General features: G+C 47.0%; 3 protein-coding genes across 7 annotated transcripts in view; 1 reads left to right on the top strand and 2 right to left on the bottom strand.

The window, feature by feature from the left end:
* Positions 1–14,271: 14,271 nt before the first annotated feature.
* Pou6f1 (POU class 6 homeobox 1) lies at positions 14,272–37,089 on the bottom strand. 3 transcript variants are annotated; one of them, XM_027396599.2, is made up of 11 exons: positions 36,823–37,089; positions 31,674–31,766; positions 29,732–29,927; positions 23,459–23,580; positions 22,085–22,310; positions 21,317–21,567; positions 20,632–20,760; positions 19,807–20,010; positions 16,980–17,121; positions 16,062–16,230; positions 14,272–15,361 (listed from the first exon to the last, which is right to left on the bottom strand). In XM_027396599.2, the coding sequence occupies exons 2-11, from the start codon at positions 31,719–31,721 to the stop codon at positions 15,016–15,018; spliced, it is 1,833 nt and encodes a 610-aa protein (XP_027252400.1). In that variant the 5' UTR covers positions 31,722–31,766; positions 36,823–37,089; the 3' UTR covers positions 14,272–15,015. The 3 variants fall into 3 exon arrangements, with proteins under 3 accessions (XP_027252400.1, XP_027252399.1, XP_027252397.1); XM_027396598.2 differs by having other exon boundaries at positions 21,317–21,570; XM_027396596.2 differs by having other exon boundaries at positions 21,317–21,570; positions 31,674–31,830.
* A 12,992-nt stretch (positions 37,090–50,081) lies between these two features.
* Dazap2 (DAZ associated protein 2) lies at positions 50,082–55,381 on the top strand. Of its 2 annotated transcripts, none has more exons than XM_027396603.2 (4): positions 50,082–50,233; positions 51,492–51,610; positions 52,272–52,440; positions 53,967–55,381. In XM_027396603.2, exons 1-4 carry the CDS (start codon positions 50,221–50,223, stop codon positions 54,287–54,289), a joined length of 624 nt encoding a protein of 207 aa, XP_027252404.1. In that variant the 5' UTR covers positions 50,082–50,220; the 3' UTR covers positions 54,290–55,381. The 2 variants fall into 2 exon arrangements, with proteins under 2 accessions (XP_027252404.1, XP_027252403.1); XM_027396602.2 differs by having other exon boundaries at positions 52,272–52,517; positions 53,967–54,233.
* Positions 55,382–55,621: 240 nt separating this feature from the next.
* The window catches only part of Smagp (small cell adhesion glycoprotein), a 16,043-nt gene continuing 10,729 nt past the window's right edge, over positions 55,622–60,935 (bottom strand). For both annotated transcript variants that reach the window (XM_027396606.2, XM_027396604.2), the window contains exons 3-4: positions 57,692–57,772; positions 55,622–57,123 (exon numbers count right to left, since the gene is read on the bottom strand). In XM_027396606.2, the coding sequence (XP_027252407.1) occupies positions 56,945–57,123; positions 57,692–57,772 (260 nt within the window). In that variant the 3' untranslated portion in view covers positions 55,622–56,944. The remainder of the gene's footprint in view (positions 57,124–57,691; positions 57,773–60,935) is intronic.

The following is a 60,935-nucleotide window of genomic DNA, read 5'->3' on the forward strand; positions in this document are numbered from 1 at the left end:
TGGCGATTGCAGTTACAAAGAAAGGGCCAAATGCTTAATTATTTATCTTGAAAGGTAATCTTATAAAGAATCGTAAAGGAATCACAAACCTAAACTTTAGTAAATGAAAAAGAATCAGTCAGAGCCAGGCGTTGGTGGCGTACACCTTTAATCCCAGCACTCTGGAGGCAGAGACAGATGGATATCTGTGAGTTCGGGGCCAGCCTGGTCTCCAGAGTGAGTTCCAGGATAGGCTCCAAAGCTACACAGAGAAACCCTGTCTCAAAAAAAAAAAAGAATCAGTCAGTTCTCCTGTAAACCCTTAGTGTGCATATCCACTCATCAACAGTTTTTTATATCAGGAGATTGAGGGCAGAAATGGGTATAAGGAAGTAATTATCAACTTTGGTCATTAACCACACCTAGTAAGGGGAGCTAGAAACAATCAGGCTGTTTTGTATTTTTGACTCTAGCCTAATGAGTCAGGCAGCTCAACTATATGTCCTTGTGAACATATCTTGTTTTATATATGTCCTTTATCTTGTTTTCTGGGGTTATTTATCTTAAAACTATTAGCAAGGCATCTGGTTTAAGTTATTTTGAAGCTTTGTATTAGCTAATGGTACAAGGCTGCTTCTTTTCAGTGATAAGAGAATTAAAGCCAGCCTGGCTCCTGTCACTGTGGCTGCTGTTGGTATATAAGTCTTCTCCCTTTGGAAAATAAATGGCATTCTCCTTGTAAGAATGACCCACTGTCTTGTCTTTATTCTAACCCTCAGATTCCTTCGCCGGAACCTGTGAAATGTTGTAACGCTGGCCATTACTATACATATCCTTGTACTTATTTTGCTTTTATTCATCAAAATGCTGTATAGGTTATCATTATGATCAGTTATCATTATAATCAGTTTAGACAACACAGATTAGGGAGGGGTCATCTTCTTGACAATCCACAGGTAAAATGCCCAGTAAAATGGGATGTTTCCAAGAGATAAACACACTGTATTACAGGCAGTGAAGATCTTTCCATGTCCACTTGCACCATGCTAGATACCAGAGAAAGAGAGCTGCAGCAAACATGTAAAGGCACAGCAGAAGCAAAAGACATTCCAGGGTCTGCAGTCTGGTGGCCTTGCCTAAACAAAATTGGGCCATCAGAGAGTTTTCTTCTGGTGGGATGACCCCTGGAACTTCAGTTAACACCGCTGCTCCCCTGACATGGTCACCAGCAGATACACATGAAAGCAAAACATCCATACATATAAAATAAATTTAAAATTTTTTTAAAATTAAATAGGGAACAAATATTAAGCCTTGTTTTTCATTCACTCCCATGATTGAAAACTTATGCTTCATCCCTGGGAGTCAGGGTTCTCCAATAAAAGGGTTTTCCAGTGCAAGAGTATCTTGGCCAAGGAATACCACAATGTCACACCACCTAACAAACCTCACATAAGAGATTTATTGGAGAGAAACACAGAATAGCAGCTGCCTCTGAGTGGGAACAGAGACAGCAATGGGCTGGGCAAAGGGACAGGCTTTTATTGGGTCTTTGGAGGATGTGCAATGAGCTAGGGAAAAACAGTATGGCTGGAAATATAGCTTGGCTGTTAATCCTGAGTCTTAGGGGTGACATTATCAAATCTTAGGTTTGGGGACAGGTCAGGAACAGGCTGATTTTCCACTGGCTTGTTATGGTACATTCCACCCTTTTCTGTTTAGTCCTGTAATAAAAATGGATTAAAGTTTTGGCTAGAAATTTTTGAATTTGTTGTTGAAGAAATCTAGATAAGAAGTTTATAGCCAGACGTTGGTGGCACACACCTTTAATCCCAGCACTCGGGAGGCAGAGGCAGGTGGATCTCTGTGAGTTCGAGGCCAGCCTGGTCTACAGAGCTAGTTCCAGGACAACCTCCAAAGCAATACAGAGAAACCCTGTCTCAAAAAAACCAAAAAGAAAAAAAAGAAGAAGAAGTTTATAAGACAGGGAACAATTAGTAGGATTAGGAAAAGGAGGAGACTCGGAGTTAATAAAGTTCCATATTGGACCATCAGTGATCCACCAGCCAGAAGTATCGAGCTGCTCCTTATGACTTTGAGGATCTGTCCTGAATATTGGGTCTTGTCTTTTACTATACCCTATTGGTTGACATAGAAGCAACATTCCTCCTTGCAGAAGAGGCAAAGGTCACCCTTCTCCATCATTAGGAGATCTAATCCTTGCTGATTTTATATCACTATGGTGGCCAGGGAGTCTATTTGATCCTGGAGGGTGAGGATGGTGTGATCCACCCATTGGAGGTCCTGGATGAAGATCTGAACTAGCAAGTGTTCTTTACTGGATATCACCCCTAATAGAAAAGAGACTAACAGGGTACAAGTCCCAGACCACCCTGCAGGTAGGCAGTAGTAAATCTGAGTAACATAAATGACTGAGGCATTGTGAACATTTGGGCATAGGAGCTGGGTGGTAATGCTGAGGGTTAGGGTATTGTTGTGATCTGAAGAATCCAGTGTGCCCACAAAATGAGTCCCTGAGGAATTAAAGCAAACTGTGATACCAAAGAGATAGATGTGGGAAACATAAGACTTGGCAGTGATAATTGGTTCAAACCAGTTAATGAGCAGAGAGGAAAGAGAGTCTAATAAACCTATGGGCAAGGCCACAAATGCCAGTTGTGAAGGGACACACAACCCAATTCTCCAAAGCAGCCAGGCAGAGTGTTATTTAGTAGCTGATATGTGAATGTTAAAGTCTGAAATGACATGGAACGATCATGAGGACAGAGAAGTGGGATCAATGTCACCCAAGAAGGGAAGTGTTAGGGAGGTAAGAACCTTTGATGAATGCTGGATCACATTTTCTATTTTTTCTATACCTAGATGTTGGGGAAGTGGGGTATATTCACTTTGTTTTTTGACTGTGCCTGTGGTGTACTTACTGAACTGGTAATACAGTTTGCTAATGACACCTTCCTCCCATCTGGTATTCCAGGTCTTGAATGTAGAACTGGAAGGATCCTTCCTGTTTGTAAAGATGAGATGGGGGATTGGGATGACCCAGATTTGTCTCAAGGTATTTGCAGGACAAATATAGGCAACATACATTAGTTTCTGGCCATTTCTTACAGTAATATTCCTTTTGGTCATAGAGGAAACAGGCATAAGGATTGGCCTTTGACAGCCTGATATAAAGCAATTTCCAGACCTTATTAGGACAGGCTGTTGGTTAGAAGTGGGGGTCTCTTGGACATTAACCACCCATATGTAAGAGCTACCCCAGACAGGTGTAAATAAGAAATAGAGGAGGAGAGAGCAAGTTTATATATAAGAGATTTTCAGATCATTTGTTTGTGCATTGGGAGAAGGTGTTACCATATGAGAGAATTTGGAAATTGAGCATGCCAGTTTTGGTCATTGGACTGTACTGAAGTCAACCCATTTGTAGTATCAGAGTAAGGCTTTAATAAAATCTGAATTTGTGGAGGAAGAGAAAAAGGGTTGCAAAATGAACTCCATGGAAGGGAGTTTTTATAAGCTCCAAGTGGGAGCTGAGAAACAAGAGCAAAGCCCAGGAAGACATAGAGAAGCTGAGACAGGAGGGACAAGGTCACTGAGACCCAGAAGGGCTTAAGGAAGCTGCAGGACATAGCCGGCAGCTCCTAGGGGGAGGAGGCAAGGAAACAGGGAGGGTTCCAATAAAGGGAGAGGAGCAGTATCTAGAAAGCGTCCCATGTGGTGGGGCCTAGGAAAGTGCAGCACAGAGATGCCCATGTGGTGGGTACTGTGGTGAGCATAGCACGCTCCAGAAGTCAGAGAGACAATGCACGTACTGAGCAAGTGAGAGAGATGGATGGTAAGAGCAAGTAGAGCGAAGAAGTAGATGAAGAGGCAGACTCTAGAGTGTGGAATCAGATATGGTGGGCAGCAGAAGGCAGCAGAAATAAATGATCCCTACATTCCTTAGGAGAGTCATACAGCAGCTTGAACCATATCAGATCTTAGCCAGGAGCAGCCAAGTCCCTTTGCTAGTTGAAAGGCCCAGGTAAAAGCTTTTAGTTCAGCCTGTTGATTAGTGGTTTGGGCTGGGGACAAAAAGGCTTGGAAATAGGCACAAGAAGGGGCTTGTGTGAGGGGTCAAGAGCCGCCTCCTATAGCAGATGAGCAAGAAAGGGGAAAGAGGGGATCCAAGAATGTAAGAAGCCCGCCATCCCTAGAAGGATAGAATTTTGTCCTTGGTGGTGGGGGGTGTGGGTGACTGGATTAGGCATTTTCTGTCTAAGGTAATGGCCTGAGGGGTGGACAGCTGGACATTAGAGGGTGAGACCCTATATCCCTGGCCAGACAGGAAGTTTAGTAAAGTAGAGGTGTCAGTCTGACTAATTTGTAAGGATGACTACAGAGAAGATCATCTACATATTGTATAAGCTTAGATTCAGGAAGACAAAGTAAATCAGACCAAAGCCTGGCCCGAATAGATACAAGCTGCACCAGAACCCTGCGGCAGGATGGTCCAAGTGACTTGGGTGGAAAGGTGGGTGTCCAGGTCAGTCCAGGTAAAGGCAAAGATATTTTGTGATTGGGGATCAAGAGGAATGGCAAAGAAAGCATCCCTCTGAGGTGGATGAGGACAGCATAGGGGTGGGGTACTGTGGAGTGAAGAGGAACCACTGAAGAGTTAGTTGGAGAGCCTGAACCAAGCAGTAGGTTCCATTGGGTTTCTTTAATCCTCTAGTATGGCAGTATTAAAGGGGAAAGACATGGGGTACAAAATGTTTTTCTTAGGAGGTCAGAGATAAAAGGTTTAAATCCCTTGAGACTTTGGAATGAGAGTGGGTATTGGAACTGGGTGATGTAATTGGTAGGGTTTTGTAATTGGATGGTGAGAGGGAGATGATGTTTGGTTATAGAGGAGTTTGGGTGCCCCATACTCAGGACTACACCTGGGAGGCCAATAAAGGAATTGATGTACCAAATGATATGTCTTGGAGAAGAAGGATAAAGGGAGCAGCTGGCAAGTCCAGAGTCAAGTGGGAGAGCAAAGGAAATAGAGGCTCCTATGTTGTCCCTTCCCAGCAAGAGGCTGGGACAGGTTGGTACTACTAGGAAGGAGTGGGTAAAGAGAATACCCCTAAAAATAGAACTGAGTGGTGGGGTTTGGTGAGGTTGGTAAGGCTGCCCCCCCCCCCAATAATATGGGGACTAGAAGGTGAGGTGGAGTCCTAAAACTCTGTCAGGACCAAGTAAATCCAGAAGAAAGAAAATGGGCCACTGGGATACCATAATAACCACCTGGAGCTCCCAGTTGGAGATGACAATGGAAGCTTCTATCCCAAAATGGTGTCACACCACATGGCCCACACCTTTGATCCCAGCACTCGGGAGGCAGAGGCAGGTGGATCTCTGTGAGTTCAAGGCCAGCCTGGGCTACAGAGTGAGTGCCAGGACAGGCTCCAAAGCAATACAGAGAAACCCTGTCTAGAAAAAAAAAATTAGCTATGTATAGCTGGGTGGTGGAAGCACACATCTTTTTAATTCCAGCACTCAGGAGGCAGAGGCAGGTGGATCTCTGTGAGTTCGAGGCCAGCCTGGTCTACACAGTAAATTCCAGGACAGCCAGGGCTACACAAAGAAACCCTGTCTCGAAAAACCAAATTAATTAACTAAAAAGAAATAAAAAGGAGCACTGGCTGCTCTTCCAAAAGTCCTGAGTTCAATTCCCAACAACCACATGGTGGCTCACAACCATCTGTAATGAGATCTGGTGCCCTCTTCTGGCATACAGGCAGAACGCTATATACATAATAAATAAGTCTTTAAAAAATTAATTGAATAAAACTCTTTGTCAATGTTATCGTCTCCAGGGTGAGTCGGAGATCTGACTCATGCCCACAGAACCAATGGCGATGTGACAAGGCCCACAGTTTGACTATGGTGACTATTTTGGTACCTCAGATGAACTTCAGGTGAACTTTGTCTTACTGAGTAAAGTGTCAGTAACTGCAGGAAAGCAGCCCTCAGAAGAAAAACAACTCACTGGATGGGCTCTCTGGAATAGTCAGCGTGACCCAATCTTTTTTGCTAATTACATATTTCGACCTTTGTAACCATCTGCTTAGCTTACAATTTCAGAAAGGGAACCTTGGGGATTTTCAGACAGGATGTCATTTTCTTGCTTAAGTATGGACCTTGAGAAAGGTGTGGGTCCCAAGTATCCAAGGGTAGTCACCAGCCAGCTGGAGTAGGGACTTTCAATTGGCTAGTAGACTGTCTGAGTGGTCTTCTTTAGTGGGAGCCCTGCAACAGTACTCAGGCCCGATTCTTCTAGCAAGGCTTTGCCTCCGATGATGCCTAATGCTGGAAGTACAGCCCTAGAAATGCCATGAGCAAATACTAGTAACAACAGTCTCATATGTTCTGAGTCATTCCTAAGTATTGCCTAATTGCTTTATGATATTATCTCATCTTCACACACACACACACACACACACACACAAAAAAAAAAAAAAAAAGATAGCATTAAATTCATTTCATAAGCAAGGAATTCAAGCTTAGGAAATTCAACGGTGAGGGCTAGTGTATTAGTCAGAATTTCAAAAGGAACAGAACTGACTTAATGAATATGTATATTAAAAAAGGAATTTATTAGACTGGCTTACTTGACAAGGTTAGAGAAGCCCAACAATGGTTTTCTCACACCAAAGAGGCCGAGAAGGCTGGCATCTCAGCAGTTCTAACCGGGCACTGGATGCCTGAAGGATTCCTGGGGAATTTCTGATCTTCAGTCCTCATGGAAGCCTAAAAAATGCTGGTTCCAGCATCAGTGAAAGGATCTTAGCAGCAGCAGTGGGGTAGATGCACTCATCAGTGAGAGCAAAGGCTTTGTGATCTTCGAGGTAGATGAACTCATCCATGAGAGTGAAGGCTTTCCTATCTTAGCAGCAGCGGTGGGGTAGATGAACTCATTGGAGACGGGTAGATGAACTAACTAACACATAAGCGAGAGTGAAGGCTTTTCATCTCCATGTCCTTTTATCTGGGCTGATACCACAGAGGCTGCCTGCATTTAAAGCGGCTCTCCCCACATCTGTAGGGCAATCAAGACAACCCCCACAGTTGCCCCCAGGCCAACCTGGTGTAGATAACCCCTTTATTAAGCCTCCTCCCCAGGTGAGTCTAGACTGTGTTAACTTTACAATTAAGCTAACCGTTACAGATGGTCAGGTCAGGTGCTTGCTGCCAAGCTTGCCAACCTGATTTCTACCTGGGAACTCAGTGTAAGAAGAGGGCCAACTCCCACAAGCTGGCTTCCACACATACACCATAGCATGCACATACACACTTACACACAAAAATACATTTACTTTTTATTTTTTAAAACATTTATAGATTTTATATACACAAGTGTTTTGCCTGCATACCAAGAGCATGCCTGGTGTCCAAAGGGGTCAGAAGAGGGTTCAGATCCCCTGAAACTGGAGTTAAAGGGGGTTATAAGTCACCATGTGGGTGCTGGGAACCCAGTTCAGGTCTGGCGAGAACAGCCAGTGTTCTTAACTGCTGAGCCCTCTCTTCCAGATTGGGTTCCCAGCACTCACATAATTATGGCTCACAATTGTCTGTAACTGCAGTTCCAAGAGATCTGATGCCCTCTTCTGATCTCTGAGGGCACAAGGCACACATGAAGTACATATAGGAATCCAGGCAAAATGCTCAAGCACATAAAATAAAATACATAAATAGTAAAATATTTAATAAGTGCCAGGCATGGTGGTACATGCCTTGAATCTCAGTACTCAGGAGGAAAAGGCAGGCAGATCTTTGTGAGCTTGAAGCCAGGGCTATATAGTAAGACTCTGTAAAAAAAAAAAAAAAAAAAAAAAGTGGAGGGAGAAAGGAAGGAAGAAAGAAAGGAAGGGAGAGAGAGAGAGAGAGAGAGAGAGAGAGAGAGAGAGAGAGAGAGAGAGAGAGAGAGAGAATGAGAATGGGCAGAAGGAAGGAAGAAAAAGAATTATGTTCATGAAGAATTATTTAATAAGGGCTGAAAACAAGCCAGATGGTGGATGGTGGTGGTGCATGCCTTTGATCTCAACACTCGAGAGGCAGAGGCAGGCGGATCTCTGTGAGTTTGAGGCCAGCCTGGTCTATAAGAGCTAGTTTTAGGACAGCCTCCAAAGCAACAGAGAAACCCTGTCTTAAAAAAACAAAACTAACTAAATAAATAAGGACTGAAGAGATTGCTCCGTGGTAAACACTTACTGCTCTTTCTGAGGACCTGAGCTCAGTCTCCAGCCTCCATGTTAGGTAGCTCATAACAACCAGTAATTCTGGGTCCTGGGAATCCTGACAGCGTCTTCTGCACCTACACTTATGTGTAAGAACACACACACACACACACACACACACACACACACACACACACACACACACGCATGCACAAGCACAATTTAAATAATAAACTAGGAGATAGAGAGATGTCTTGGTAGTTAACATTAAGTACTACTCTTGCAGAGGACCTGAATTTGGTTCCCCACAGCCACGTTAGGTGGCTCACGATCACCCGTATCTCTACCTCTAGGGGATCTGGCCTCTTCTGTCCTTCCAGGAACATTTGGACTCATGAGCACATATGAGCCCATACTCAGATACACACATACACATAATTAAAAATAAAATACAGGGCCAGGCAATGGTGGTGCATGCCTTTAATTCCAGCACTTGGAAGGCAGAGGCAGGTGGATCTCTGAGAGTTTGAGACCAGCCTGGTCTACAAGAGCTAGTTCCAGGACAGGCTCCAGTGCTACACAGGGAAACCCTGTCTCAAAAATCCAAAAATAAATAAATAGATAAAATTCAGGAATGGTGGTGCATACCTTATTATTATTGCTATTATTATTTTGTCTTTTCAAAACAGGGTTTCTCTGTGTACCCTCCCTAGATGTCCTGGAACTCACTTTGTAGAACACGCTGGCCTTGAACTCACAAATCCTAGTGCTTGGGGGGTGTATCTCTGAGTTTGAGGCTAGCCTTGTCTGCAAGTGAATTCTAGGCCAGCCAGAGCTACATAGTAAAACCCTGTCTCAAAAAAAAATTAAGAAAAATCTTTTTTAAAATATAAAAATTTTTAAAAAAGATTTATGAATGAAATTGTTTTATTGGATGAAGACAATGGACTTCACAAACCAGAATAATGCTAGAATTTTAGAAGAGAGAGCTCTGCCATATTCAAAGACATCATGGAACTTTATCCTCTGGAAAATATTTAGAGAAAGATGACATGTACTTCTTGGAAATGTCTGAACCTAAGTTTAAATTTTGAAGCACCATTAAGATTTCACAAGGGAACTCCTATTCCTAATCCTAAAACAAATTGAAATGGCAAAAAGAACTGGCCCATCTCAATGGAACATAGCCTGCCCTGAGACACAGGCCCTTGAGTCCAGGCCTACCTCAGTCAAGCAGACTTCCTTTCCTTCCCACTGCAACTAAGAGTGAAATTGGAGCTCTAGGATTGGAAACCAGGATCCCAGGGACCCCAACACCCTGGGGTATTCAGTAACAGCCCCCATCAGGCCAAATTTCCAAACCCATTAATTCAACCTATAAAAGCATAGTTCCTGTTAAGCCTAATAAATACAACTAACAAAAGGTCCAGATCCATTTTTGTGGACTGTGGTGACGTTGAGAATGACTATGAGTCTCATAGAGAGCCCTATCTCAAAACTCTCCCCCAGAAGAAATATACTGTGGACGGTTTGCTTCCCTAGCTTAGGTCCTGGAAGCAGACACTTTTCAAATGAAACATGTCAACGTCTATCCAGAGTAAGGTGTTGGTTAAGCACAGAAAAGCTCTAAAGACAGCCCATCTAGGTTCAAGTCCCAATTCTACCACTTGGAAACAAAGTGGCTTTGAACACATTCCTCTTCCCTGAACTTTGATTGCTAGCTGTGAAATGAACGTGATGACAGTTTTTCATAAAATTATCATGAGAATCAGCTGAGACAATGAATGTTTCGAATTGGGAAGAAAGCATAGCACATGATGATGGGTGAAGTTTAGCTGGTGACAAAAAGAGCACCTTGTAGCTGTCTTGAGATCAATCAGTTATCTCAGAGATGTAAGGACTAAGGACTCAGGCCTCGTGGATCAGGCTTCCCTTCTCACTCAATCATTCCGGTCAATCAGCATTTCTGGGTTCTTGGGTCAATCCCTGGCATTTTCCTCCAGGTACAGGAAGAAGATCTAACCCCAGGAGACTTTTTAAGAACTGACCCTCAGCCTCATACAGCTCCAGCTTTCCTAAAGAGCTTCTATAAGGACCTTATGGCTGAAAAAGAACTAATCAGGTTTCCACTGCCCTGAAGTTCAAAGCAATCTTGGCCTTCTCCTCTCTTCTCCAATCTCCAAACCAGGCACTTCTCAAGTGCATTAAAAAAAAAAAAAAATCCCTTCAAAACCATCTGCAGAGCAATGACCTTCTCAAGTGTGGTAATAAAATTGCAGTCGTGTACATATATACCCCCTTCCTCTAAAGTCTAAAATCTTCCTGGGCCAACTGCCAGAAACCACTCTCAACTGGTCTGAGCCAGCGCTCTCAGATCCCAAGAATCTCCTAGTGTGGTCTGTCTCCACTCAGACTCCATTTACTCCCAAGTTTCACAGTTCAAAGCTTCCAGCTAAGTAGAATCCTTATGCCTGTGCTCCCAAAGCCAGGGTCTCAGACTTCATTATTTCCTTGAAGGCAAAGGGAAGGATCATGTTTACCAGTCCATATGGCAATTATCCAGATTATCGGGAAGTGATTTTGTGCTTGGTCATTTACTGATCCCACAGCTCGTGTGGCTAGTTAATACTAAATATCTGATCGAGGTTTGAGGTCTATGCTAACGTAAGTGCTGGTGTCCCACTGTTTGAGGGTACCGAAAACTTCCTCTCATCCCAAGCCTTGGGGTAATCTTGTGTTCTTGCCGATCTAGATTACAATGTTCAGACTCATCCACACCAGGTAGGTGGGGTGAGGGCATCGAGGGAGAATACCACTCCTAGAAGGTGGATGGGTCAAGAGAAGTCCTCTTGGCATTTGTACTCTCCTAGCTTTAAACTCAGAGGCAGGCATGTCCTGAACATTTGCAGGCTTGGGAAAGAACAAAATAAGAGCCACTTAGTACACAGCCCCATCTTAATAAAGAGCTGTATAAATCAAGTTATTATTATGGATATGATTAAATCATGAGGGTAGAGAGCCCTTTGAAAAGATGTCTGAGGGAGCATGTTTCCCTCTACCACATGTAAAGATGCCCATCTATGAGGAAGAAGCCCTCACCGATAGACACCAGGCTCCTTCCAGGTAGACCCTGCCCCCAGGCTCCAAAACTATAAGCAGAATCTTTCACTTATTAAAATTTGCTCAAGATGAGGGATTTTGTTGCAACCTAGACTATAAACTGGAAGTGTACACACCAACTGAACAAGCTGTCACTGGGAAGAAAAGAAAAAGGCAGGCTGAGTAGGGGACTCTGGGACCCTAAGTACCAGAAGGATAGTTTAGGAGAAAAGGGGTAATGCCCCATCAGCCCTGCACACCCCCAGCCCCAGAGGGAAGGCCCAAGCAGGATGACCTGACATGGGAACCGGGCGCTGACCTGTACCCTCTGCGGGTTCACTAGGCAAGCCTTCAACAGCAAAGGCAGATCTGATGCAGCCTGACACTGGCTCCCTTACATTTGGGAAGTAAGAAAGTAGACAGAGCAATACAAAAGAAAAAAATACTGTTTATTCACACAACTACATCAAGTGCTTCTCCTCTGTTCTCCTCCCAGCTTCCAGGGGCGGTGCCCCTTGCTGGGAGACCCTCAGGACATCAATGCCAGAAACTGGCCTAGGAGGCAGAAGGGAATCCTGGGCATAGGAAGGTGACTGGATTTTCAAGAACACAAACATGTCACAGGCTTTCTCATTCCAAACTCAAGTACGTTTAAGTTCATGTGACCAGTTTCTTCTCTGGACTTTGCTTGGATAAAATGCCACAGTTAGCTCAGGGTCAAAGGGCCAGATGATTCAGCAGGTCATAGACAGTCCTAGCTTCCTGTCACTTAAAACTAACCAACCATACAGTTAACCGACTTCTGCCCAATCTATCTTTCAGAGCAAAGTCATTGGGCCTGGCTTAGGTCCAGGAAGGTGCTTTCAAAATAAAATTATTAACTGTTTTTTAGAGTCTAATGCTCCCCAAACCCAAAAACTGCTTTGTAGGTCAGTGGCTCAGATTGGGGGGAGCAGAGGCAGAGTTTATGGGCCAAAGTGAACTATACTTTGAGTATACTTAAGCATACCTTGTATGCCCCTATTTGAGAAACCTAACCTGTAAGCATCTGGACTCTTGTACAGTTTTCCTGAATGACCAACGCTGCTTTTCTACACAGAAGAAAAATGTGTAGCCCAGCCTCGGGAAGACAGAGTTAGATCAAGGATGGGTTGAGAAAGCATGGCCAGGCTTAATTTAGATCAGTGGTTCGTGATTTTTTTTTTCCTATCATGCCACACAACAGATGGTATCCTCTTGCTTGCCCACAGCATGGCCACACTCCATATTACATGTCACCCCACACAAAAGCAAACAAACAAACAAACAAACAAAACCGAAATGAAACAAAACAAAACAAAACAGCACTCCTGAGTGCAGGTTTTGAGCAAGAAAAGCTGCATATAATTTCTCAAGTGAATCACTTTGTAAGTTCCAGGATATAAGCACCACTCCTGACTTCCCAGCCCATGGAAGCAGGCTGACAATTACAATCTAGAGGGAGCTTCCTCCTCTGGGAACATTCTATTCTGGGCAGCAGAGTCAGGAAAGCTGCCCACCTGCCTCCTTATTCACAGACTCCAGCATGTTTGGTTGATTTGAATGCAGTGAAGTGTGTGTGTGTGTGTGTGTGTGTGTGTGTGTGTGTGTGTGTGTGTGTGTTGATTCAGCACACAACTGTCCTTATCTCACTGTCAGAGCTATCAGAAGGTCCTCCACACTGGTAACTGCAGGACCCAAGAGGGACTAGCAGTCACCAGGAAAGGGAACAGAGTGCAGGAGAGGAAGCTAGGCCCCAGTGTCTCTGCACTGTGACCAGCAGAGAAGGTAATGTGTCCTTGTTTGGCTGTCATTTCCTCAGGGCAGATAACATGAGGTACAGGGTGGACATAGACTAAAGAACAGGCTCTGTAAGGCTAAGAGTAGAGAAGAGCCAGGCACCGTGACACATGACTATAATCCCAGCAGTTGGGAGGTGGAGATAGGAGGATCAGGAGTTCAAGATCATTTTCAACTACAAGTTTGAAGTCAGCCTGGGCTAAATGAGAGCCTATCTCAAAAAACAAAACAATGGGCCAGGCATTGGTGGCACACATCTTTAATCCCAGCACTCGGGAGGCAGAGGCAGGCGGATCTCTGTGAGCTCTAGGCCAGCCTGATCTACAGAGCGAGTTCCAGGACAACCTCCAAAGCAATACAGAGAAACCCTGTCTCGAATAAAAACAAAACAAACAAAAAACAACAACAAAACCACAAACTAAACCAAAACGTAGTGAAATGGTTGGCCCCTGCAGCTTGTAACCTGTTAGGGACAGTCTACATGACAAGTCTGGGGTCATTCAAGCAAACATTTTAACCTTTTCCTGGCTTCCTGAAACTTAATACTAATTTTGTTCCCCCTCCATGCTAAAACTGAACCTGGAGCCTTGCACATGCTAAGTTTTTGACCACTGAGCTACATTTCCCAGTCAACACAAGTAAGAGAAAGGACTGGCCAGCCTCCTTGTGGCTTGAAGTTCACTTAGTGGCTTGGATATGATGCCGGCCTCCAGCGTGCCATCACCTACAGAGGCGAAGTCCATCCCAACCTGGGGCACTCTTGGCTCAGAGGAGCATTGCAGAGGGGGTGGGGAGGGGCTTCTCACACAGACTTGGTCTGCAAAGTGAGAGGACTCCAACATCCAAGACTTAAAGTTACAAAGAAAACTAGAGGCAAGTCAGCTTCAACTAGAGGTCTTCCTGGACCGTCATCTTTCTGGGTATTGTCTTCCTCCCCACTCCAGCTCCTTGCTGTCTGGCTTATTATTCAATTTGCTCCTCTAAAGAGACCTCAGTGCTAGACTGAGATGGGTATGGGCATGAGAGAGAGAAAGTCGGTATGGGAGCCCCTGCAGCTGCCAGAAGAGGCTGGCAGTGGAAATGCTCCCAAGCCGACAGCTCTCTAGAGTGCTTTGCTTGGGAGACAGCCATGATGAAGATCAGATTAAAATCTGGACAGATGACCTTATTTACTAAGTTCCAGACCTGCAACAGACCTAAGACTCTCCAGGATGGGGGAGTTTGCTGTTGCTTCCCTTCCAACTTGGTTTGCAGAGGAAAAGGTTCTGCATTAGTGCAATCCCACTACCCCCAGGACCACAGTAGGGACCTCACAGCATCTGACCTCACAGCTTTGGGGACCTTCTGCCCTCGAGGTCAAGGCAGACAGTGAGTCACACCTTTCTGAATTTCATCTCCTTGGTCCTTTAAGGGTTTCAATGTGCCCGTGTAAAATGTAAAGGAGGGCAGTGTGAGGCTGAGGTCCCACTTGGTGAGTTGTCATACTGGTACAACCACAGAGGAGCTAGGGGGAAGGGGTGGAAAGTACCACCAAACACAAGAGCTAATGCACAGTGCTCCCCAAGAGTTCCTATAGCCCCGCCCCAAAGACAGCTGGTTCCCAACCAGAATTCACCCTTCAGAAACCATGTTGTCAAAGTGCTTTTCAAAAAGACACCACAAATGCCCTCCTTCCATGTGCCCAGCCCAGAGCCTAGGGCTCTCATGCAGCCCCTTGGGCCTCCCCAGGGTGTGACATATGTGGGCAGAAGAGGCAGGCATTGACACACATGCACAGGTGGAGGTCTCATGACCTAGGGCAAGCACAGCTGCACATGGTACTGTCACTGCAGTGATGACAGCTGGCTGCTGTGGGAAGAGTAGAAAGTGCTGGAACAAGGGCCAAGACGAAGCCCTAAGGGATCTGAAAGACATTCAGCTTGCTGGTGTTTTTGAGTGTCTGGCGTCGGTTACAGAACCAGACTCGAACCACCTCACGGTCATAGTTGAGCTCCTTAGCGATCTCGGTGATCTCCTGGCCAGTGGGCAGCGGGTTCTTCTCAAAGTAGGCATTGAGAGCCTCTATGGCCTGCGGCGTGAAGGAAGTGCGCCGCTTGCGTTTCTTGGAGGGCTCACCACCCACAAACTCCATCAAATTCTGCTGCCCTTCCTGGTTCCGGAGCTCTGCCTCATTCAACCACTTCTCCAGCACCGGCTTCAGCTTCTGGGCGCTCTTGGGTGTGATGTCCAATTTCTCAAACCTGGAGGCAGCACAGACACTGTAGCTATCTCTTCCCACAAGGGAAAAGCATCCCTCACAGGGGCAGCTCCCCTCCTACTCAGTGTTCCCACTCTCCTGGCCCCTCAAAGCCCAGGTTCCTCAGACTTTCCATATCCTAGGCCTCAAGGAGGAGACTATGCCCACAGCCTCTGCTAGGCAGGTAAATGACAAGTGTGCTCTAACTTGACTAGAGCTTTCACCCCCAAATAACTGGAAGTCCTTTGGGGACTCATCTTGAATGGCCTCCGGAGACGAAGGCCACTCTCCTCTCACTATGCTCCCATGGCAGCATCACAACAAGGCCTGCTGAGCCTTCAAGCTGAGTGGACCTGGCAGACATGGGAGGCAAGACAACCAGGAGCACACTGGGATACCCCTAGCTGAGGGCCAAGACGGACCAATTTTAAAAGTGATAACCCTTTCCTGTTAGGATTCTTCAATGGCCTCCCTCAGGTGGACATCTACATACTCAGGATTGGAGTCTATCTAAACTTTAGAAGGCCCCGGTCAGTCTTTGGCTACTCCAAAGGTCCATGTCCTCCATATGACAGTCTTCCTCATCTGGACGGAGACAGCATGAGGGGAAACAAGGAAAAGGACTGGATACCCAGATTCCCATGAGAGTTGGCTATGGCATGGAGCAGCAGGCCCTGGCTTTATTCTGGGGTAGTCACACTTACCGGCAAATGGCTGATTGACTGTAGGCTGGGCCTTCTGTTGCAGTCAAAGCCTGACCCACCTGGGTCTGTGTGAGACCCAAGGAGAGCCTCCGGATCTTAAAGTTCTTGGCAAACTCCCGGATCTCTTCTAAGTTGATCCCATCCTCATCCAAACTTGGATTGTGCGGCTCTAGGACAGAGGGAAGGCCCAGGGATGAGAGCGTGAAGATGAGAGAGTCACACTGCTTATCTGGCCCAGGAGTCTAGACTGGTATAGTAAAAGGCACGAGGACACATATCAAAAGACTCTCATCACCGTATCCCCCAGACAAGCAGGACTTGCAGGAAAGGGCTCTAGAACGACCTACCGAGGTGGTCTATTTTTAAGTTATCCCAGGTCTAACTCTCCCACGCTTACTACTCGGGTCCCAGGCACAACTGTCGGCCATCTATGTTCCTCAGAACTGGGTGACAGATCACACTGAGCCAGGTAATGGCACAATGTAACCAGACAGGAGGCTTAACAGCCTCCACTTTCATTATGCTCACAGTCACCTCAACAGGAAAGGGCATAAAAAAGCCATCTCTTGGTAGAGGGCAAGAGACTCGGTGGGTAAAGACACCTGTCACTCAGCCTGAGGACCTGAGTTCAATCCCTGGGACCCACACTCACACAGTAGATACTCATGCCCCACTCCTAATCCCAAACAAATAAATTAATGTAAAACAGAATTGAAAGTTACCCTCTTTCCATTTTGAGCCTCTACTCTTTCCTTTTGGACACAGGGAATTTATGGACTTATTGAGACCAGGTCTCATTAAGCTGGCCCTCAATTCCTGGGCTCTGAGACTCCTCTTGTCTCAGCCTCTTGAGTATCTGGGACTAGAGGTACATGCCAAGAACCCCAGATCCACATTCTTCTTCTAAGAATCACTTACTTGATACCAACTGACTGACGGTAGGGGTCTCGGAGCAGGTGATTGGGATGGGAGCCGAAGCAGATGGCTTGACTCCTGGGGCCGGGCTGGTGATGACCACGGCAGGCTGGGGTACAGCTGGTGTCGGCTGGATAGGCTGCATCTATGAGAGAAGAGACACAGCCCCATGACCCTTGTCTAACTCAAGGGGATCACAATCCCTGGGCAGACCAGCACTACAACAGAAATGCACATGAAATCCTTACCTAGCCAGACATTCCCACCTGTGCTTATCAAAAAGAAGAACTATAAGTTGCCTATTAACATTAACAATAAAAGGGTTTGATCTGTTTCTGTGTCCAAGGATGACCTTGAATTTATAATCCCCCTGCCTCCACCTTCCAAATGTTGGGGTTACTAGTGTGTATCGCCACACCTGCCTTGATTCCTATTTTTTTCTCTCATGTGTCTGTGTTATGCATGTAGGAGGCATATATGTGTGCCATGTGAGTGTGGAGACCTGAGGCTGACATTGAGGTTTCCACCTTATTCACTGAAGCGGTCTCTCTCAATTGTATCCAGAACTCACTGATGTGGCTGGCTAGTGTTTCTGGGATCCTCTGCCTCTGCCTTCTGAGTGCTGGAATTACACATGGACTATCACACTCACCCAACATTTACCTGGTGCCTGGGATCCGAACTCCAGTCCTCAGACATGCACAACAAGCGCTTGAACCACTGATTTTTACTTTTTATATGACACATAATGTCATATAATGTGTCATATAAAAAGTCTGATTTTTACTTTTTATATGACACATAATGTTGCAATGTTAATGGAAGTTATAGATCTTATTTATGATCAGGAAAAACTACAAATATCTGAAATTAGCATTATTAGTATGACTTTAAAACAAAAACAGCTGGGTGTGGTGTACATCTTTAATCCCAGCACTCAGAAGGCAGAGGCAGGCAGATCTCTCAGTTTGAGGCCAGCCTGGTTTACATAACAAGTTGCAGGATGGCCAGAGCTATACAGCGAAACCCTGTCTCAAAATAAAAACAAACAAACAAACAAACAAAAAACCATAAGCTTTTAAGAAACCCAGGTTTTTCCTGGATTTTCTGTTCCTTGGATTCTGCCTCCTGCTAGCTCTCAAACCTGTCCCTTAGTCCTCAGGATCTGACTTTAGTCTTTCTCTACAACTACCAGGGCTGAGAGAACAGCACGCTGATGCTGTACTTGGTATGAGCAAGACCCTGGGTTCAATCCCCAGCACCACTGAGAAAAAAGGAAAAACTGCCTACTACGGGACAGGTCACAGAGTCCAAGCCACACAGCAGCAAATCCTTGACTCCACCCAGGTCGGGGGCTTTTCTAAGATGGACATCTGTCAGCCCTTGATGCCCGGCAGCAGCGTTCTCTGTAACAACCATCAGAACGACCTGTCTGTGATTGTATCCCAGAGTGACAACGCCAGCTCCTTGGTATAATATTCATAAACTTCTGAAGAGGTTTTCTTGTTTGCTTGTTTATTTTGTTTTTTGAGGCAGGATCTCATAATCCAAGCTGGAACTGAACTCCCTATATAGACCAGGCTGGCCAAGATTACAGATGTGCACCACCACACATGACAGAAGTAGGAATTCTTTTAATCTCTTCCTTCCTTCTTTCCTTCCTTCCTTCTTTCCTTTCTGTGCATTGATGTCTTGCCTGCATGTATGTCTGTGTGAAGGCATCAGCTCCCCTGGAACTGGAGTTACAGACAGTTTTGGGCTGCCATATGGGTGCTGGGAATTGAACCCAGGTCCTCTGGAAGAAGAGCCAGTGCTCTTAACCACTCAGTCATCTCTCCAGCCCCCAAACTTAAGTCTTTTTTTTCTTTTTGTTTTTGCTTTTTGAGACTGGATTTCTTTGTGCAGTCCTGGCTGTCCTGGAACTCACTTTGTAGACTAGGCTGACCTCAAACTCAAGGATTTGCCTGCCTCTGCCTCACAAGTGCTAGGATTAAAGGTATGTGCACCACCTCCCAGCAGAAGCAGGAATTCTCTTAGCCACTCTCTTCTGGATGAGGTAAAGGGTTATTTAAAAGCTTCTTGGAAGCAACATATAGTATTAGACAATCATGGGCCTAAGTGTCATCTGGGAACTCAGAATATCCTTGGGTCTCACTTCAAATCTACTGAAAAAGAAACTCAACCCCGTGGCGCCCTGCAGGAGACCCCAGTACACAAATCTGAGAACTGTGCTCTGTCTGCCATGCTTGCTCCAGTTCCCAGAGATAGCACACACTCTATCCAACTCATCCTTCCTCTCTGGAGCTGTCCTGACACCAGGTTGTTAGGGCTTCATTTGTGGGGTATCACAGCCCCTTATTCATGCCTTCCTTGAAGTCTTCTCAATGCTGACACCTCCAACACTGAGCTACCTAAGGCTAGCAAACGCATCTCAGCCATCTTTGTATCCTTAGCATTGGGAATATAATAGGCACTCAAAATCTCTTCTAGAATGGTAACAAGTAAGAGTCAAAGTGCCCGGTGTGTGGTGGTGGGCTTTTCTAGTCATTTGTTCTCACAAAGGATGCTCAGTGTCCAGTCTTCTCTGCTTACTTTACTTCCCACCATCTCTGACCTCTGTGGGCACAGATACATGCCATGGTAGCTGGTGGGCTGAGAATGGGTGCTGTTTCCCTGGGTGGAGTATGTGTGAACTCAATAAGCCTTCTGTTGGGGGTAGGGAGCTCCTCACTTTTGAAAGGTGCCTTGTTCTCCCCGAAGTTTCAGAGGGAAGTAGCCATGCTAGATAGTCTCCCCTTCCCATACCCATCCACACCCCCAGCCCTGGTACCTCACTCTTAGCAGGGGACTCCGGTGTGTTTGGCTTCCGGACAGCCATAGGTTGAGGCAGGGGGCTGCTGGCTAGGGTTGCGATCACCTGGCCCTGGGCATTCAACAAGAGTTGGGGAGTCACAGCTTGAACCTGCAGGCTCTGGGCTGGTGCTGGTGTGGCCACACTAGCCGAGTTCACTACCCACGGAAGTGCTCCAATAACCTGGGAGAAAATAAAGTATGGTCCCCGAGTATGAGGGGTGGGGGTGGGCATCCAGGACCACCAATTCAGATCCCTATAGTTGCAGGCAAAGAGACTAACTCGGCTTAAGTATTCTGGCCTCTGCTTCCTCAACAGAGTAAAGAACTCACACCCATGGGGTTCCTTTCTTTGCTTTGTCCCTGGAGCTGTGGTGGGGCAGGCAAAGGCTTTTTTGTGTATCAGAGAACTGTAAGCTCTTTGCTAGTCTGCTACATGTTAGCTGTGGGGTTTAGTTTTTCTGAATTTCACCCTCCTTGCCCATAAAACAAAAGATCCCCTGATAGGTTTCTACTCAAAACCAAGTGAGTTAATACGTGAAAAAAAAGCACCTAGCATGAGGCCTGCCCATAAAGCAGGTACTATGTGAATAAAATCCCCCAGCTAGAATTAACACTGCCAGGGTAGAGTGGTGACTATACCCCACCTGGACTCCATGTTAGTGGAGAGCTGCCACAGAAGTTATGAACAGCAGCCCCATGCCCTATGTGAATTTCTGTGACATGACCTAAGGCCAAGTCCTTATCCCTTCCTAGCCAGCTGTCCCACAACCCCTACCCCTCAGCCCTGGCTTTGACCACTTGCCTGTCCCTGAGCATTGGTGAGGATCTGACTGCTGATCCCTGGCATGCTGGGAATGGCGTTGGTAATGACTGGAGCGGTAGTGAGGGAACCCAGGATCTGGGTCTGTCCCCCGAGGGAGGCAGCACTGATCTGTAGGTAGAGGAAGAGCCTTGCTCAGAGGCCAAGAGGCAAGAAAGACCGGAGAGAAGAAAGAGGGCTGAGGGTATTGAGTGGTGAGTATGGGCTGCAGGCCCTTTGTGCACTGGCTGAATATTCAAGGTAGGAGGACAAGTACAAGGGGAGGCCACAGTCACAGAATGTGACTCCCACTAACTACTTTTTCCAACTAAGTCTGAGAAGGGAGATGGCCAGACTACAGGGACAAAGTGCTCCAAGTCATGCCTGACATCTCTACTCCCAAACCAAGAGCCACACTGGACAGGACAGCTGCCAGCATGAAGCTGTGGTGCTCCTGTGATCCCACCCCCAAGGCTGGTCCAGTGGTTCCCGTTTGGAGCATTTCTCCCATCCGTTGCTTGCTTTAGTCTGGGTAGGACAGGCTGACAGGTGTAAGGAGAGCCCATCTTTGCTGATATGTTGGAAACGGTTGTATTCAAGGGTCTGGTCCTCCACTGTGGGGGAAGTTCCACCCTTGGCCCAAGCTTTGGTCCATCCCTCGGAGCCCTGGGTGAGGGCAGCAGCTTACGATCCCTGGGCTAAACGCGAAGCCTGCAGGCTGGACGGTGATCTGCGGGGTGGTGTCCACTGGCTTTGGGGTGGGAGCAGCGACAGTGGCAGCAGTGGGCTGTGGGAGTATGGCAGGCGTGGTCTGTAGCAGCGGCTGGGTCTGGAACAGCGTCTGGGGCTGAGCTGGTGGCCGGGGCTGGGCGGGCGAGGAAGCCTGGACTGGTGTGGCAGCTTGTACAGGTGTCGGGAGGGTGGTGTTCAGCACGGCAGCTGCTACGGAGCAAGGCAGAGACAGAGGTGCTCAAGTGTCTAGCCACGACCCAGCACGGCTCCAGTCCCAAGGGATCTGGCACAAAAATGACAGGGCACTGGGGGCAGTGGGCATGGGGCAGCTGCAATTCCCTTGACTCTTGAAGGGCTGGCACAGGCCAACATCTCTCATCCCCCCTCCCTTGGGTCAGTAGACATGTAGGTTCGAGAACCAGATGTTGACTCTTCTTGCAGTCCTTCTTGCTGGTCATGGGGTGGATGCTGGTGTGGGGAGGGGACAGTCTCAGGCAGCTGGCTGAAGGAAGGCAGGCCTGCTGGCCAGCCTGGTGTCCTGGCCTAGAGTCCCGAGGCGGTGCAGAGGCTCTGTGGCTGGGTGCCTATGATACTGGATCCAGAATCCAGAGTTGTTGCCCTGGGTGGGCTGCAGGCTCTGAGTCCAACATGGTAAGTACGAGTGCAGGGGTGGCAGTGTAGGGTGGTGGGGGCCTGGTGCAGTCCTGGGGAGAGTTGCCGTTACCTTGGAGCCCAGCTAAAGGTGGCTTGAAGACTGCCCCTGTGGGAGAAGCAGCGGCCAGTCCAGGGAGGGCAGCCACGGCTGCTGTAGGAATTGTCCACACGGCCAGCCCCTGCTGCCCAGACACTTGACCTGCAATACTGATGGGGATAAGAAGAGGTTGAGTAACCGCCCCTGCCGGAACCACAACTCCTGTCAGAACTGTGGCTAAGTTTTCCTGAGTCAAGACCTGCAAAAGCAAACGAGATTTCAAAAAGAAAAGAAAAAATAAAAAAAAATCAACATCCACAGCGCAAACGAGGGGTCTCTTGGACCCAGCTGAGCATAAGCAAGCATTCTGAGGGCAGTGGGGCAAAGGCCAGAGGAAAGCAAGAAAAGCCCCAGCTGAAGGCCTAACCTGTGGGTGTCTGGACCACACTACAGCCTGCAGAGAATTCACCCAGGAAAAGACCCGGCCCTGCCTCCAGGGCAGGTCAGGGTGCACAGGCCTCCTCTACCCCATGGTTTTTCTGCCTCTCAAACCTTCCCCAAGACGCACTTGCTTGTACAGTGTTTGTTCCTTTTTATTATTTCATTTACTTTTGAGATTATAATATAACTACATTATTTCCCCATTCTTCTTTTTCCCTCTAAAGTCTCCAATATGCCCCTCCTTACTCTCTTTCATATGGCCTCTTTTTTCATTAATTGTTGATATATATCATATATGTATGTATCGTGTGTGTGTGTGTGTGTGTGTGTGTGTGTGTGTGTGTGTATTTCTAAATCCCTAAGTACAACTTGCTCGGTCTATAATGTCACTTGTATGTGAGTTTTCAAAGCTGGCCATTTGGTGCATCCACTGGTTTGTGGCCAGGGCACAGGGGACCAGATGCTGCTAATAAGTGGTCAAGGGCCCACAAAGGCCTCCAAAATGTTTGAGAGGAGGACACCCTGGCCAAAAGCCTTGGAGGTCAGTGCATGAGCAGATGTCACCCAGGCTCTGCTGGCCTGTGGGATTCTACAGGCAGCTTTTCTTTGGTTGGGAGGTCTTATAACTTAACTGAAGACTGCACAATTCATTAACTCTTCTGCTGGGGTGGGGCTGATTGATGAGGGTGCTCACATCATTAGATAAGCACAAATTCTCCCAGGAAAGAATTAACCCCAGCGGGCTCTGGACCCAGGGAAGCTGTCCAGCAAGCACACATCCTTTTTCCTGATCTGGGAATGGGCCTGATGTGGGCCAGGGGCAGCCTAGGGATACCTACTGGGAGATTCCCTCCCTCAAACCACATCCTCTTTCCTGCCCTGCCTCATGCAGTTCCCAACCCCATGGCCACCCGGGGCTTGCTCCTGCCCACTGCCCTCTATCAGGCTCCCTGATGTGGCCCTTACCTGGGGGGCAGCTTGTACGGCCAGCGGTGTCAGGGTCTGTGACGCTTGAGGCTGGCTTGGGGCTTGGCTGAAGGTGGCAATGGCTGGGGCAGGACTCGGAGGGATCCCGGGCAGCGACTTCACTTCAGGTGAAATTGAAAGGAAGAAGGATGAGAATGAGCCTGATGTGCGTGGAAGGGTGACTGAGTAGAACATCTTGACTGCATATAATTTAGAGCCAGCTGGTAGCCTTCCCTGGCCCATGGGGCACCTTCCAAAATGCTGGTAGTAATCACTAGAAGGCTGGAGAGCTCTGGGCCATACATGGAAGGTAGGAACTCTCATCCTACATCTAGTGGAAGGAAATGTTGGGCTCTTCTCAGCTGGATTCCAGCTCATCATTTCCTGGCTCTGTAAGACACTGTGGTCTGTCACATAGCAGCCAGGAGCCTGAAGCAAATGTATGTCAGGGTGGGGTGGGGCAGGGTGGGGAAGGTATGGGTATGTTGGGGTGGAACTAGAGCTGAGAGGAAAAAAGTTACTGTCCTGGGCTCAGCCAGCAACTGAACTGTTCCTTGTCCCAACCAGGCCACCTATTTATAGGTTAGGGAAGGGGCAAGTCCTGTAAGTGCAAAATCCCTGAAAACTGGGCATATTATCGTCACACTGTAGGGTCACAGTGGCTCCTCAGGCCACTCAGCTTTTCTCCACTATTCTGTAAAGTTTTTAGTCACAAAAAGGCAGTTTTTATGAGTTTCCAAAAGAATGTTCCATGAACATTCATCGCCTCTAGCTTGTCCAGTTCAGGAATTGGGGCGCCATGCCAGGAAATCTCATCACAGCCACACAACAGTGGGATAAAGACTGTAATTTCACAAGCCAGCAACAATAAAAATCTAAGGCAGTATGATGGTAGGCTGCTTGCTTGGTTCAATCCCCAGCACTGCAAAATAGATAGATAGGTAGATAGATAGATAGATAGACAGACAGACAGACAGACAGACAGACAGATAGATAGGCAGACAGAGAGATGATAGATGAATGGATAGACAGATGATAGATGAATGGATAGATAGACAGATGATAGATGGATAGATATTTGATAGACATATCGATAATAGATAGCCAAATAAGCAAGCAAGCAAGCAAATAGTAAAAAGTAGAATCTAGTTATTGAGTGATGGATGTTTTGTTTGTTTATTTAGTTTTGTTTTGGTTTTGAGGCAGAGTTTCTCTGTGTAGCCCTGGCTGTCCTGGAACTGGCTCTGTAGATCAGGCTGGCCTCAAATTCACAGAGCTCTGCCTGCCTCTATCTCCCTAGTGCTGGTATTAAAGGTGTGTGCCACCAACCTCGAGGCATGGCTTCTTTTTTTTTTTTTTTTTTTTTTTTTTAGATTTTTTAGTTTATTTATTATGTATACAGACTTGTGCTTGCATGCCAGTAGAGGGCACCAGATCTCATTCAAGGTGGTTGTGAGCCACCATGTGGTTGCTGGGAATTGAACTCAGGACCTCTGGAAGAACAGTCAGTGCTCTTAACCACTGAGCCATCTCTCTAGCCCAAGGCATGGCTTCTTTTTTTTTATTTTTTATTTTTTGAGACAGTTTTGGAGCTGTGTAGCTTTGGAGCCTATCCTGGCACTTGCTCTGGAGACCAGGCTGGCCTCAAACTCACAGCAATCCGCCTGCCTCTGTCTACTGAGTGCTGGGATTAAAGGCGTCCACCACCAACGCCCAGCTGGCATGGCTTCTTAATATGCCCTGCTGGGCTATATTTCTAGGCCCAGGCCTGAATTAAAAAGTTAATAATAGACACCAGTAATCAATCAATCAGTCAACCAATCAATCAGTTAATCAGTCTCTCTTCCCCTTCCCAACACTGCCATAAAACTCCATTGGAATACAGTGCCCAGCAGAGTGGGCTGCACTGGTAGGTGACCTCAAGGGTCCTGTCTAGCCTTGCAGTCCCAGCCTATGCTTTTTTTTAAATGTTTTATTTATTTATTATGTATACAACATTCTGCTTCCATATATACCTGCACACCAGAAGAGGGCACCAGACCTCATAAGGGATGACTGTGAGCCACCATGTGGTTTCTGGGAATTGAACTCAGGACCTCTGGAAGAGCAGTCAGTGCTCTTAACCTCTGAGCCATCTCTCCAGCCCCGCCTATGCTTTTTTATGTTTGGGGGATTTTGTTTTTGTTTTGAAATCAGCTTAGCCTAAGCCTATAACTGTTCCCAGAACCTAATAATAAACCCAAAAAAGTTGAAAGAACTGGAGACACACATATGACTCAGGCCTTATAAACCAGGAAAAGAAAATCAAGTGTCAGGATTCTCTCTTCTGTGAAGGGAAGCCACGTCGTTAACTGTCCGGGAAAACCAGGGCAGTCTGGATGATCTGAATATAGGAAAATTGAAAAACACCCAGTTTAGATCAGTTAGTTTTTGTCTTTTCCCTTGAGACTAGGTCTTGCTCTGTAGCCCGGGCTGGTTTTGAACTCAGGCTAGCCTTGACTCCTTAGCAGTCCTCTTGCCTTAGCCCTGCCTAGTGCCCAAGGGCAGGGATAATAGGCCTAGCCAAATACCTGGCTCTACCTTTACCACTGTACTTTTCTTTTTACTTGTTGAGACTCCACCTCCCCTCTGCTGGGATTACAATGGTGGGTGACCACACCCAGTTGTATGTGGTGTGGGGGATTGAACCCAGAACCTCTTGCAGGCTAAAGAAGCACTGCACCAGCGAGCCACAGGCTCAGTCCCTTTTCACTGTGCTTCTGACTTACCAGTTGAGCAGGACTTTAAAACCAGTGTTCCTCCTTCTCCTCCTCCTTTGTTCTTTGTTCTTTGGTTTTAGACTGAGTCTCTCTATGCAGACCTGGCTGTCCTGGAGCTTGCTATTCACACCGTAATAGCCTCAAACCCAGAGATCCTCCTGCCTTTGCTTCCTGAGTGCTTGGATTAAAGGCATGCGCCACCATGCCCAGCCTCTTTCTCTTATTACTGCTATTGAGTGACCTTTTAAACTTTTTCATGTAATAATTTCCTTCTACGTCAACAGTGATTTTTTTTTTTCCTGAGACAAGGTCTCACACTATAGCCCAAGCTGTCCTGTAACTTACTAACTAGCCCAAGCTGGTCTCAGACTCATAGCACTCTTTCTGCCTCAGCCTCCTCAGTGCTGGCACTATGGTCATGTGACACAACACTCAACTTCAACAAGTAATTTTTCTTGGGAAGAATTTTAATGCACTATGCTATAAAAAAAGAAAGATCCATATAAACACTCAGAGAAGTACTGTTTATGAGACTAAAAAATAGTTAAGAGTGGCCCAAGTCAGAAGCAAAGGTCTGAGACCATGTCAGTATAGGAAATGGGTACACCAAGGGATGGAGAGATGGCTCAGCTGTTAAGAGTACTGGCTGCACTTGCACAGGACCCTGGTTCGGTTCCCAACATCTACATGAAGGCTTTGTATTGCTAACCATCTGTAACTCCAGTTCCAGATCTAATGTCCTCTTCTGACCTCTGATAGTTCCAGGCACACATGTGGTGCTTGTATACACATGCAGGCAAAACACCCAAACACATAAATCTAAAAGTTTTTTGATAGAAAAAAAAAACAGACACATGAAAGAACATGGGAGTTTGTCTCATATTCCAGAGTCTACCCTCCAGTGGCACAAGAATAAATATACAAGTGTGTGACAAGAACTACGTAGTTAGAGTGACATGAACCACTAGATTCTTTTCACTCTAGGTTTCCTAGGATGTGGGCTTGTGGAGTGGTTCCTTCTGAATACTGCAGCTACAGAAAGTCCCAGGCTCCACTGACAGCTGCTTTACCTCCATCACCTGACTGCCCCAGCTCAAACTCCTTCAGTTGGAGAAAGCCTTTTTTTAAGGTTTATTTATTTATTCTGTATACAGTGTTCTGCTTGCATACCAGAAGGGAGGACTAGATCTCTTTATAGATGGTTGTGAGCCACCATGTGGTTACTGGGAATTAAACTCAGGACTTCTGGGAAAGCAGCCAGTGCTCTTAACCTCTGAGCCATGTTTCCTGCCCCTGAAGGAAGCCTTTTATCAGAAGATGCTCACTGCTCTAATTGTGCTACACTGTGAGCAGTTGATTTAAGGTCAATTTCTGAGAGCATATTTGAGTAAGGGGAGAATTCTGACACCGGGGGAAAAAAATGGAGTCAAGAAAACAAGCAAAGGGGCAAAAGGGGCACTGTGGATAAACCCAAGAAACTCCCTGAACTTTTCTGAAAAGGAGTTCATTCCACATGGCTCTGTTGAGTCCACAGGGTGGCAGGGACAAAGTTCTTGTCTGTCCTGCCCCATCTGTGAAGCACTTTCCTTCAGAAACAGGTGGGGTCATCCTGGCCTCCATACTGGAGCAGTTTCCTAGGCTATGTGTGTGGGGGGGGTGCTTTTCCTCTTCCTTCCTTCCTTCCTTCCTTCCTTCCTTCCTTCCTTTTTTTTTTTTTTTTTTTTTTTTTGAGACAGGGCTTCTCAGTATTGCTTTAAAGGTTGTCCTGGAACTCTCTGTGTACACCAGGCTGGCCTCCAACGTACAGAGATCCGCCTGCCTCTGCCTCCTGAGTGCTGGGATTAAAGGCGTGTGCCACCAATGCCTGGCAACTTTTTGTTTTTCTGTCCCTCAGAAGAGGGAATAGTAAGTGATGTCACTAGGCTGCCAAGAACCTGCACACTGATGCCCAGACTAGGGAAAGATGAGGAGCAACAGAAGGACATCAGGATATGGGACCTAACTACCAGTCATGACATTAGTGACTTCTCTGACTTCTCACTCTCCAGCAGAGAAACTTCTTTTTGCAGTGGGTGGTGGCTAGTCCAGAGACCCACGGCTGGTCAAACCATGAAGAGTAAGTGACTGAGAACTAGTCAGCCCTAACTGAGACATTTGTATCAGCCCTAACTGAGACATTTGTATCAGCTCTAACTGAGACATTTGTATCAGCCCTAACTGAGACATTTGTATCAACCCCCCCAAAGGCTTAGGGAATAGCTCAGAAGAGGAGGCTGGAATGGAAGAGCCAGAGAGTAGAGAGTTCTATGTTTTTCTGGACATGACATGCACTTAGAGACTAACTGCAGCTATGGTTACCTGCACAAGATCTTCACAAGACCAGGCCTATCACTACTACATCATGCATGGGCAAGGGGTTCAACCCACCTCTTACTGAGGAATTACGGGCCACTAATAAGTACTGGGGAAGTACCTTGCATGGTAAAGCCACTAGTAAGTCACCTGCATTCCAGTAACTTCACATATCTTCATGCAAACAACTATAGTTAAACTTAGTGGGTTAAAAAAAAAAAAAAGCCGGGTGGTGGTGGCACACACCTTTAATTCCAGCTTTTGGGAGACAGACAGGCAAATCTCTGAGTCTGAGGACAGCCTGGTCTACAGAGCCAGTTCTAAGACAGCTAGGGTTGTTACACAGAGAAACTCTGTCTCAAAAACAAAAACAAAAACAAAAAACAGACAACCAAGTAGAAGAAGGGTTTTAGTAGCAGAGAGAAGGTAAAAGTTAAGTATATACAGGTATAAGACTGTCAGAGAATTAAAAAAAAAAAAGAAGAAGAAAGAAAAAGAAAGGCAGAAGGCTGGCAAAGATGGCTTGTGGTACTCAGTGGAAGTGGCAAGGAGGTCCAAGGATCTTTACAAAATGCAACAGCTGTCTTGCAAGGTGTTGGTGAAGAAAGTAGGGGAAGGCTCTCCATAGCTAAAGCAGTGCCTGGGCTGGCAGCTCAGTCCCTGTAACCGCTTTGGCTCTCCATCTGCTGCAGGCCAAACGATTCTACCTCATCCCCGAGGTCACCTCTAAACCCAGCCGAGGGAAGCAGACATCGGCAGGTATCACCTAATCTGCTTCCTTAGCTTGAGGGAGACAACATGCTCTGCCATCCTCATGCTCCCGGGATCTCCCAGCTCTGCTACCAAAGGGATTGGGCTAGAAAGCTGGCGGGATCCTGAGACCAGTTTATTCTGCTCTGGCTTGACAGTCTGGCATGGACCTAGGACCTTCTCTAGGCCAAACATGCCAATCAATCTTCACTCTGAGCCATCTCAACTCTGGCATGGGTGTGACTGCAAAGAAACCCAATTCCAGATGCAAGGAGAGCAGGCTATTCCTGGAAGCTGGCCAGAATTATGGACTGTGGCCAGAGGCTACCAAGTGGGCAGGAAGACCCTAATGCCACCTGGGCCCACAAGGGACATGTGAGAGCAACAGTGGATTAGAGCAATAGCCTCATACCAGTTGCTTCTGCGGAAGGATCTGGGTCTCGTGGCCCAGCTTCACCAGCAGGTTCACTAGCTTCAGCAGGGCCTCCACTCCGGGAGACATCAGCAGCCACACTCTCCAGTCCTTTGCTCTCCTCCTCGGCTGGGAGCGGTGCATCCACTCCAACTTCCAACACTCGGATGGTCTCATGGCCTGACATCACAATGACCTGCAAGTAGAGGACAGGGGACAGTTCTAGGGAAAGGGGCTGGAACTCTGGGTAAGACTAAGAGAGTGATGGGGTTGGATTCAGGATGCAGAGCTTTTATCCAGAGAATCCTCTAAGAATGCCAGGATTTGGGCCAGGCTACTACTGTCTCTGATTCCCAACAAGGAGCTTCTAGAAGCAAGCAGACCTTGGAGGCAGAAAGAAAAGTCCCATAGAGCTAAACCGTTAGGAGGTACTTACTTCTGTGTGTTCTCCATCTTGGACCTAGCTCAGGAAGTGGGAAATGGTTTGGCCTTCAAGCTCACAATAGCATCCTCTTAGATACTGAGATAACTCTCATAATAACTGAGGATGAGGACCCAGAAGAAATCTGTCCTAACTTCCCTTAGAGACCACCTGGAGGTTCCCAGAGGGGGAGCATGGGGGAGCATGGAAAGTGAGTGCTCCACAGTGCTCTGCAACTTGAGACCGTTTTTCTTCATTAACAGCATATGTGTGTGTGCATGCTCATGTGTGTGCATGTACATATGCTTGCTGCAGTGCTCATGCACCTTTCAGGAATGCTCTTTCACCTGGCTGAGGCAAGGCTCTTCCTCCTGGCAGGCTACGTACTCCCTTCAGCCTCCAGGAGTTCTCTGGTCTCATGTGAGGAGGGCTGAGGTTACAGAGACACAGCACCACATGCTTACATGGGTTCTGGGGCTCTAACTTGAGCTGTCTTAGGCTGCAAATGCTTTACCCACTGAGACATCTCTCCAACCATTGAGTAATTTCTAAACTCGGGATACCAGAAGCTAATACCATGGGATACCATGGGATACCATGCAAGCTAATTTCCCCAAAGAAGGGTCAAGAATCACCAAAATGCAGTTTCTCCTGCCTCACCCTGACCTGCTGTTCCAAGTACTTCATGGCCCTCTTTTCCATTTCAGACTTCCTCAAATGGTGAGGGCACCTCCCATGAGTCCCTACTCAAACATCTGGCACAGAGTTCTTTATACCATCACTGAGCTGCACCATCCTGGCCCTTAAGAATCACAAATTAACCCCATCCATGAAAAAGCTTTGTGTCAGCCACTCTTGCCTGGAACAACTTCAACAGTATGCCCTGGAAGAACTGGCTGAGGCCATAGACTGTGCCAGAAAAGGCATGGGGGACCCATCAAGAGGAATGACTATACCAAAGCAGGTTCCTTTGGCAGACCCAGCTTTGACCCATGAAGGATTTCACTATGATTTCATGTCAAAGGATGCTGATGTGTCTTCTTTTAAGGCATAGTCATTTCAGAAATCACAGAAAATTTATAGAAGCTTAAAGAAAACCAAATCATCTGCTCAAACACATACAGGTATTTGTGTATGTCAACATTTTTTTTTTTTGAGATCTTACTTTTTATTTTATGTGTATGGGTGTTTTGCCTATATGTGTGCATGTCCACACTACATGCATGCATTGCCCTCAGAGGCCAGAAGGGGGCATTAGATCCTCTGGAACTGGAGTTATAGATGCTTGTGAGCAGCCAATGCTTTTAACTGCAGAACTGTCTCTCCAGCCCCCAGTACAGTTTAATTTCAATTTCCAAGTTGCAACTTAAAATCCCAAACCCAGCCCCTGAGAAACCCTACTGATAGTCTCTTTGGACAGGTGAAGTGACCATAAACTTTAATAAGAGACAGACAATGAGAGGTCCCATTATGTCTTTATCCCTTAACCTCACCACCCCCACTTCTCACCCCAGAAGATACCTGCTCATTCACAGTCAGAGATGAGTCAGAGCCAGCTCCAGGATCCATGGTCACTGCAGGGTGGGGTGGGTGCCAGCCCACACCTAGTGCATCCTGGGTAAGATAGGAGTAGGAAAGCAAAGGCTGGTGTGGCACAGCTTTGGAATTTCCAGACTATCTAGAAAATTCAGAAATAGAATGGTAGGAGAAGAGAGGGCAGGCTCTGCCAAGAACACAGAGAAGGAAACAAAGCAAGACACTACGAATTTTAAAGACTCTCCCTAGCATCCCAGGAGAACCCACACCCAGGAAGACCCAGAAGATCTGTATTTAGGAAGTCAAAGAAAAGAGAGGGTGGGCATCTGTCCCTGGGGTTCCCCAGTCCAATAGGTGATGAGACACCAGAAGAGCCCAAGCTGGAGCTAAGAGACACTAAGCACCTTAGGCGAAGGTGAGAGGAGGGCTCAGGACATCAGTGTTTCTCTGGGCAGGCTTCTTGAAGAGACAGCAGAAAGAATTTAACCCAGTGCTCTCACACTCCAAAGTAGTCCTAAAAACACCGCTTCCTAGACCTCTCCAACAGACAGCCCTTGGAGCCTCTGATTTGGTGGCAGATTCCACAGAATCACCTCTCAAGAGATTCTGTAGTGACAGCCCAAAGACCATGTTGTCCTGTACACAGGAGGCAATATGTTCCCAATGGTGGCATGGCCTACCAGGTACAGGGTGCAAGAGTGGGCGAACCCCAAGTGAGGACAGGCTGTCAGATTTGAGCCAGATTTTTTAAAAGTAGGCAAACAGGTTAGACATTTGTGTAGGAGAAAAGATAATTGACACTTAGTTTGGGTACCTGCTGTAGGATGAGCGTTTTATATGACACTGACATATTACTCATCTTGACTCTGAGGACTGGGGGCTGTTATTGTCACCATGTCATACTTGAGGAAACATTGTTCTATACCCTTATCTTACTTTTCTTTTCCTTTCTTTACTTTTTACTCCTGCAAGATTTTTTTTTTTTTTTTATCATCCTGGGGACTGAATCCAGGGCCTTGAGCATACTAGTCAAGTGTTCTACCACTGGGCTATATCCAAAGCCCCACAAACTTTTTATAAACTGAGGTAAAATTCTGCTATGGTCTGAGTTCATCTGTTGGAATCTTCAGCCCCGAGGTGGCTGATGGAAGAAGTGTGAGTGTCCAGAAGGTGAGATCAGTGAGGCAGTCTTCCCATCAAGAGGAAACAGGTGCACTGGACAACTTGACCTGGGCTTTCCCAGCCTCCTGCCATGCGATCAGTGAACTTCTATTGTTAACTGGCTCCCAGATTTAGTATGCGTTGTTACAGGAGCCCCAACAAGCATAAATGCACATGGCTGAGAACTCACCAGGTTAATCATTTTATCGTATTATTCACCTCCCTTTCTGTGATTCGGGAGATTGAACTCAAGGCATGGCGTGTACTAGAAAATGCTCATCACTGAGCTGAATACCCAACTATTTTGAGAAAGGGTCTCACAAGGTAGCCTTAGCTGGACTGGAACTCACTAAGTAGACCAGGCTAGCCTAGAACTTCAGAGAGCCACCTGTCTCTGACTCCCGAGGGCTGGGATTAAAGGTGTGGGCCACCACTTTAATGATTTTAAAGTATAAATTTCAGTGGAATTTTGTACATTCATGATGTTGTGCAATCATCAGCACTTCTAGTTCAAGAACATTTTCAATGACCTAAAAGGAAATTTTACATCCATAGTAGAAACTCTGCTGGCACTGCTACCTCCCAGCCCCTTGGAACCACTTAGCTGCTTTCTCTATGGATTTTCCTACTTTGAAGACTTACAGGCAGCAGGAAACTGCCATGTGGCAACTGGGAATGGAACATGGGTCCTCTGTTAGAGCAGCAAGTATTCTCAACTGTTGGGCCATCTCTCCAACATCCCCCCCATGATAACTTTTTTTTTTTGAATATGGTTTCTCTGTGCAGCTAGGCCAATCAAGTGATCGCTATACTCTTGTGCCACTATGTCCAGCTTTAAATTGTTAATATTTATGTAAGGCATTTACAATAGGGCCTAGCATGCAGATACTATATGAGTTTTGTTTATTTGTTGAGACAAGGTTGCATGTATTCCAGGCTGGCCTGGAACTCCCTACAAAACTGAAGATGACCTTGAACTCATTCTCCTCCTGCCTCCCAGTCCCAAGCGCTGCAGTTACAGGTGCACATAGTTAGTTAATGGGGTCTTGGGAATGGAACACAGGGTTCCGTGTACTCTAGGCCAAGCACTACCCCAACTGAATTACATCCCCAGTACTATTATTGCTATTACTTTAACTGAAATAAAGCATGCATACAAAATGTTTCAAAGCATAAAATAGTATGAAATGGGGGCTGGAGAGATGGCTCAGTGGTTAAGAGCACTGGCTGCTCTTCCAGAGGTCTTGAGTTCAATTCCCAGCAACCACATGATGGCTCACAACCATCCATTATGAGATCCGATGCTCTCTTCTGGTGTGCAGATATACATGGAAGCAGAATGTTGTACACATAATAAATAAATAAAATATTTTTAAAAAATAGTATAAAATGTAAACAATTACTATTATTATTTTATTTACTTGTTTACTGATGGAACAGGAAATTGGACCCAGGGCCCCGTGCATGTTAAGTATGTACTCTACCACTGAGTCACAGCCCAAGTACTAATATTATAATGGCATAGCAATTAAAGTCCTGGAAGAGGAATATGAGTTTATGTCAAATTTCTTCTTCTTCTTCTTCTTCTTCTTCTTCTTCTTCTTCTTCTTCTTCTTCTTCTTCTCCTCCTCCTCCTCCTCCTCCTCCTCCTCCTCCTCTTTTTCTTCTCTCTGTTTCTGTCTCTGTCTCTCTCTTGACAGGGTTTCTCTGCATAGCCCTGGCAGTCCTGGAACCCACTATGTAGACCAAGCTGGCCTTGAACTCAGAGGTCAGCTTGCCTCTGTTTCCCCAGTGCTGGGATTAAAAATGTACACCACCATACCCAGCTTTTTTTCCCCTTGAAGCAGAGAACCCTTAGAAAAGAAATTTCTTATTTCTTAAATTTTTATTCCCGTCGTTTAAATTTGCCCTTGTGCATGCTAGGGCAAATATCTTCTAATTTGTGATACGAACTTTCTCCTTTCCATCATTAGGGTGTGTGTGTGTGTGTGTGTGTGTGTGTGTGAGCTCTTTCAAGTGTGTGTGATTTGTACAGATGCAATTCTCTACTACTGAGCTGTATCTCCAGACTTTCTTTCCTTTTTGTTTGTTTTGTTTTGAGGGTTTTTGTTGTTTTGTTTTGTTTTGGCTTTTTGGAGACAGGGTTTCTCTGTGTAGCTTTGGAGCCTGTCCTGGAACTAGTCCTTGTAGACCAGGCTGGTCTTGAACTCACAGAGATCTGCCTCCCAAGTGCTGGAACTAAAGGTGTGCACCACCCGGCTATTTTTTTTATTGTTGTTGTTTGTTTTTTAAGACAGGGTGTCTATATATAGTCCTGACTTAATAGACTTGGCTGGCCTTGAACTCAGAGATCTGCCTGCCTCTGCCAAGTGCTGAAATTAAAGGCACGAGCCACCACAGTCCAGCTTCTTTGCTTCCTTTGTTGTTGCTGCTGTTTTATCTTCTATCTTCGTTTTTTGACATCTTTTACTTGGTCTGTGTATGCATATCTATGCCAGAGCCTGAGTGCCACAGCTTATGTGTGAAGACAACTTGCTGGAGTCAGCTCTCTGCTTCTACCACGCGAGGTTCAGGGATCAAACATCCAGCGGCTGGCTTGGCAGCAAAGGCCTTTCCTTACCTGCTAAGCCATCTAGCCAGCACCTCTTTTTGCTTTGTGTTTATTGAAGTTGGTGTTCGGATTGGGGCTTTTGTTTGTCTTTGGTTTTTGACAGTCTCACTATGTAAATCCTTGATCTTCCCGCTTTATCACCCCTGCTGCTGGGGCTACAGTGCACCACAGACTCATTTTTCTTAGTTGCCAGGTAGTGCCTCAAGGAAGAAAAGAGAAAATCGCTTCTCTCTCTCTCTCTCCCTCCCTCCCTCCCTCCTTCCTTCCTTCCTTCCCTCCCTCCCTGGCATTATCTGATTTGTTTTTGTGTATATGATCCATTTGCTCACTCCAGGACAGGTGAGGCTTTGTCTCAGTGTGGCACTTGCTGGTTATTTTTATAGAACCAATGAAGGAAATCAATGTAGTACTCCTGTACATATGTAAAGAGGTCCCAGGTCACAGAGACATCATCCTGAACACCAAGTTCAATCAAAACGGAACACATGCCACTATACCCAGAGTGCCTTTTGCCAGTCATTATTGACTGTCGTGGATTGCCAAAGTGACAGAAGGAATCAACTGGGGGATCAACCTTCTACTTCAAGAACAAGGAATTAGAAAGAGCAAAACGGCTACAGTTTCTCCATCTCCACTAGGAGCTTCCTGTGCTTGGCCTAGCGAGGCTTCTTGACAAGCTTTTATTTCCTCCTGCCCAGCCGCAGACTATCTGTAAAGGTTTTAGGCTTCCCATCCCAGCCGAGGGTGCGATCTCAGCGCTAAAATGGGTTAGAAGTCACTCTGGAGATCCCTCGGCCTTGCCTGGTGCAAATGTCCCGGGAGGACACATGGGGCCCATTTTATGACATTATTAATACTAATACTGTCATTAAATATTTATGAAGTGCTCACGCTCTGATCGACGGTGACCCTCCCACCACTCCCCCAGCCTTCCAGCAACAGCGAGGTCTCTACCCCAGAGTCCCACCAGCCCTTTCTCGGGAGGAGTGGCGACAGGTCTCCGGGGAACCCAAGTGTCCGGGTCTCCAGGGCTCTGATCGCCTCTTTCCGACACCCCACCCCGGCTCTAGGGCAGGGCGTCCACCTAGCGGCCGCCCCTCCACCGGTGTCCGCGGGGGACTGGGGACCAGGGCGCGGCCCGGGGTCTGCGGCCCCAGGTGGGCAGCGCGCGGCTGTCCGCTCCCATAGCTCCCGCCTCCCGGGCCGCAGCCCGCCGCCCCGGCCCCGCGCCTTTTTCTCTCTTTATCATAAATATATAAATTATGCTAATTACGGGCATTGCATATTAACCAAATCCGAAACCTCCCCTGCCCGGCCCCTCCCCCTCCGTGCAAAGCCCCCGCCCCGGACCCCGCTACTCACCGGAGCCCGAAGCCCAGCCTCCCGCTCCCCGGCTGCCCAGCAGCCACGGTCTAGACACTCATGTCCCAGCCCGGGCCAGGGGGCCGCGGCCGAGGCGGCCGCCCGCAGACAAAGAAGCCGGAGCGGCTCGGCCCGGCTCGCTCGGCCCGGAGCCACTCGGGACCCGCCGCCCCCCGGCCCCCGGCGGGGCTGGGTGAGCAGAGCGGCGGTGGGTGGCGGGCCAGTTGCGGGCCGGGACGCCGGGGCGGGGGCGGCCAGGTGCAGTCCCCTCCTCGCCCCCTCCTCCCTCCCCCCCTTTCCCTCCTTCTGCTACTTGGATTTTTTTAGCTGCTGCGTCATGAGCATAATTTATGCAAAGCGCTTTGCCGCATGCTGCACCTCCCGCGCCAGCCGCCGGGGGCGGCGGTCAGGAAAGGGAGGGGGTCCGGGGAGCGGCGAGCGGCGCGTGGGGGCGGGGAGGAACCCCAGGCCCCGCCGGGGCTGGGACCCAGGGCCTTGGGGCGGCTTGACTCAGACTTCTCTGACAGTGGGACTGGAGTCTCGATCGATCGGTGACCCAGTGCTGCCTTTCCTTCAGCCGAGGATTGGGGCAGTGACCCCTGTAACTCTCCTGGTAGTCAACTGCCCTTCTCGACGGCGAACCTCAAGTTCTAGTCTTTCCTCCAGCCTGGGAAAGGAATGGGAACGCGGACACTCGGGCTCAGCGGCGCAGGGTCTCGGGAGCAACGGTGCCCTCGTGGCACATCCCAGAGGGGACCAAGGTCCTCAACGCTCTACCTTCGTGGAGGGGTGGAGTCCTACCCACAGTCAAGTTCGAGAAGGTGTGAAAAGAAAGACAAAGTTTGGTGTAATGGAGAAAAACACGCCACTGTTTCGGTGATCGTGATGGTGGGGAGGATTTGAAGGGAAGGGAAGGCTTGAAGGCTGATTGGGGGGTGCAGGGGCACGAAGTTTTGGGAGGTAAGAGACAACTAGGAGAAGGAAGAGCAAAGGAAAGAGAGAGAATGAGAGAGGGGGAGAGGAGGGGAGGTTTATGAATCCAGAGAAGGCGGATTCCCAACAGTTGAGCAGTTTGTTGTCAACCTCGTTTCCCCTCACCCCACCCATACCACGTTTCTGTGGTCTAGGATAACCTAGAGGTACATGATGAAGAAGCAACATTAGGAGAAAAAGAGTGGAGAGTAGAGCCCTAGCCAGACGGTCCCTTAGACCCCCAGTGGAAGGAAGCTTACCCTGAGGGGAGGAGAGGAAAAGTAACTGGTGGTTTGACCAGCTACACTCCAGGCTGCGTGGATCTTGCTGGCAACCTGAGGCTTTGCTCACAGAAGTTTGCTGCAGAGATGGGCCTGTCCCTGTCGCTGTTTTCTTGGGGCCAGTGAGGAGGCACTGCCGATGGCAGCTACACGGGCAAGAACCAGTAAGCTTGGGTTTTATCCCAGCTCTTCCATCGGCAGTCCCGGCAAGAAGTGAAGTTTAGTTTTATAAAAGGTAGATCCTGGCATCTTCCCACCTATAGGACCAGCTACTGAAAAAACTGAAAATGGAGTGATCCCATGAATTAGGAACCAAGCTGGACGACAAAGACACACACACACACACACACACACACACACACACACACACACACACACCTCAGAAAAAGAAAGTCTGGGGATGTAGCTCAGTTGGTACAATGCTTACCTAGAATGAACAAAGCTCTGGGGACAGTCTCCAGCTACACATCAAGCTGTGAGTAGTGGTATGTGCCTATAATCCCAGCACTCAGGAGTCTGAGGCCAGGGGTTACATATGAGTTCCCAGCCTAGGCCAATGAGAAGATTCTATTACATACAAAGTAGGGAGAGGGCTGGAGAGATGGCTTAGTGGGTAAGAGTACCTGCCTGCTACTCTTGCTGAGTTCAATTCCCAGCACCCACAGAGGGTGGCTCACAACCACCTGGAACTCCAGCGCCAGGAGACCTGACACCATTTCCTAGTTGGTACAAGCACATGCTTGGCACACATACAAATACACCCAAATAAAAATAAATCTTTTGCCAGGCATTGGTGGCGCACGCCTTTAATCCCAGCACTCGGGAGACAGAGGTAGACAGATCTCTGTGATTTCGACCGAGTGCCAGGATAGGCTCCAAAGCTACACAGAGAAACCCTGTCTCGAAAAACCAAAATAAAAAATAAATAAAAATAAAAATAAATCTTTCAGAAGCATAATTAATTACAACTATGGTCTCAGCATTAGCTTTCTAGAGGTGGGTGTGTTAAAGATCATGGTGGACCCAGGACCCAGGATCCTGCTTCATGGGTGGCGGTCACCTCACATGGTGGCAGGGGTTAGGAAATGTGAGTACCAATGGTCTACTCACCTCCCAACCCCAACGGTCTTGTCTTTACATACCATCATGGGTGGGTTTGGATTTCAACATCCGAATGGGGCTAGAGAAGTAACGATCTGTGTACAGAGAGCTAGAACACAGGAAGTGACAGAAGTATTGCCCAAATGGAGGTTTGAAAGGTAGGTAGAGGAGCCCACATGAGGCAGTCTGGGCCACACATCTTTTTAATTAATTAATTAATTAATTAATTCTTTTTAATTAACTGGACCATTTTTTTTTTTTTTTGGTTTGGTTTTTTGAGACAAGGTTTCCTGTGTGGCATTGGAGCCTGACTTGGCCTCTGCTCACTTTGTAGACCAGGCTGGTCTCGAACTCACAGAGATCCTTCTACCTCCTGAGTGCTTGGATTAAAGGCATGTGCCACCACTGCCTGGCCAAATGCCACATTGTTATAAAAGGATTTCTGCTTTAATTACATCACTGTCCCAATAACTTTGTAATATAATTTGTAGTTTGTAGGTAATTTATTCTGTTTTTGCTTACTGTATTTACTGGGGGGGGCAGAGAGAGTGGTGTATCGGGATGCTCCTTTGGATGGCAGAGGACAACTTAAAGGAGTTGGCTTTCTCCTTCAACCATGTGGGTAGATTCTGGGGAATCAATTTCCAATAGGGAACCTAGCACCAAGCACCTTTATGCTCTGAGCCTCATGACAGTTCCTCTGTGTCTTGAAAATGTATATGGTTTACCTAAAAGACAAATTAGGCCTTTCCCCTCCTTCTCTTCATCTCCTACAAGCACAAAACCTGCAACCTGTGAAAGGCACAGCGGACACTGAGAGCCTTTGGCATGGTGCCTAGAAAAGCCCATCAAATCTTAGGGGATAAACCTTGGGTTCCTGCCTTCCACCATTTGAGAACTGACCCAGTTTCAAGTCATGTTAAATATATCATAGAACAGCCAAGTTCTGCCAGGATCCATGAATGCATTCCAAACACTTATCTTGAACAACTTGATCCTGTTCCTTCTCACCACCAGGTTAAGGACACCCACTACTGCCGCTAAGGGGATGTGGGCCAAACGATGGCACAGCAGTGGCTCAGGTTGGTCACAGTCACGAGGGGAGGGAAGAGTAAAACAGCAGATCATTGCCAAGGCAGTCAGGGAGAAGAGCGAGTCTCACAGGTCAGACTGAAGTCCTGTGAGGAGCCTGGCCCATGGAGGAATCTGTGCTTGTTGACAATGTGAGGTTACCTTAAGGTGAGGAGGCAAAATTTAAGAAAACATGCATGCAGCAAGGAGTCTAGCTAAAGCAAGTTCCATGTTAGACCCTCTCTGAAATGCATACGCAGTGTTTTCTAGTTAATTTTAGCAGTGATGCAAAGTTCCATTGCTGCCACCAGCTCTGGCAGATCTCCCTACAGTTCAAAGGGTAAATACACTGTGGTTTTTTTTTTTTTTTAAGTTTTTGTACAGTAGCAAGGTGAAGAACATTTTAGCTCATAAATTATTTACCAGACCTCACAGGCATAATGGACTGTGTGCATATTCATCAGGCAATCATCCATTATTCATAAGAACTTCCCTTCAACTGTTGGAAGAAAATGAGGTTGCTGGTTGAAATGTTGAAGAAATGTGGGCTTTTGTCCTTCCTCTCTCTAAGTCTCTACATTTCTACTAAAAAATAATATCAGAGGAAAAATATTATCCCTGACATGCAGGAAATATGCAAATGGAGGGAAGAAGCTGAACAGGAAGTAAACTGGTAGAATCCAGCAGCATCCATTGCTGACTCTGTGTTCTTACAGGCATGATGCTCTGGGAATAGCCAGAGTGCTCCTTTGGGGGAGGGAAGAAAAGGAAACATGGTCTTACCATATAGCTCAGGTTGTCCTGAAACATTCTATGTAGACCAGGCTGGCCTCAAATTTATGACATCATCCTGCCTCAGCCTCATGATACCGGAATCCCAGGTACACACCATCTTAACTAATGTGGGATACCTTTCATGCAACAAAAACAAATTGTTTCAACAAAACTTTGTATAGCTGTTACTAACAATTGACACCACTTACATTCTGCTGCTGAAAATGTATCTGTTAGTGAGCAGGACCAGCCTGGTCTACATAGGCTATCCAGGGCTACAGAGTGAGGCTCTGTTTCAAAAAAAAAAAAAAAAAGGAAAATAGTTGGGTGTGGTGGCACATGCCTTTAATCCCAGCTGACCAAGGCTTGCAGTTTTCTATGAATTCGAGGCCAGCCTGGTCTACAAAGCAAGTTCCAGGCCAGTCAGGGCTACATAGTAAGACTTTGTTTCAAAACAAACAAACAAAAAGTATGTATTAAAAGAAAAAACAAAGGCATTGGTGGCTCCCATCTTTAATCCCAGCACTCAGGAAGCAGAGGCAGGTGGATCTCTGTGAGTTCAAGGTCAACCTGATCTACAGAGCAAGTGCCAGGATAGGCTCTAAAGCTACACAGAGAAACTCTGTCTCGAAAAACAAACAAACAAACAAACAAACAAACAGACAAAACAAAACAAAAAAAGAGTCCAGGCTGGAAGGATGGCTCAGTGGTTAAAAGCACTGGCTATTCTTCCAGAAGACCCAAGTTCAATTCCCAGCACCCATATGGCAGCTCCCAACTGTCTGCAACTCCAGTTCCAGTGGATCTGATACCTTCACACCAATGCACATAAAATAAAGTTAAATAAATTATTTTTTAAAAAAAGAAAGAAAAACAAGCCAGGCATGGTGATACATGCCTTTAATTCCAGCACTTGGAAGGCAGAGGCAGGCAGATCTCTGTGAATTTGAGGACAGCCTGGTCTACAGAGTGAGTTCTGGGACAGCTAATGCTGTTACATAGAGAAACCCTGTCTTGAAAAACAAAAACAAAAGAAAGAAAGAGAAAAACGAGGGATTGAATCACTGTCTTAGCTTTAAGATCATGCATTGCTCTTGTAGAGGACCTAAATTGGTTCCCAGTATACACGTGGGATGCTTGCAATCACCTGTAACTTCAACTGCAGGGAGAGCCAACACTCTGGCCACCATGGGCACCTGCACTTATGTGCACACACACAAATTTTAGACAAAAAATGAAAAAGCAAGGAGCTAGAGTGATCACTCAGTGGTCAATAGCACTGGCTGCTCTTGCAGAGGACATGGATTCAATTCCCAGCACCCACATCAGGTAGCTTACAATTGCCTAAGTCCAGTTCCAAGGGTTCTGATGCCTCTGATGATCTGATGTCTTCTGGCCTCTGAGGGTACTACATGCTTGTGGAAGACAAATGAAACTAAAATTAAAAATGAAGTCAACAAGCAAACAAAATCCAAAGAAGAGCGGGGTGGGTGGTGGTAGTAGTGCACACATATAATCCCAGCACTCTGGAGGCAGAGGCAGGTGGATTTCTGTGAGTTCGAGGCCAGCCTGGTCTACAGAGCAAGTTCCAGGGCAGCCAGGGTTACACAGAAAAACCCAGACTCTAAAAAACAAAAATAAATAAATGAAGAAAGAAGAGTTTGCTAAAGCCAGGCCTGACCCGGGTCTGGTGGTGTAGGTCTGTAATCCCATGTAATCTCAGCTGTTCCATGGTTTGAGACAGAAAGACCAAAATTCAAGACTGTTTCAAAGCAACAGGTGTGCGTGAGGGATTTGCTGAGATGCTGAGGCGGGCGAAAGCTCAGTGGCAGTGGAGGAGCACTTACAGCACATTCAGGAGGCTCCAGATTCAACCCTCAGTGGTGTCAAAAACAAACAAACAACAACAACAAACAAAACAAAACCTGGAGCCACTTTCTTTCTTTTTTTTGAGACAGTGTCTCAGTACACAGCTCTGGCTGTCCTGGAACTCACTGTGTAGAGAAGGCTGACCTCAAACTCACAGAGATCCCCCTGCCTCTGTGCCACCAGCCTGTCAGGGTCACATGTTTGTAATCTCAGGGCTCAGGAAGCTAACACAGGGGGCTAGCCTGCATTACATAGGGAAACAGCGTTTAATAAAGGCCGTGAGATGGCTGTGTGTGTAAAGACGTTAACAAAAAGGACAAGGCATGTCAATATTACTATCCCTTTTGTTCAATCCTCACAGGACATTCCTGAGGTAGATATAATGTTCAGTATGAGAAGACTGAGATGAAGAGAAAATGGAATGAGAAGCAGGAGGACTGGTCACAGACGGGGCCTGTTTCCTTTCGTATCTTGTGTGCTTGGAATTCTGTCTTCCCAAGTCCTCAGAATGAAAAAAAGAAAAGAAAAAAAAAGCTGTTATCCCTGCAAACTAGATTTTATTTATTTATTTATTTATTTATTTATTTATTTATTGTTTTTTGAGACAGGGTTTCTCTGTATATCCTGGCTGTCCTGGAACTCGCTCTGAAGAGCAGGCTGGCCTCGAACTCAGAGATCTGCCTGCCTCTGCCTCCTGAGTGCTGGGATTAAAGGTGTGCCAGCTAATTTTATTTATTATTTGTGTTTTCTTTTGTTCCCTCTCCAGGCCAGTGGCTGCTCCTCCAGCTTTATTTTACTGGGCTGGAGACAGCCCAGCTGTTAAGAGCACTTGTTTCCCTTCTAGAGGACCCAGGTTCAATTCCTAGCGCCAACATGGCAGCTCACAAACACCTGTAACTCGAGTTCCAGGAGATGCAGTGCCCTCTTCTGGCCTCCACTGACATGTATGTACATACACAACATGTGTGCCTCACTCTCTTAGAGACCAGTTGAGGGTGCTGGTCCCCCAAAACTGGCAATAAAGATGGTTGTGAGCTACCACGTGGGTGCTGGGAATTGAACCCAGGTCCTCCAGAAAAACTGTCAGTGCTCTTATTACTGAACCATCATTCCAGTCAGGAGGCTGGCTTCTTAGTCTCTTCCTGCATCAGACTCCCAGCTGTTGGGATTACAGTGGTGTGCCACCATGTCTAGTCTTCCTTGTATATATCTTTCTCATTCAAGTGGTCTGTCTTGACCACTAGCCTTCAGGGTCACAGGACAATCGAGACACTGTAATTGTGACAGGCTCACAGGTCTAGGTTCTAATCTGGCTATGGTCACTTACTAGTATGGAAAGCTAAACAGATAGAAAAGGGTTTGTGGGGGGTTGTTTGTTTATTTGTTTTTATTTTGCTTTGTTTTTTGTGACAGGGCTTCCCTGTGTAGCTTTGGAGTTTGGAGCCTGTCCTGGAACTAGCTCTTGTAGACCAGGCTGGTCTCGAACTCAGAGATCCACCTGCTTCTGCCTCCCCAAGTGCTGGAACTAAAGGCATGAGTTCCAGCCTGGCTTAGAAAAGGGTTTTTTGTTGTTGTTGTTTTGTTTTGTTTTGTTTCTCAGTGCTTGGGATTGACCCATGGCTTTGTGAATGCTAAACAAGTCTGCTGGCCAGACAGAAGTGTCAAATGCCTGTAATCCCAGCACAGAGACAGAGGCAGGTCACTCTGAGTTTGAGACCAGCCTGGTCTACAGAGGGAGTGCCAGGACAGCCAAGATTACACAGAGAAACTCTGTCTCAAAACAAACAAGTCCTGTAAACCCTCTCTATTCTTCAGCCTAGAAATCAGAATCCTCAAATCACAGTGTCCCTATCTGTAAAATGTGAAGCATACTTAACCTCAGTGGTTTTGTAAATTGGAATGAGAAAGTGTATATGAAATCCAGGGCTGAGCAGCATTTCCTTATTTATTTATTTTATTTGGCTATTTGTTTATTTATGTTTGCTTTAGGGTTTTTTGTTAGTTGTTTTTGGAGATAGGGTCTTACTGTGTAGCTCAGGCTAGGCTCCATATCCTGGTCCTCTTGCCTCAGTCCCTCTCTGGGGTGCTGAGAATATACACAGCACTCCCTCCATCTTGAAGGTCTTCTAAAACATTGGGAGAACTGAAGTGGCAGGTAAGATTTTCCTCACTTCTGTCCAGCATGTCCTCTGTTGACTCTGTCTCTTTCTGCCCCAGGCCACTCACTGGGCAGCTGCTCCCAGCCTGGAGCTTCTGATGGGGTTCCACAGATTATGTGGATTCTTCCCCTAGTGACTAGAAAAAGGATCATCTCCTTTTTTTGGTTTTGGTTTTGATTTTTCTAGACGTGTTTCTCCCTATAGCCTTGGTTGTCCTGGACCTTGTTCTGTAGACCAGGCCTCGAGCACAGATTTGTCTTTAAGATTTCTTTTGCCATGCCTTTAATCCCAGCACTCAGAGATAGAAGCAGGTGGATCTCTATGAATTTGTGCCCAGCCCAGTCCATATACTGAATTCAGGCCAGATACATAGCAAGACCTTGTTGCAAACAAAACAAATTACTACAAACATATTTTTATTTCATTTATGTGCATGTGTATGTGTCTGTGTGTGGGAGTTTATGTATGTAGTTGTCTAAGGAAGCCAGAAGAGGGCATCATATCCCCTAGAGTTATAGGTAGCTGCCAAATGTGGGCGCTGGGACCCAGAACTCAGATCCTCTCTAAGAGCAGCTGGGTCATCCCTTCAGGCTCTATTCTTTTTTTCTGTGTGTAATAACCCTGGCTGTCCTGGAACTCACTCTGTAAACCAGACTGCCCTTGAACTCAAGAGATCTCCCTGCCTCTGCTGGAATCAAAGGCATGTTCCAACATGCCCTGCCAGGTCCTGTACTTAAAAACCTTTATTTTTAACTTGTATTTATTCATGGGGGTTTGTGTGACAGGGTATTGCTGTACAAATGACCTGAGACTGGTTGTTTTTTTGTTTGTTTGTTTGTTTGTTTGTTTGTTTGAGACAGGGTATTTCTGTGTAGCTTTTGTAGACCTGGCTGGCCTCAAACTAAGAGATCCACCTCCCTTTGCCTCCCAAGTGCTGGGATTAAAGGCATACACCACCACTGCCCAGAGAGACTAGATAATTTATAAAGTAGCTTGTTTGGCTCGTGATTCTGATTGTGAGGGTACAAACAGCATGGTGGCTTTCTTCTATTTCAGGGTCCACCAGCTACATTTAGAAGGGGACAAATGAGTCAGTGGTCTCACTTTATAACTCACTCTTGTCCTGCTATGCACTAACAGTTCCCCCACTTTGGCTGACACTGAGAACCAAGCTTCCAGCACACCGACGTTTTGAGGACAAGCTATCATTTTCAGCACCCTCATGCCATGTTTACTTATCTCTAGAGAAGCATTTACTGAATTATGCTGTGATTTCCCTTCCAGGATCTGTCTACTCCAAGGCACATCAAGAGATCATTAGGGGCTAGAGAGATGGCTCAGAGGTTAAGAGCACTGGTTGCTCTTCCAGAGGTCCTGAGTTCAATTCCCAGCAACCACATGGTGGCTCACAACCATCTGTAATGAGATCTGGTGCCGCCTTCTGGCATGTAGGCAGAACACTGTATACATAATAAATATATCTTAAAAATTAAAAAGCCTCATTATTAATCATCTTTGGCTTCTTCCCCTTCTTCATCTCAATATTATTAGCCCCCCCCCCCCAGACAAGATCACACTAAGTAGCCCTGTTTGTTCTGAAGCTCTCTTTGTGGACCAGGCTAGCCTCAAACTCAGACATCCTCCTACCTCATTCCTTTTGGTTCTACAAAAACACCCAGCAAGTGTCACACCTGGAACAGCCTAGACAAAGTGCCTCCTGTTCTGGAGTTCCTGGAACAAGTAAGATCATAGACATGGAAACAAGTCACAAAGCACAAGAAAGAAAGAAAAGAAAGAAAGAGAGAGATGATAGACAGACGTTAAATATAGGTGATAGATAGATATAGATGATGGAAGGAAGGAGGCAGGACATACTGATTTTTCTCTTTCCATCCAGAGTCTGCCTTCTGAGTGCTGTGATTAAAGATGTGCCCACTGTACCCAGTTACTGATATTTTTAAATTGCTTGATAAATTGATAAAATCCATTCCCTAATCCTCCCCCTCTAATTCCTCCTTACCCACAATTCCCTTCCAATTTCATGTGCTCTTTTTCATTATTATTAGTAGTAGTATTATTAAGATTTCTTTATTACGTACACAGTGTTCTGCCTGCATGTATGTCTGCAGGCCAGAAGAGGGCACCAGATTTCACTACAGATGATTGTGAGCCACCATGTGGTTGCTGGGAATTGAACTCAGGACCTTTGGAAGAGCAGCCAGTGCTCTTAACTTCTGAGCCATCTCTCCAGCCCCTCTTTCTTCTTCTTCTTTCTTCTTCTCTTCTTCTTCTTCTTCTTCTTCTTCTTCTTCTTCTTCTTCTTCTTCTTCTTCTTCTTCTTCTTCTTCTTCTTCTTCTTCTTCTTCGTTTTCCGAGACAGGGTTTCTCTGTGTAGCTTTGGAGCCTATCCTGACCCTCGCTCTGGAGAACAGGCTGGCCTCGAACTCACAGAGATCTGCCTGCCTCTGCCTCCCGAGTGCTGGGATTAAAGGCGTGTGCCAAGTCCGGCTTCATTATTATTTTTTTTTAAAGATTTCTTTTTATTATATGTGTGTATGTTGTCTGCACGTACACTTAGAGGCCAGAAGAGGGTACCAGGGCCCTTAGGAGGGCCAGAAGCACTGTCTTCACACAGGCTCTGACCTGGGCCCTGCATGGCCTGGCTCCGGTTCCCTCTTAAGCTTCATTTACCATTGCCAACTGTACTTATTTCTGCCGCATTTTCATGCCTCCTCTCTGAGAGCCTTCTCCTATCTCTGGGTCATAGTGTAAGTGATGTCCTCCCTTTCCCAGAGTCCTGCTTCACTTGTTTAGTGCCTCCACACTCACACTCCTCAAATTTCATCTCAGGCATCATCCCGCCCCTGCAGGAAACCTTCTGTGACCAAGCAGACGAGAATAGGCATCTCTCTCTCTCCTTTTTTTTTTTTTTTTTCTCGAGACAGGGTTTTTCTGTGGCTTTGGAAGAACTAGCTCTAGTAGACCAGGCTGGTCTCGAACTCACAGAGTTCGCCTGCCTCTGCCTCCCGAGTGCTGGGGTCAAAGGAGTGTGCCACCAGTGCCCGGCTCCCTATGTGCTTCCCGAGCAGAGCAGGTGGTCCACATGTTGGCTCTAATCCTTGTACTGTGATTACCTTGGCCTTTCCAGGCAGTAAGTTTCAAAAAGGTGGGGGATTCTGCTTATATCTTCACTGTTGTTTCTCTAGTGCCTCCCGCGGGGTCTGACATAGTAGGCATTCAATTAATATTTGCTACATTAATGTAAGAAAGAATATTTGATAAAGGAACAAACACCTTGGTTTTAAGGGTAAGAACATAGAAGCCAGGCAATGGTGGCGAATGCCTTTAATCCCAGCCCTTGGGAGGCGGAGGCAGGTGGATCTCTGGGTTCAAGGCCAGTATGGTCTACAGGATAAGTCTCGAAAAAACAAAAACAAAACAAAAAGAACATGGATGTTCCCTTGTGTCCAAGAAAGTAGCCAGATGCTCCTTCGCGCCACCTGGTGGAACAAGCGGTGAGCTGCAGCCCCGTTCCCGGTGGCAGCTCACTGGGCAGCACTCCGGCATCTCCAAGGCCCACCTTTAGGATGTTAAACAAAATACCAGACACCTAGCCGAGGAGAGGTCGACAAGCAGAGGGCAGCTCGCCCTAGGAGAGTCCAGATACCAAATTAACCCTTTCTTCATAAGCCCCTAGCCCTGGGAAGGACCTCCCTGTAGCAGCATCTGAATTTGTATTTGTTGCTATTATTATTTTATTTTATGATGTGTATGGATGTTTCACTTCCAGATATACAAGGAAATATCACTGGCTTTATGATACTAATTTAATCTGAATCAAATTAATAATACATTTAAAGGGAATTTTTTAAAAATACCTAAAAGAATTCCAAAACAGCCAGCCTTTAGTGCAACCCAGTCAGGGGAGGCACTGCAGGTTGATAGAAAAACAAAATGCAAATACTGATCCTGAATCTGGGAGTCAGGACGCAAGACCTGAGTCTGTAACCTGTGTCTTTAGGTCAGTTTTTTTTCGAATATTTATTTATGTGTGTGTCTCTGTGAATATATGACACACAAGAAGGTGTGGGATCCGAACATACGTACCTCTGGAAGAGCAGCAAGTGCTCTTAACCCCTGAGCTCTTTCTCCAGCTCCCCTGGATCAATGCTATTTGAGAATCGGGGATGCTAAAATAAGCAAAGCTTGTCCAGGGCTGCTGTGGGAACTGGATAAAACTGCTTTTACAGGATGCCAAACAAACTGTAATAGTCCCTGGAGACAAAAGCAGGGGATTACTGAGTAGAAATGAATGTGGGTCTTATCAGTGTTTGATTAATCAGGATTCTTTTGGGGCGCTGGGGTGGGGCTGGGAGTGGGGTGGGGTCCAGACAGGCCTTAGCTGTCCTGGCACTCGCTCTGGAGACCAGGCTGGCTTCGAACTCAGAGATCTGCCTGCCTCTGCCTCCCGAGTGCTGGGCGTAAAGGTCACACTCCTCAGAAGCCGTCCACCTCCTTAAACAACCATGGAGAACATAAACTTCTACAGAGAGCTCGGGCTCGGTCCCTTTATCGCTGACTCCAGAATTGCTCAGCAGATAATCTGGAATGAGGAAACGGAAAACTTAGTGACTGTCCGCAAAGACGTCACCTTTACTCTTCAGCACAGCTAAGTGACAGGAAAAGCCCGCGGAACCTCTGTAGGGAAAGGATTACAGGTCACCACGGGAGGTGCCGTGCCCAGGGGGCAGGTGCTGGCTGCGCGCGCAACCCTTCCTTCGCCCACAGCTCGCGGGCGCTCGACCGTCCACAGGGGCCAGCATCGGGCTCGGAAGACAGGCTGAGGTTCGGACCCCGTCCTCCAGGTACGTCGGAGGGTAGGAACCCGTGTCCCGCGCGGAAAGGACAGCACCGCCCTCAGTTCGGCTTTCCTCGGGGCGGAGCGGCGCGCGGGAGGGCGGCGCCCGGGAAGGAGGGCGGGGCCACGCGCGCCCGCCCAGCCGCGCGACTGGCGGCCCTGCGAGTGGGCGGGGCTTCCGGCGGCGGCGCGCTCGGGCGCGGGCTGACGCAGAGTGGACGGGTGTCACGTGACGAGGAAGTGACTCCGAACAGGAAGAGGACGGGAAAAATAACCGTCCGCGACGCCGACTAGAAGCGGACCCGCAGCCACCATGAACAGCAAAGGCAAGGCCGGGGAGCGGCGGGGACCGTCGGGGAGGCGGGCTGGTTCAGGGGCGAGCGAGCCTAGGGTGTGGGGAAGGCGACGACGGGCTCGGGGCGGGCTGTGCCGCGCTTCTTCTCCTCAGAGGCCCGGGAGCGAGGCCGCCCCTGACGTAGCCGCCCCCTCCCCCCACACCGCAGCTGCTCGGCCCTCCCGGCCTCGGCCCCACAAACTGTGGCGCAGTTTGGAGGCGCGGGCTCCGGGGTGTGTGTGTGTGTGTATGTGTGTGTGTGAGGTGGGGGGGCTTTTCCCGTGATGAGCACCCGCTGGAGCGAATGGGGAGCTAACGCAGGGATTGGGGTAGGCCAATGGAGGGCCGGCAGGGGCGGGGCGCCGCGCTTCGGAACAACAGGCCTTGGCGGGGCTTAACTAGTGAGGTGCCGGCCGTGCGGCACGGCCACGGCCTGGCCGGCAAGGTCCCTGTGCCCGCTCTCCTTGTTGGCCGTGTCGGCCTTCCTCCTCAGGGCCAGGGTTTCTAACCGTCCCCGTCCCCGTGCCAGTGTCCGTCAGGACATGGTCGCGCTTACACCTCATCCGTCGCCCTCTCCACGGTTAACTCCCATTCACTCACTCCTTGGAAAGTCGACCTTGAGTAGAAATCTCTGTAAGGTAAAACACTCGGAACCCATGGGTACCACAGAGTCTGGACTGGTGACAACAGTCCAGACTGTGGAGGTACAGTCCAGAGTAGAGGTCCCTTAAGAGGCCAGCAGCCCAGAATCTCGGGAACGGTCCCCCAGACCTGTCCTTCATTGGGGAGGGAACATGGCCAAGTTAGGCTTGATTCCGACATCAGTATGCCAGTGGGAACAGCGCCTTCTCTACCCAGTCAGAACCGTGAAGATGCAGGCAGCCCTGATTTTCTGGGCTCCCAGAAATTTGACCCTGTGTGGTAGCCAGTCTGTAGCTTCCTGCCTGCCCCCACCATGTTTGCTACCCGGGGCTGTCTGCCCCAACTCGTGGCTCTGTTTACATTACAGATTTGTTTTTATTTAATTTTGTGTCTGTCTGCGTGGACATGTGAATATGAACGTGCAGGTGCTCAGAGGCAGGAGCTAGAGTTGAAAGGAGGTTATGAGTGTTAAATGTGGGTTCTGGGAACAGAACCTGGGTCCTCAGGAAGAGCAGCACTTTGTCTTAACCACTGAGCCACCTCTCCTGTCTGCCACTCCCCAGTTTCATAGACAGCACCCCCACCACCTCCCCCTTTGTGTATTCCAGGACAATATCCAACACAGCCTACCTACCCTGTGCAGCCTCCTGGGAATCCAGTATATCCTCAGACCTTACATCTTCCTCAGGCTCCACCCTACACTGATGCTCCACCTGCATACTCAGAGGTACTACAGCAGTCCGCCAGACTTTTGACTAGTTGAGAACACTCTTGGACCCCCTTGTTCAGTCTTGACCTCTAACTTCACAAACAGAAGGGTGCTCTGGATAATATAAAACATAAGTTGGTAATTACCATTGGAATTAGGTATGTTATCTGATTATGGTATTTGACACATGCTGAGGTTGGGTCCCTTGAGCCCAGGAGTAGCTGTGGCAGCAGATGACCCAGGAGACCACTGTGTGCCAGTGACTGTAACATAGTGTGCAATCTACAACAAACATTCGAAGAACTAAGAATGGACTCTTGAGCCATGCATGGTGATACAGGCTGGTAGCTCCAGCACTTGGGAGGCTGAGGCAGGAAGATCCTGTCTTCAGGGCTGTCTTGGGCTGTATAACCAAACCATGTCTTTAAACTAACAAAGGGCTGGGGATGTAGCTGATTTGGTGGAGTGTTTGCTTAGCATGCACTAAGCCTGGGATTTGATCCCCAGCACTGTGTGAACTGGGTTTGGTGGCATGGGGGGTGGGGTAGGGGGAATCGAGTTCAAGGTCATCCTCCACTACAGAGCAAAGACACAGGAGATGGTTTTAACAAGACACAATAGAGATTTCAAATAGAAATGTCATGTATTAACATGTTGCCTTCTCTTCTGCTTCTTTTAGCTCTATCGTCCAAGCTTTGTTCATCCAGGGGCTGCCACAGTCCCCACTATGTCAGCTGCATTCCCTGGCACCTCTCTGTATCTGCCTATGGCCCAGTCTGTGGCTGTTGGGCCTTTAGGCTCCACAATCCCCATGGCTTACTATCCAGTTGGTCCCATCTATCCACCTGGCTCAGCAGTGCTGGTGGAAGGAGGATATGATGCAGGTGCCAGATTTGGAGCTGGCGCTGCCGCCGGCAACATTCCTGTGAGTATGGCTTAACTGGAAGCTCAGCCCTTGTATACTTGAACTTTTTGAAATATTCATTCTCCCACCATTTCTGGACCATAGTAGTCAGGGTTGACACAACAGCTGCCACCTCATTGGTAGAAAGTGTATGAGGGCATCGGACATATCCTTTGGTTTTGGAATTAATCACTCATTTTTTTTTCTTGCCTTATTAAGATACTGTTGGGTAGCCAGATAGTGCATGCCTCTAATATTTGTACTCAGGAGGCAGCTGGATCTCTTGAGTTCAGGGCCAACCTGATCTACAGAGTGAGTTCTAGGACAGCCAGGGCTACACAGAGAAACCCTGTCTCGAAAAACCAAAACCCTGCTAGCTCCTTTTTCATCAGTGTAGGCGCAGTGAATGTTCCTTATTGAGTCCATACACACATAATACCTGACATGAGGGTGAAATGGACTAGGTACCCAGGTGATTAAGAGTGGAATGTATAATCCCTAGTAAGTAGATATTAGTTGCCAGGTCCCCTGCTGAAAATTCCAGTATATGGGTTTTGTAGCCCAGCTGGTTCTAGCAAGGGCCATCTTGTCAGGAGCCACATTCTAGAGTAAAGTGGAGTGTTGTGTGTCATCATTGGCTCTTAAATATTACAGTGTTGTGTTACAAATATGGAGTTGCTGAGGTGTAATCCCCGTGGTAGAGCATATGCTTAGGTGTACAGAGGGCTCTCCCCATGAACAAAAGCATGGCCCCACAAGAGATCCCACGGGCTGTCTTTGGCTGACAACAAATGTGGGGTAGAGTGGTTCTCCTGGGAAGGATGGCTGCATCTTAGGGTGGGAACACTGGTGAGTGACGGGTTCCTTTCCTGACTGGATTCACAGGCAGTGACTTGCTTTAGAACTCAAGCTATCAACCGCCCTGGGAGGGCCTATGGGCCATAACAACCAGTTGGCCAGTCAACTCAGGGCAAGTCCTCCAAGCCTCGAGGCACACCAATCCTGAGCCTGTGCATACCCCTAGACACTCCCCTTACGCTGACCTATAAGATCTTTGTCCTATGGCTTCTTGGGGTCTTTTCCCAGTCATCCGCCATGGTGGATGGATGAAAGGCCCAGGCTAATGGGGTTAGCTCGTTAAACAACTATAGTAAAGCCTCTTGCTGTTTGCATCAAAAAAAAAAAAAAAAAAGAACTCAAGCTTAACTTAACTCCTTAAAATGCTGGTTGCCCAGTGTGGTTGCATATGCCTGTAATACCACAGTGGGAGGCTGAGGCAGGGATCAGCCTGGGCTACATAGCAAGAAGCAGGCAAGTCAGGGTTATACAATGAGACCCTCGGTCAGCCCACCCCATGCCCTGCAAAAGAAAAAAAAGAAGTTACTAGTTGGCACATCGCCACCTTCCAGAGGCATCTGCTTCCCATGTGCTCCTTCCCTGTGCCCACTGTACCTTGTCCTTTCCTTCTAGCCTCCACCTCCTGGATGCCCTCCCAACGCTGCTCAGCTTGCAGTCATGCAGGGAGCCAACGTCCTTGTAACTCAGCGCAAGGGAAACTTCTTCATGGGTGGCTCAGATGGTGGCTACACCATTTGGTGAAGAACCGTGGCCACTCCTGTGCCGGGAAAGACATCACATACCTTCAGCACTTCTCACAATGTAACTGCTTTAGTCATATTAACCTGAAGTTGCAGTTTAGACACATGTTTTTGGGGTGTCTTTCTGGTGTCCAAACTTTGAGGCACTTTTCAAATTTAATAAGGAACCATGTAAGGGTAGCAGTCCCTCCCTAAAGCATTTTGAGGTAGGGAGGCATCCATTCTTCAAATGAATGTGAGTGAAGCAGCCCCGAGGCTCTTCCTTAATTCCTCTGGAGTGATACTGTACCATACTGGTCTTCGCTTTTAGTAATAAAACATCAAATTAGGTTTGGAGGGAACTTTGATCTTCCTAAGAATTAAAGTTGCCAAATTATTCTGATTGGTCTTTAATCTCCTTTAAGTCTTTGATTTATAGTAGTTGTTACATGAATCGCATTAGCTGTCTGCCTTTTTCCTCCCATCATCTGCCCCACCGGCCCTCTCTGTCCTTTGTCTTTCATCCCTTTCCTTTAGTCTCCATTGAATCAGTGGTGCAGGACAGAAAGCCAGTCACTCAGCCTCTTTTCGCCTTGCACCTGTCCCACTTGCCATTTTTTAACTTGTCTTTCCTAAGGATCCTCTAAAGCCCCCCCCTCCCTCTGTGCCCCGAGCACAAACCCCATTTCTTTGGGTTTCATATATATCCAGGAGAAGGTGAAGGACCTTTTGGACCCACCTCATAGACAGTCTCTGCATCACCATGAACCCAGACGTGCTGTGGTGCCAGAACCTGAACTTAAACAACAGTTCAGTAGTGAAAACTGTCTCAGAAAAAGTTTCTTGAAAAGTGACAGGCAAAGAAGATGCACATCAAAAGCTTGGCTTTAAAGCCAAATTAAGGGGCGTTTCAGATCAAAACCTGGTTTTCATTTTCTGAGTGTCTAGTACAGCCTCTCCAGTTCCAGGAGTTTCCTGTGATGGGTTAGTTAGTAGGGTCATGTGAATGCCTCACTATGAAATGACTTGAGTCCAGTGAGATCTCATTAGGATTAATATTTCAGGGATCCTTAATATTTTGATTTGTTTTCCGAGATTGGATTTTATTTTATTTTATCTGATATTTCAGTTCATCTAAATCTTGTGTTCTGTACATGTGATGTTTGACTGTACCATCGACTGTTATGGAAGTTCAGCGTTGTATGTCTCTCTACACTGTGGTGCACTTAACTTGTGGATTTTTTATACTAAAAATGTAGAATAAAGACTATTTTGAAGATTTGAATAAAGTGATGAAGTTGCATTACACCACACTCTAGGCATTCTTTACTTAGCATGTGTTCACATGTCTTCATATATGTCAGGTCTTTTATATCCCACCCCAAAATGAACTAGATAATCCTGTTGCTGTTTCTTTAATGGTGTCTATGAAACAAATGTAAATGTGTAAAGCTAGATTTTCAGTTTGGCTGTTCTCATGAGTTCCACTAGAGGTGATTCTGGGATTCAAAACATGAACTTAGAAATGAAACATCGATTCTGACCGTATTGGCGCTCAACTTTAATCCCAGAAGTGGGAAGGCAGAGCCATGTGAACCCTGTGAGCTTAAAGCCACTCTAGTCTAGGCAGTGAGTTCTCATTTCCTCTAAGGTTTTCATCAAGGAAAAGATCTTAGCAATCTGTACACAAAGTTCTATATGGAGAAATACTGAAAACAGGCTGGCCAATCCCTTACTCTAGAGACTGAGGAAAGATGTCTACCTGGGATAACTAGTAAGACCATGTCTCAAACAAACCCACAAAGCAAAAGCCAACCAACCAAAGCTTCTGGAAATTTACACTGCTAATATCGGGTAAGAGTTTAATACCTCAGAATGAAGGCTAGCTTAATTCCAGAGTATCCAAGGGCTTGGGTTGAAAAGAGCCTGGTCAGGCAGTGGTGGAGCACACCATTAATCTCAGCACTTGGGAGGCAGAGGCAGGTGGATCTCAGAGTTTGAGGCCAGCCTGGTCTACAGAGTGAGTTCCAGGACAGCCAGGGTACACAGAAACCCTGTCTTGAGAAAGAAAGAAGAAAGCCTTATTGGTGGGAAATTTAGGTGGCCAGGTTTTTCCTGGCTCCCTCTGTATATACACAGGGATCTGAGAAATCGCAGCCCTTGCGAAGATTAAGGTCAAATCCACTTAGTCCTCATGTGTTTCTGATAGGACAGTTGATGCTAATCTGGGACAAACCCCTGAGACAGTTCTGGGAACTTGAGTACATCCCTCAAGAGTTCTTACGGAGAGACAACACATAGAGTTACATAAGCAGAGATAATGCTGTAAAAACTTTAAGCAAAAACAAGCCAAAATTTAGTTCTTGTAAATGAAAATCTGACTTTCATAAATTTAATCTGGATAAAAAACAGTAAATTGGAGGCTGTTGGGGGGGGGATAGTAGGACTCAGATCAAAAGAGGTAACATTGAGAAGCCTATCCCCCCTGGCCTGATCCCCTCCTGTGGTATCTAGCCTCTAAGAAGCTACACTGGGGCTATCACTATGCAACTAGGGAGGGGACAAAGTGGACCAGCCTGTGACCTCCCCTCCACCATCTCCCACTTCCAACTCAGGCACGGCCCCATGTTGTTGGCCAGGTGTGAGCACTGTCCTTACCAAGGCCCGGCTATAGGTGTCATAAGCGGCTTTCTCTGTGTCCCTGGACCCTGGAGTCGCTGATGCTGGTATTTGGGGACTGTGTCCTGGGATGTGAGTGGATTTGACATCTCACTCAATGCCACTCACTGGCTTCAGAGCAAACGTTCCCTAATTACAGAGTCAATATGTTAGCACTGGAGCCAAGAATTGGCCCCTCCAGTCTGGGGATCATTAGATGAAGTACTCTTCCTTCTCTCTGCCCTTGGCTGAGTCACTCTCCATCTGGAGGATGGTGCTGGGCTCGCCTTCTGCAGGCTCATAGGTGACGTAGCTGCCTTTGTTCTTGTACAGGTAAAAGAAGATCAAGGTCACCACAGAGAGCAGGGTGAGGAACACCACGGTGATAACGACTAGGAAGGGAGAGGGAGATGTGTTTTAGCACTTCACTAGGCCACTTGAATTAGGCCATCACTTCCAGTGGGGTCCCCTCAAACCCAGCTTCCCAGGATATGGCATCCAGGGCCTCTTGGTATCTTGCTACCGACACAGTGTTTGGATTTCTGACAAAACTCAACTCCCTCCCAAACCAGTTCCTGATGATTATGCTAGAAACCAGGAGGGAAATAAATAGCTTATGCCAACAGGAAGGGTGTTTTAAATACATAGCTTCCTATGAGAGTTTCTCTGGTTCGCCTGCTCTTCCTCACCCACTCAACAAACCACATGTACCCTTCTTCCGACCCACGCACTCCAGCTGAGCATCCACACTCGACAGGGCCTGTTCATGGCCACTCCGAATCTATTGCTTTATTGGTCTCGTGTCTGCATTGCTCACAGCTCTGCACAGGTGAGACCTATATGCTAGAAGGAGCTCAGTAATGGAGTTGGTCCCTGATGTGCTGTTTCCTATACAGGGAAACCCTTAGCTGTCACTCTGGGTTCCAGGGTCTCTGAACCAGAGGCCCCTGGCTTTGTTACCTGCAATGAGTGCTGTGCTGGCCTCTTCAGCTTGTGGGGACAGGGTCTCCTGGACCTGAAGAACTGGTGTGGTCATCAGTTCTGGGAAGTTGAAGGTGGAGAAGGAAACAGTGAGTACTTTGTCTTTGCCATCCTGTCACTTCACCTGCCCTGTTCAAAAACTCAACTAGTCTTGGAGAGATGGCTCAATGGTTAAGAGCACTGGCTGCTCTTCCAGGGGACCTAGATATTATTCCTAGCACCCACTTAGTGGCTCACCATCATCTGTAACTCCAGTTTAAGAGGATCTGAACTTCCAGCCTCTGGGCACCAAGCACACACAGACTACACCATCAGACACACAGGGAAAACATTCATATGCATAAAATAAAGATTAAAAAAAAGTTCATCAACTAGTGTCTATTGTAACTCCAAACAGAAAATCCTGGAACAGAGATGAAAACAAACCATTTCCAAAAGCAACATTTTGATGAATTTCTCTCTGTCTAACAACAATGGTTAAAAATGGGCTTGAGCCTGGCGTAGTGGTGCATGCCTTTAGTCCCAGCACGTGGGAGACTGAGGCAGGTGGATCTCTGTGAGTTCAAGGCCAGCCTGGTCTACATAGTGAATTCCAGGACAGTCAGGGCTTTACAGTGAGACTCTGTCTTAAAAAAAAAAAAAGGAGATGAAGGGGGTTAACGTTTGCCTTTTGCTAGGTGTAGTAACAGTTGCCTGTAATCCCTTGGGGCTGAGAACAATTATTCAAGGTCCTCCTATGGTACACAGAGTTCCAGGCTAGCCTGACCTGTACAGGAAGATTCTGTCTCAAATACAAAACAAGAGAGTAGGGGCTTTTGAGCCTGGGCTGATTGACTTTCAAATGTGACCTCTGTCCTTTACAAGCTGTACTCCCTTGGGTAAAACACATCACCTAACCGCTGCCAGCATCAGTCACTTTGGATGCTAACAGATGCTAAAGTATCTAGTTTATAGGGCTGTGACATAGTGATGCAAGGACATAGCATTATAAGGAATGCATCGAATGTGTTTGCATATGTTTATATCATGCAATATCAAGATACATTTTTCCCATGTGCTACATACTCTTTAATCTTGTATGTGGGGTTTACTTGTCTGTATGTATGCACATTTGTGAATTTTGGCACATGCACTGTGGAAGACAGGGGACAAGTTCTGGTATCTATTCTCACTTTCCTCTGTTTGACACAGGTTCTCTTGCTCTCTGTTGCCTATGCCAGGCTAGCTGGCCCTCTGGGAATTCTGTCTTCACTTCCCATTTTACTACAGGAGTGTTGAGATAACACATTCATGCTACTGCCAGGAGACAGAGGCAGGTGGACCTCTGAGAGTTCCAGGTCAGCCAATGCTAGTGAGGACCTGTCTAAAGCAAAACAGTTGTACACTGTGCATTTGGCTCTACCCAGGTTCTGGGGACCTGGTGCTTGTGCTCACCAAGCCATCTCCCAAGTCCTACATAATTTTTATAAACATTATTATAAACAATAATATAGTACCCTGCCCCAAACTTTTTCATTGTGGAGTATTTATTACTTTAACTGCATAAAGGTGTGTTGCATTTGATTAGCTATGTAAAGATGTGTTGCTGTTTCACCTTGCCTGCCCTAAGGCACCTGATTGGTGTAATAAAGAACTTAACAGCCAATAGTTAGGCAGCAGAGCTATAGGTGGGGCTGGTGGACAGAGAGAAAAAAATAGGAGTAGAAATCTAAGCTGGAGAGAAGAGAATGAGAGGAGAAAACAAAGGAGAAAGATAGGGACATACACCGGGCCAACCACCAGCTGCCAGCCAGCAAGACAGAATAGGACATACAGAATGAAGGGGAAAAAAAAAAGGTAAAAAGCCCCGAGGCAAAATGTAGATAAAGAAAAACAGGTTTAAAATAAGTTATAAGAGCTAGTGGGACAAGCATAAGATAAAGCTAAGCATTCATTACTAATATTAAATCTCTGTGTCTTTATTTGGGAGCTGGTTGGTGGTCTTAAAGCAAGCCTGCTACACCTTTTACTTCTAGGGTAGGCTCTGCACTTTTAACAGTCTTGGAATAGGGTACCAGCGGGTACTGATCTGGAGTTCCTGCCAGGGGCGACTTCCAAGGAAGCAACATTTGATAGCATCAGGATTGGGACTGGAAATGGCAGTTCTCAGTAGAGTCCATGTCAAAGGAACAGCAGGTGGGAACAGGATTCCTGTTAGGGCCACAGTGCACAGGTGAAGTGACACTGTCTGCTATGAGCTGGGACAAAAGCAGGTCAAGAGTGTTGAGGGCTCTTTTTTTCACAGAGGCCAATCAGAGCTTCATGAATTGCCCTTGGTCCCAAGACAGAAAAGCAGACAGAGATGTGCTACTGAAGGTGCCTTCCAGCCCCTAGGCCAGGCCAACCTGAGGTGGAGGGCCAGGTGGGGTGAGACAGGGCCTCTCTACAAAGCCCTAGCTGTCCTGGAACTCTCTATGGACCACGTTGGCGGTGAACTCGAAGAGATCGACTTAATTTATGAGAGGTCAGAAGACAACTTGAGGGAGTTGGCTACCCATTCCTGTGTTTCCTGTAATCCTCTCATTTCCAGTGCGATTTCAAAATGTGAGTCATTTACAAAATAAATGTACTTTCAAGCTTCCTAGCAAAAATGTCCAGGTTAGAAGCTGCCAGAGACAGGAAGAACAGAGTCAGGAAGCTCCATGCAGCTCAGGGAGGCAGACAAATTACAAGGACAGTCTCAAAAGTGTTATATTTGGAATAGGCAAGGGAAGGGGTGTAGGGTTCAAGTGTGGACTTGAAGGTATGGGGTCTGTCTCTGTCTCCAAACAGAGAATGACTGTTTCAGCAGGGAGCAGCAGGAGTCACGGGACATGAGGAAGTGGGGGGATCAAGAGAAGAGAAGCTGAGCAGGGCGTGGTGACACACAGGATAGTAATTCCAGCCATTGGGGGAAGGACTGTGAGATGGTTTGAGACCAGTGTGGGCTACATAATGAAGCCTTGTCTCCAAATCAGGAAGAAGAGAAGGGAAATGGCTCAGGAAGCACAAATACAAAAGGATGAATGACAGCCGGAGGCACTTAGAGAACTTGTAACGGATCTCTGTCTCTGATGCAGGGGTTTTGAGAGACGCCTGAGCACACAGAGGCTGCAAACCAGCCAGGCTTGATTGGGTCAAGTTATTAAGGCCTGCTTTGGGGTTGCTGAATAGAGACAGCAAACACTATGAATCAGGATGGGTC

The sequence above is a fragment of the Cricetulus griseus genome, chromosome 2, assembly GCF_003668045.3.
Source record: "Cricetulus griseus strain 17A/GY chromosome 2, alternate assembly CriGri-PICRH-1.0, whole genome shotgun sequence".
Lineage (NCBI taxonomy): Eukaryota > Metazoa > Chordata > Mammalia > Rodentia > Cricetidae > Cricetulus > Cricetulus griseus.

Coding starts and splice junctions, on each gene's coding strand:
- Dazap2 (XM_027396603.2), top strand. Junction 51,611..52,271: donor CTCCACCTGCATACTCAGAG/GTACTACAGCAG, acceptor TGCTTCTTTTAG/CTCTATCGTCCAAGCTTTGT. Junction 52,441..53,966: donor TGGTCCCATCTATCCACCTG/GCTCAGCAGTGC, acceptor CTTTCCTTCTAG/CCTCCACCTCCTGGATGCCC.
- Pou6f1 (XM_027396598.2), bottom strand. CDS start 31,721: ATGGATCCTGGAGCTGGCTCTGACTCATCTCTGACTGTGAATGAGCAG. Junction 21,571..22,084: donor ACCTTTAGCTGGGCTCCAAG/GTAACGGCAACT, acceptor CTTGCTCCGTAG/CAGCTGCCGTGCTGAACACC. Junction 15,362..16,061: donor AGTCAATCAGCCATTTGCCG/GTAAGTGTGACT, acceptor TGCTGCCTCCAG/GTTTGAGAAATTGGACATCA.